Source organism: Hyaena hyaena, unplaced genomic scaffold (assembly GCF_003009895.1).
Source record: "Hyaena hyaena isolate Hyena2069 unplaced genomic scaffold, ASM300989v1 scaffold_595, whole genome shotgun sequence".
Taxonomy (NCBI): domain Eukaryota; kingdom Metazoa; phylum Chordata; class Mammalia; order Carnivora; family Hyaenidae; genus Hyaena; species Hyaena hyaena.
In genome coordinates, this window is record NW_024081226.1 from 244,324 (window position 1) to 316,412 (window position 72,089).

Here is a 72,089-nt window from a genome sequence, read left to right on the forward strand (position 1 = left end):
AATAATTCATCAGTCCTTTTCGTCCTCCTTGGCCCTGTTATTTTTAAATAGTGAAAGCCAGTTAGTTTACAGAATATCCTTCAATTTGGATTGGTCTGTTGTTTTTTACGATTACATTCAAGTTATGCATCAAAAATACAGGAACATTATAGAAGCAATGTCATATCCTCAGGGCATCACATCAGGAGGAATGTCATGTTGGTTTGCTGCAGATATTAACTCTGATCCTTTGGTTAAGGTGCCCAGGTTTCTCCTTAAACTTTTGTGCATTGGCTTTCCCATTCTAATGGAGATTTGCTCTAACTTCAGCATCCCCTTCCCTAAAGACCAACTGGCATTCTGCTGTAAGAAAAGGCTTTCATTTCTCTTCCATTTATAGGTTCATTTATTAATTTATTTAATTATGTTATTATAGACTCATGGATTCATATCTTAATCAATGGGTTACACTATACTTAGTATCATCATTTATTTTTATTTGCAAATTATCCAAGATCTGGATGTGCCGTCATACTGTCTTGTGTGTGTGTGTGTGTGTGTGTGTGTGCATATGTGTGTGTGTGTATTTATCTCCTTCATTCTTTGAAGACTTCCTTACATCTGGGTCAAAAAAAAGTTCCAGGCCCATTTCCTCCAGTTCTTAAATGAGTTTTTCTCAAAAGAGCCCTGGTATCTTTTTGTGGATCATTTTCTGGTATGACATTTCTTCTACGCAGCCTCAGCAGACAGAGGTGGAAAAATGTACATACTTGCCTCTATAGTTTCATATATATCAACATTTACATATAATATATATAAATATATAAACATATATTTATATAAGTATAATATACATAAATATATAACTATATATCACAAGGCATATCTTAATCAGTCTTTCCATATTTGTAACTCTCCTACGTTGCACTGAGTGAATTTTCCTTTCTTTCCTTCTTTCTTGCTTGCTCTTCTCTCCTTCTTTTCTACTCTCTTTTCCTCCCTTCTTTCCAAATGTATTTTTTCTTCTTAAAATATATTAGTTATAATATTTCAAATATTTTAAACCATTTAAAGGAAGTGTTAAGGAAAGACAAAAAAGTTGATGCTCTAAACACAATGTGTATTTCCATAAAATTAGTGACTCCAATGTTAAATACTACATTTTGCCTATACATATGTTAACTCCGCCCATTGGATTGTAAGTTTATTTAAAATTGGTACAAAAAGAGCTCTTTCTGGAAAATATAGGCTTGTAGAGAAGTAAAAAGAAGATAATTTACATGGCAAACATTTCTATTGATGTGGTAGATGCCAGATAGTTACCACTCAGATTTTGTAAACGTATGATAGGAAAGGAACTCCTTTCACTGAAGTTGTCAATAAGGATTTTTTTTTTTTTTGAGTAATCATGGCACGCAAGCCCCATCGTTGTACTGTTTGCATCCATCAGGGCTGGCAAGAATTACCTAGATTATTTTTCAAGAGCACTACTCTTCTGGGGCACCTGGGTGGCTTACTCAGTTAAACGCCCAGCTTCGGCTCAGGTCATGATATCAAGGTTTGTGAATTCGAGCCCCCCATCGGGCTCTGTGCTGACAGCTCAGAGCCTGGAGCCTGCTTCAGATTCCGTGTCTCCTTCTTTCACTTCCCCTCCCCTGCTCACACTCTGTCTGTCTGTCTGTCTCTCTCTCTCTCTCTCTTTCAAAAAATAAATAAACATTAAAGAAAAGAGTACTATCCTTCATTCCATTGACTTTCTAAGAAAATAGACAAATATTTCAGCACCAATGTCTGTTCCCACCCCCCTTCTTCAAAGTGTAATCCACAAATAATGGACTGTGGCGATTCTAGAATATTTAAAAGTACCAAACAAAAGGGGCGCCTGGGTGGCTCAGTTGGTTAAGCGTCAGACTTGGGCTCAGGTCATGATCTCGTGGTTCTTGGGTTCAAGTCCCATGTCGGGCTCTGTGCTGACAGCTCAGAGCCTGGATCCTGTTTCAGATTCTGTATCTCCCTCTCTCTCAGATCCTCCCCTGCTCATGCTCTCTCTCTCTCAGAAATAAATAAAACATTTAAAAAAGTACCAAACAAAAAACTTCTGCTGTCAAGTAAATGTAAGGTGTATTTCTCCACACTTGGGAGAAGAGAAATAAGTCTGATAGATGAGGCAAGAAATAGCTGAGTAAGTACGTATGTAAACAAACTCATAAATAAGAAAAACAATAAATAAAAACTTAAGGAAAATATACTTTGGGGTGTGTGTGTGTGTGTGTGTGTGTGTGTGTTCCTGCCTTTCAAATAACACCTGATCTGGAAGTAATTCTTTCTTCATAAACTTGGGGTAAAGGCGAAGTTGTCCTTTGGAGCACACAGAGATAAAAGTTAACCCTCAAGACTGAAGAGAAAGAAAAGGACAGAATGACTTTCTGGACCTACATTTCAGAACAGAAGGAAGAAATGCAATGATGACTACTGGGTGTGAGGCCAGAATGTTATTGTAACAGTTGGTCAGCAACTCCCAAATCATCATTGAAACATCCAAGTTGTGGGGCCCAGCACCACTCAGACATCAGCAAGGGTGCTTAGAAGCCTAGAAAGCCTGCGGTCAAAGTTTAACATTGCTGGGGAGAGAACCATTACCTTGATGGGTAGATGAATAAATGATGCATGAGTTAATGCAGGACCAGAAATCAGAGCCTCCAGATGCTTAACATAGCCCACCAGCCTACAAAGGGCCCCATAGTAAAAAAAAAAAAAAAAGGACATGTCTATTGTTGTCAGAGCTGGATTTGTGTTTGACATAGTCTTTTTTTTTTTTTTTCTTACTTAGATGGAGAATATTACTATATCTTCTGTATACTGTGATGCAGGAACATGAAAATGCCAACAGGTTAAGGAAGAGGAAAAATTGAGAGGGTAACACCTGTGAACAGCTCCAGGGCAGGAAAAGTGGGTGGCCACAGGTGTCAGTAACCATGCAAGCCATGCTAGAGGGCATGGGGGACCCGGGCCTCAGGGCTCTCCCACAGGACGCTGCCACCCCGACAGGCCATGCAGATGATGCAAAAGGGCACCAGGACTAGTGATCTCACCTTCTACTCCTGGCCCTGCTAGGTGCCAGGCTCTTCATTTTATCTCTACTACAAGCCCACAGGCTAGATGAAATTACACCTCATTTTACAAATGAGGAAACTGAGGTTACCCTAGTCATGTCTCGCCAATCCCAGATCTGATGCACTGTCCACTGAGCTGTGTTGGTTTGTTTTGGACCAGAAATGTTTACAACGTCTTTAGGGATGGAGGGAATGGAATGAGACTACATGCATGGAGTATCATCCGGTAGTGATGGGAGACTCTCATTCTAAATCACAGAGGTCTTTGGGATGCCTGGGTGGCTCAGTTGGTTGAGCGTCTGACTTCAGTTCAGGTCATGATCTTGCAGTCTGTGGGTTCATGGAGCTCTGTGCTGACAGAGCCTGGAGCCAGTTTCGGATTCTGTGTCTCCCTCTCTGCCCCTCCCCCACTCATGCTCTGTCTCTGTCTCTCAACAATGGATAAACATTTAAAAAATTATTTTAAATAAAAAAATAAATCACAGACGTCTTTGTTGCTAAGGGTTTAGTCCATATTAATGCATTTAACCATCACAACAGCCCTAACAGACATATGTTATTATTATCATCCCCATCTTGCAGGTGAGAAACTCGAAACACAGAGGGAATTTGTCTAAGGATACTCAGTACATTGGCTTCCTAGGCTACTATAACAAGGTACTGCAAATGGAATGGCTTAACCAACAGAAATCAGTGGTCTCACCATTCTAGAGGCTGGAAATCTGTACTCAAGATGAAACTAGAGTTGGTTCTTTCTGAGAACCAACTGAGGGAAAAGATCTAGTCCAGGTGACCTTCCTTGGCTTATAGATGAGCGTCTCACCCCTGTGTTTCTTCACACTGTCCTTCTTCTGTGTATCTGTGTCCAAATTTCCTCTTATGAGTATACCAGTCATGATGGTTTAGGGGGATGCAGTGGATTGAATTGTGTGCCGTCAAAATCCATATGGTGAAGTTCAATCTCAATGTCATGGTTTTTGGAGGTGGGGCCTTTAGGAGGTGATTAGGTTTTGATGAGTTGATGAGACTGGGGTCCTTGTGATGGGCTTGGTGCCCTCACATGGGGATGAGGAGCCATTGTGTGAGACAAAGTGAGAAGAAAGCTGTCTGTGAGCCAGGAACAGGCTCTTACCAAGACATGAATCTACCAGCCCCTTGATCATGGACATCCAGCCTCCATAACTGTGAAAAATAAATTTCTATTCTTTAAGCCAACCTGTCTATGGTGTTCTCTTACAATAGCCTGAATGGACTACAGCATCTGCTTTCCTACCACAGGACCCTGCATTCGCTGTTCTTCCTCACGATTGCATTCTTGGTGCCTGGCACGTAGTTGGAACCCAATAAATATTTGCAGAATGTTACTGTTGAAAACGAATTTAAAATGCAGACTTGTCATTGGCCACGGTCGGAAGTCTATTTGGTTTAAATAGGCCTCACCAGGCAAACCTACAAATACTCTCCAATTAGAATTAACAGACTCCTTATTCTCTGTAGTGAAACTGTCTCTGGGCAAATTTAAATAGCCTTTTTCTTTTCATAAACGCATACATGTCACAAAAATAATGCGAGTTGAAATAACCCATGGGAAAGGCCTGCCTTTAGAAGCTGCATCTCAAAGAATGGCAGCCTGGTGCTTAACTGCAAAATGTGTAAATTTCTGGGGCAAATTAAGTGTTCTGTTGTGGACTTATGGACATGCATTTAATATGGTTTATATAAATGAAGACATTGTGTAACTGGCTTGAAATTAAATTAAAATGCTGCAGCAGTCATGTTTTCTCATGAATCTTACTGAAACCACCGTGCCCTACTTCTGCTTCTCATCTCTTTTTCTTCAGTCGGCCTTTTACATCGCCCCCAAAGACAACCGCAAAAAACACCGAGCTGACTTTGTCACTCTTCTACTTCAAAATGAGAGCACTAGTTGCCGAGAGAATAAAGCACAGAATATTTTTTCTAACTTATCATTTTAGCCTCTATCTGACTCATCCCCAAAGCCTGGTATCTCCCAACCCACTGTTCTGTTAAGCTGATAGGAGTCTTGCTCACACCCTTCTGCTCTGAGCCCCATTTACGTTGGGCCACTGCCTGGCATAAATGTCATCCACTATCCTTTTTCCAGCTCATCCTTATTAATCCCTTCCAGACTCATATGAGACATTGCATTCCCTGTGAAGCCTTCTTTGACCTTCATCTCCTATTGTAAGGAGAGAGAACCCCTCTTCCATCTCCATTGCTCTGGAACACTGCCCCTTTGCTATCTCTATTCCACAAATTCTTGACTACAACATAAACAACTTGAGGACAGGTGCCATTTCCAGAATGTTCTTAGATGTGGTAAGTGCTCAATAACATATTTGAAGGAGGGAAGAAGGATAGAACTAGGAAAATCAAGAGGGAAGGTAGGAAGAATGGGTATCTTAAGATAATGTAAAGAAAAAGTGTGGCTGTCCAATCGAATATAACCATCCATGGGATGGGAAGGAGAGCAGAGAATCATTTGGTTTTCCTTTCACAGATGTAGAGGGAAACCAAAAGATGAGAAAAGCTAATTTTGATTAATTATGTATGAATGGATACCAACCAACTAAAAGCAAGCAGGTAAAACAGGTTTAAAAATAAGATGGATTTGCTGAGACCTGGAAATTGTTCAGTTTCATAATCCACTCAGCTGCTGTGCGTAAGCAAAGTTAGACATTCAGGTGAAATAAAAATCCCTTTCTTCACCAAGTACGTCCCCAAATCCAGATGTTTGGCATGCTGATAGACATAATATCTAGATGACAGATTGAATTTTTTATTGGCCTCTTACGTGTTTTGACACAACTGGTGATGTTATGAGTCTGGAATTGGGCATAAAAGCTTCTGCACTTATTTATCCTATAATTTATATAGGAAGACATTTACCAGGAAGGAGAGAATGCCAACATAGTTAAACAAAAGGAAGTATAAACATGATTTTCTTTGAGTAGAGGATATTTGATGTCAGTTCTGATTACCGGCATGAGAATTTGTCAAGTTTCCACGGGGCAAGTTTAATAACTAAAGAAAAGATTTGGGGTACAAAAACACACCTAGTCTTCTAATATGCTTGCTCAAGTGTAGGCGAGGCAAACCTCTTTGAATTGCTTGTTTTGTAGTTTTGGGTTATATGTCTATTTAAAAAAATAGATATAAGATTTCAGAGTACCCTAATGATAAATTTATTTTCAAAAGATGGCCGCAACATTATTCCCATCCCACATATTTTGCTCACATTGTGACTCTATCACTCCTCGTAAAGAGACGTGGGGGCCATGTTCCCTTCCCTTCCATAAAGTTGACCTTGTAGTTATGACAGAAACAGAACTTTGTGACTCCTGCATCTAGATGATGTAAGATGGTAAAGGCTTCTGGCTGGTTTTCTTAGGCTTCTTGCTCTTGAGAGTTACCCACCACTGAATGAAGAAAGCCAAGCAGTCCATGGAGAGGCCCACATGAAGAGAAATTGAGGCTCCCTGACCAAATTCCCAGCAGGGAGCCAGAACCCATGTGCCTACCATGGGAGTGAGCCTTGCTGGGAATAGATTCTTCAGCCCCTACTTGAGCTGCTGCGCTCAGCGCTGCATGGAACAGAGATCAACTGTCTCTGCTAAATCTTGCGCAATCTGCAGATATGTAACCAAATAAATAATGATTGTTCTTTTGGGGTTGTTTGTTACACAGTAACTGATAAATGGGAAAACTCTCAAGAGGAAACAACATACATTCCACTTTCCACTTTGATACCATGGGAAAGTACGTTCTTTACTTTAGTTGTGTGTAGAACGATGGCTCCCCAAAGACATTCCTATCCTAATCTCTGCAACCTGTGAATATATTTCCTTAAATGGTAAAACGGATTTGTGATTAAGTCGGGAAATCTGGCAATGGGGAGATAACACTGGCTTATCCAAGTGGAGCCCCAAGGTAATCACAAGGGTCCTGGTAAGTAAAAGGGAAGGCAGGAGGGTCAGCATCAGAGAGAATCATACAGAGAATATGCTACAGTGCTGGCTTTGAAGATGGAAGAAGGGACCATAAGCTAAGGTATGTAGGTGGTTTCTGGAAGCTGGAAGAGAAAACACATTCTTCTCTGAAGTCAATGAGAAATGAGACCCCTTAGTTTAGCCCAATGAGACATATTTCAGACTTCTGATTTCTAGAACTTTAAATAAGAAACTTTCTGCTTTTTTTTTTTTTTAAGGCACTGAGTTTGGGGTAATTTGTTACAGCCATAATAAGAAACTAATAAAACTAGTTATAGTTTTATAGCTTAGTTAATAGTTATTTTTTGGTTGAAAAAGCTTGGGTCCATGACCAGCCCTAAGCAAAAACCTTGATGTAGGGTCATACAACACTATAATGTAGTTCTGGATTAGAAAGGGCTTTGTCAGGCTGGTGGTAGTAGTGAGGCCTAGAAAGGACCATTGGCTCTTTTAGGGCTAGAAGATGGTCCGTAGCTGAGCAGAGACTAGAACACAGCTATATATATCTAAGGCCTGAACCTTTCTCCTTGATTCTTATCTTCAATATTCCTTTATTTTGGCTTTTCTGACATCTAACAGCCTCTTTTTCTCAGTCCTGTGGTGTCCAACTATCTCCAACTGAACAGCATATGAGCTCTATTCTAGTTTCCGCTCCTCTAGGCCTCCCTTCTAGGGTTACCAATATCTCCTTTCTCTTCATTAACATTTTGGTTCTCTAGCTCCTTTGTGTTTTCAAAGATTTATAGGTTGTCTAGGTGAGTCTCTACACACTAATAATGCAAGTGGCAACATAAAGACAATTGGTTTATGAAAAATAACTAATTTCTAAAATAAAAATAAATGAAAGAGAAGAATGATATCGTTCTATTTTTTTGAAAATATCTTTATATTTTATTAAAAATTTTTAATGTTTTATTTATTTCTGAGAGAGAGAGAGAGCATGAGCAGGGGAGGGTCAGAGAGAGAGGGAGACACAGAATCTGAAACAGACTACAGGCTCTGAGCTAGCTGTCAGCACAGAGCCCGATGCAGGGCTCAAACCCATGAAAAGTGAGATCATGACCTGAGCCAAAGTCAGATGCTTAACCGACTGAGCCACCCAGGCTCCTCAGAAAATATCTTTAATGTCTAGCTAATAGAAAACAGTTACATCTTATATGTGTTACTGCATTCAAATTGTTTTGGTTGAAGTATGTGAAGAAAATCCAGCTTCATACAGATTTGTAGTTGGAAGATGAAGAACTATTGTAATAGATTTTCATTTAATTGTGGATAGTCCTGTTTGATACTACACCAAAACTCAACAAGAGATACCTTCTTAAGGGTTAGTTTAAAAGTGTAATAACTGATACTTTATCAATGTATTTTTCACACTCATTTCCTTTAAATACATTGGTCTGCCTTGCACTCTGATCTTTTACCCAGCAGGAGTTGTTTTCTTTTACATCATGTGTTGATCATTTGGAAAATACTGGGCCACTGAAGAAGGCAGATTTTTCAAAGCTCAGTGAATTTCAAAATATGTTATCAAAAAAAAAAAAACCCTACATTCATTAAAACCATTCCTGATGTCATCAGAAGAGTTTTTAAGAATTGAGAAGCTATCAAGCTCACAGTGGTAGGTAAGAGATTTCCAAAATTTTGAGGCTTGTTGGAAACTTTGAATTTAACACTGGCAACAAGTGTTACCAATTGTTTTCCTTGATGTAACAAACTCATCCAAATTGAAATAAGCATATCTATGCGTCTCTAATTCTTTCAAATAAAACTTTTGTTCTATGAAAAGTGTCTATTTAAGCTCACAACTCAAATAATTGCACAAATGTTTGATGTGTACCCCTTATCTCATTACATAGATATTGCATAACATTAAGAAGGCATAGTTGGTGAACAGATAAAGAAATGTGACACATACATGCAATGGAATATTACTCAGCTATACAAAAGAGTAAAATCTTGACATTTGCAATGAGATGGATGGAGGTAGTGAGTGTTATGCTAAGCAAAATAAGTCAGTCTGAGAAAGCCAAACATCATATGATTTCACTCATAAGTGGAATTTAAGAAACAAAACAAATGGGCAAAGGGGAAAAATAGAGAGAGAGAAGCAAACCAAGAAACATACTATTAGCTGTGGAGAACAAACTGATGGTCACCAGAAGGGATATGGGTGGGCAGATGGGTGAAATTGGTGATGGGGATTAAGGAGTGCACTTGTGATGAACACCAGATGATGTATGGAAGTGTTGAATCACCCTATTATACACCTGAAACTAATATTACACTGTATATTACACTGTATACGCTGCATATTACACTTGAAACTGATATTACACTGTAACTAACTGGAATTAAATAAAAGCTTTTAAAAAAAGAAGACATTGTCAGTAGCTGTGTATTAACAAAATTAACAATTATAATTTTAAGTCCTTCATCAAGAGTATTCTTATGTGAAACTGGATTTTCTTCTCTTTATGTTTCTTTTTTTAAATTTTTAAAAATGTTTTATTTATTTCTGAGAGAGAGAGACAGCGTGAACAGGGAAGGGTCAGAGAGAGAGGGAGATACAGAATCTGAAGAAGGCTCCAGGATCTGAGCTGTCAGCACAGAGCATGATGTGGTGTTTGAACCTACTAACCGTGAGATCATGATCTGAGCCAAAGTCGGACGCTTAACAGATTGAGCCACCCAGGCACCCTGTCTTTTTATGTTTCTTTAACTGCTAATATATGACAGGGAAAAATGCAATGATTACTGTGTAAGTTGGTGCCACAGCACTGATACATACAAGGTGCCAACAATTTTATTCAACATTGCTTCTGAGTCATCCATGCAAGTGTTAGAGTGAAAAGGGCACATAACATTTTAGTGGCATTATGAAAATAGTTCATATCAACGTAACCCCTATGGACCAAGGGGATCTGCAGATCATTATTTGAGATCATTATTTGAGAATTGCTGAATAGAGTTTTACAAACTATAAGAAGGAGTTAGATTTTATTTCAGTTACAACGAGCCGCTCTTTATGGGATTTTAGCTAGGGAACGATGTGATTTGATCTGCATTTTTAAAAGACGACAGAAAGCGTTTGAAGGGGCAATGTACAGAGAGGTGGAGAAGTCTGGCAGGGTGATGTGAATAAAGAAATATTAAAAGTAGTTTGAGACATGATACATTGGCATTGTCTATGAGACACCCAAATGGAGGACCTTAGCAGGAAATTTTACTTGTAAGTTTGGAGCATAGAAGTTAGTTCTAGCCTGGGTTGATGTACTTGGGAGTCATTTATACATAGAGAACTCAAAATCAAGGTGATTGATAAAAAAGAGAGTGTAGAGAAGGAAGAGAAAGATAAACCCAATCTCGAACAACTCAAAAATTTAAAACTATGCAAAATCGGTAAATCTCTTGGGAAAGGGTATGGTGACACTAGGGTATGAAGACAAAGGGGATTTATCCTTGCACACTCATTTGCACAACTTCCAGTGAGCATGTACTTTGCTTTTTATAGCTTTATGCTATTTAAAATGCAAAACTAGATTTTGCAGGAACATAAGGTTATGAGAAAAGGATCGCCTTTCACACAGTGATAAAGGTTTTTAAGGACAAAACGAGATTAGAATCCAATTTTCTTGACTTCCGTTTTTGGGACCTTTTCACTACACCACGCTTCCTCTATTCTTTGACCTACTGTCCTGTTCATGTTCTTTTCTAACTTGACTCCTTTGAGACAGTATCCTTTTTGAAGGTATTTGAGGAAAAATTTCGTCTCTGTAGGTTGGAGTCACTACTTGATCTGTTAAGACACAGAGCCTTCAGCTCTGACAGCTACTGTAGGCTTCCTCTGAATAGGTTTATTAGGATTGAGAAATACACCAAAGATATTTCAATCTTCCCTTCTATCAAGAAGTCCCCATTACATTTTACTTTCTTTGTCATAAAACAATTCAACAAACTTTATGTAAACCTGAAGTTTTCAAACCTGCCAGTCTTAGAGCACGACACTGTTTTTCAACAGAGAGCACTAAGAAGTAGAACAAGACACTGAATTTCTGTGTTATTGAAATTTTATTACTTCACAAATTATCCTGCATTTGGGTTCCCCCAGAAGCTGAGTCTGAATCAAAGATTTGAATCCAAGTAGTTTATTTGAGAGGTGATTCCAGGAAGTTCTGGGAGAGGATTGGGGATTGAAGCAGGGAAGGGGCACAAGTGAATAAACTATATATTATCAAGAGGGTAATCCATTTAGGCAACTGAGAGTCACCTTGCTGGGGGAATTTTAGGAAACACTGTAGATTATACTTCGGAGATTGTCCATTTGAAGAGTGAGGAAGCTGAGGTATTTATCCAGCAGTTCTATAATCACTGGCTGAGAGCATCTCTAGGTAACAAAGATTTCCTGGCATTTCCGGCCCATCCTCCACACCGGTGAGGACCATGAGAAAGCCCTCAGCTGACAAATCATGGGTACTTGTAGTCAGACGGCTTGGGCCTGTGCTGGACTATTATATAAAAGGGAGCTATGTGCAGCGTACTACCTACGTCCATTAAGTGAACCATACAACAGTTAATTTTGAAAGAGAATCTCAACTCTCACAGAATCATGGGCTTTTTTTCCTCCTTGTCATTTCACTAATAAAACTACAATCAAGTTACGAGGGTAACTTGTAAGCTCCCTAAGAACAAGGTCCATATTTTGTTTACTATTATACCCTCCAAAGGTCTGATCATAAGTGCTCAGCAAATACTTAACAGTGGTTTTATAATCAGTCAACTGAATTACTTTGCCGTGAGCTAACTTGAGATTAGCTATGCGATTGTATGTTGTTATGGTGAGGAACACAGAGTCTGGAATCAGACCACCAAGGTGATAACCCAGCTCTATCCTTTATTAACTGTGTAACTTTGGGGAAGATTCTTAACCTCTCTGATTTTTGTGTATCTTCTCTGTTAGATGGATATAGTCATAATTCCTGTGTAATTGTGTTATAAGAATGTAACGAGCTAATTCATGGAAAACCGTTATTATACTGCCTACTATTTGTTAAATGCACAAGATCTATTAGCTATTAATATCCCTGATCACTTGAGACATGGCCATTAGGATTGTCTAATATCTAAAGGGACCATATTATGGTTGATGAAATCAAACTTCACACATATGTGTGGTTACTGTAAAATGTTTGTGATCTTGTCCAAGTCAAACTTGTCAAAACTAATCATTGTCCAATAAGAAGTAGACATAACTTTACCCTGATCTTTTCACTTTTAATATTGTGTTTTCAAATGTTTAACTTATTTGGGGAAGCAGCCCTGTGTTTTGAGTTAGGTAGATATATCAACATAAACCATTTAAGTAAGACAGTTTAAGGTCAGATTTCAAATACTATTTTCCAACTTTAGAGATAATAGATTTTATTATATATCCAAATACCAATTGTGCTGTCTCTTGGGTTTTATTTATTTAGTTTCCATTTCTGTGAATGGCTCATTTGTCTTAGAATTCAAGTTTAGATTTACCTTTTTGCTTTAAACTGTTTGTTAAATTCCTACAAGGTAAGAGGCATCATGCTGGATGCTTAGGTCACTTGGGCCTTTTTCTCTTTCAGGCACAATACTAAATATATCCTAGGTAGAAGGGAATTTACTCTGGAATGAATGTTCATAGCCATTCTCAAGAATACACTGCCATAATAAATAAATTTCAGTATGTGGCTTACAGCTTAAGCACATTTCCTCTTCTTCCATCCCCAGTGGAAATAAAAATGCATCAACCTCTGTGAATATACTTGGAAATTACCATTGATTATCTTTATATTGTCTGGGACAAATGGTCTGTGGTCTTTTTCCTTTTGAGGGAAGCAGCAAAGGATTGTTAAAAGATTACTTAACAAGGGATAAGAAAATCTGAAGTCTGCTTTTAGCTTTGCCTTCAAGGTTTTGATGGAGTGATAGCACAGACACTGCTGATAATACTTTCATTCAGAGATATAACCCTGTGGATCAGATCAGGAGTTTGGATGCACCTGCACAAAATCTAGGTACAGTCTGGGAATATTGGTTTAGAAACATAGCCACCGATATATCTAGTCACAGGCAGGGACCTGAAATATAAAGTAAACTATTGTGGGGAGGGAAGAGCTAAGTAACATTTTTCATATAGGGTCCAAGATCTGGGATTTATATTTAAGCAAAGCTGGGCATGGATTCTAGCAAATAAAGACAGCAGCAGTCAGTGAAAATCTCATCTTCTTAAGGGCGGTCCAGTAACAGGAGAAAGACTTCCAGGACCTCAGCTTGGTGACTGGGGTTCAACAGAGAAGACACAGGCAAAACAACATGGAACGATGCAGTGTGGGGTACAGAGAATGTGTCATCCAGGAACAGAATGGTAGCAGAGGGGGGACATATAGTAGCAGAGGCTTAAGAAACCTTCACAGAGCTCCAGAAGTGCAACTGGTCCCATAGATTGAGGAAGAATGAAGAAATTGTGGTGCCTATTAATTGTCTATTGCTGAGTAGCAAATGACCACAAAACTTACTGACATAAAATAATACACTATTATCATTTCATAGTGTCAGTGGGTCAGGAATTTAGACAAAAGGATCCTCTGACTTAGAGTCTCTCACAAGACTGTGATTAAACAGGCTGGGGTCTCATCTGAATTCTCTATGGTTGTCAGGGTCCAGTTTCTAGAAGGCTCTTGGATTAAGGGTCTCAGCTCCTTGCTGACTATGGAAGGGGGGGGCACCCTCAATTCCTTGCCATGTCTGCCTTTCCATAGCATTCAGAACATGGAAGCTTGTTTCCTCAAAGCCAGCAAAGAAGAATGTCTGCTAGAAAGCTACAAGGTAAAATCTTACACAATTGACAAATGGAAATGAATTTCATCACTATTATTGAATCCTATTAGAAGCAATCACAGGCCCAGCCCACACTGACGGAGGTAGGAGATTCCACAAGTCATGAATACCAGGAAATGGGGATATTTTGGGGTCATTTTAAAGTCTGTGCACTGCAGGGCACTATCATTTTATCAAGTATCTACAGGGTACATCACAAGGAATTATAATATAGACTACTCATTTACCTAGATGTTCAGCTCTTAAGTTGTATGTACTTTAGAGGCATGGAATCAGGAAGGATAATACAGTAGCTGGAGTAAAAATTGTCCCCTTTCTTCATGTCAGTTTCTTCATCTGTGGGAATACTGGGCCTGGAATAATGTCCCATCTACTTCTTTGATTTCATCTCTTCAGAAGTGTCCATAAGCCTGTCATTGAAGCCTTTCTCAGTTTTCTTGATCCCTTTTTTATCTCTGGAATCTGACATTGTATTCTCTCTTCTAGAAAGGGTCTTTTTGAGTGTATGGGGTCATAAAAGCCTACACAATGTACCTCAACACAGACAGCCAGGGTGTTGCTGAAAATACACATATGCCATACAACTGTAAATCAAATAATGTTTCCATTAATTATGAAAATTTACCACAAAAAATCCTATCCCCCAAAAATTAAAGTAAGAAACGGAAGAAAAAAATAGAAGCATGAAAAAAGAGATGAGGGAGACGAGGTAAGAGGTAGGGGGGATGTAACTGATGTTTACTGAACACCACTGTGTACAAGGCTGGATGCTAAGAGATGTTTGACCCTATGGCTTTATTTTGAAATGTGAGCAACTACATTTTTAAAGGCTGTCTTATATGTTCCGTATGTATTTTTTGTCTTTTAAGAATGCTGGTGTTGTGTGTTTCTAACATTTTCTCAAAATTTTCAAATATCATCTCGTGGCAACCAACTCTTTTCAATCCTTTGAGATTAATTTTGTAGAAAACATATCACATATGCCTTGGAGGCCAAATTCAACATTTTTGCTTCCCTAAGTAGGAGGATCTACTCCCTCCCAGGATGACTGAGGTTCAAAGGTAATCATGAAAACCAACCAGAAATTTGCTAGTGGCAGACTCACATGCTAATGCTGGTTGGAGCTAGAACTGAAATTCAGCCAATGGAGATTATGGTTCTTGTCTTTCACAAATCGGAGAAGGTTCCAATTTGTGTTGGAACAGGTCTTCTCCCCTGGGTCAGCAGCCTGGCTGGATTCAATCACAGTCTCTAGCTGGGTTTGATTCAGTAGCTCACTATACACAAGCTTCAGTACATGGTCTTTTACTGTGCTAAGACCAGTTTTCAAATAAATAACTACCTAAATGGTTTCCAGATGCTAAAATAAAAACTGTACTGATGCAAATATATTACATTTAATTTCAAGGCTGTTTAAGGTTTTTACTCTGCCTAGAGAAGACAGCTATAAAAAATGCACATCACTTTAGCAGGGCATACTTCATCAATTACTCCATTAACAATAACAATGTGGGAAATAAAGGGTGAAATTGAGTATGATACAGCAATGAAGAAAATTAACATAAACAAAAAAATGGAAATCATCAAGCAATGAATTAATATTGAACCATAGCTACCAAGAGTCTTGTTCAGATCTTTCTTGAACATACGATGGTCTTGATCATGGTCCGGGACGTTGAATCACTTTTCTCAAATTGCTGAGGTTTGGGGATTTGTGTGATCATGCTTTTTTATGACCCACACTACACATTCCCAAGATGGCTCTATGAGGGGGAGTAGCCATGGAATAAGGAGGCCTCCTGTCAGTCAACCCTAAAATATTAGGTTTATTAGCACCACTCAGGCTGTATCTTAGCACTCATACGATGGAAGGTGAAAATAGATCAGTCATTCCCAAAGTTATACAACTGAATTTAGAACTTGGTACACAAAAGAAAGTCAGGACACAGATCTGTCCTTATGATGCCAGAAAATGACATCTAATCAGAGTTGTCTACCCACTTTATTAGAAATATATAAATCAACAAAATTAGGTAACAATGTAGGAAGGCTTTTTGAGATACAACATCTCAGGGAAGAGATTAAAGGATGAGATTCACAAAAAACTAGACTGATATTTGTGTTCTGAAATCCATGGCCTTAAAATGACATGATTTCAGTTATATGGAAGATTGTAAAACTATTAATTCACCATGTTTCTTGGGTAGGTAGAGGGGATAACTGTGCCATTGAATGGGGCTGTAAAAATAAAAAAATAGGACATTTAAAATGACTTCGATCGACTTTTGTAGGAGAACAGTGGATCGTAAAGAAGAGGAAAATAATGTGGCTTCATGTGAACTCACTGGATAAAGCTGAGAATGCTGAGTCATCAACTGTCTCTTTCACAGTGGTCCTTGTAAAGTCATGGATACTGATGGAAACCCTTTGGTTCCTACCATGTCATCTGGCCAACGTGCAAAAACACACATGAAGAGAGAAGCCCATAAGGCTCAGTGTGGGGAGTGGGAGAGAGTAGGAATTTGATTCCCTCTGAGCTGAAGCAGAGAGAATCTCAGAACAGTTGTCAAGCCGGTAGTGTGGAGGCGGAAGCTCTGTCCCTGGAGGAACTAGATAAAAAGGTGTTGCGCTGCCTTTCATCCTTGTAGGTCTTAAACTCCATGGATAATTAACACTTAAACTTTCTCTGTCATTGGATTTCCATCTCATTGCTTATGTATCTGGATGCTCCCGCTCAGCCTAGCTTCAGGCCGACAATGTATAGTCTTGCTTTTTTTTTTTTTTTTAATTCAGTAACTTCCAGTTAGCCTCTTGATCTACCCACCATCTTTAATTTTTGTTATTAAATTCTGGAGACCAGTGACCTTGGCCTCAGCATTCAATATAAGCTCCTGCTGCTTTTGGTCCTGACTGCTGCCCTCAATTTGTCTGCAAGGAGAGGCCATATATATTCCTGCAGACCCAATTTGGGAAACCAAATCAAGTTCCCCTGGAAACTTTATGATCCCTGAGGTCATAATCTATTGGTACATGTCTCTTGCTCTCCAACCTCGCCCTATATCTCCTTACCCCCAGACTCCTGGAAAGAATTCAACTGTGGAGGTTGAGGGGAGGCCATGAACGTGTGTGAAAGTCACTTAGGCAAGGAGTTAGACCTGAAGGTGTCACCAACTGACTGTGTGACCTTGAGAAAGATACTTATTCCTCAAGGTCAGGTGATTCACAAAATGAGCAAGATAGATTCCATCAGTAAGTCCCCTTGCAGCTCTAACTTCTGATGGCTTTTGTCCGAGAGCACTTAGTATTTTGCTGTGTTTATGAGTTAGTGTCTTCCAGCTTCTAACCGGATGGATGGAAAATGAGAGGAATTTAGCTGAAGTTCTAGTGAAAGAATCTTCCTCTTTCTGTCTGTAGTTTTCGCTCCCTAACTTTGTTCCCATCACAGTACTAAAATAAAATATCAATGGCTTCTTTGCACATCCACGAAAAAGAATCCTCCTAGAGACTTACCATTCATGTGTTTAGATTTACTACACTGCAAACCAGTGGGATCCTTCTGCATTTAGTTAAACTTCTGTCACCATCATTGTGAGGACAGCCAGAGGTCTCCTGTGGGCTGCCAGATGAAATGCTGAATGGTACCAAAGTAAACAAAGCAGCAGCTCACCTTCTATTCTCCTGGCTGCACTACTGGTATGTAATGACATAAGATACACCCAGAAGCTACAGTTGAATTAAGTATGAGCATAAATAGAGGGACAATCCAGCACGCTAGAGTGCTCATATCTAAATTCTAAAATCAGATCCTTTTTTCCAGGCACCCTTCAAATGGACATTATATTTCTTCACCCCTTGCAAAATTTACCTTAAGAGAGGGCTTTTTGAAAGTCGAAACTGTAGCTCTGTAAACAGCGTACTACTTTGGGTTGGGGTTGGTCTTACCCCCACTCCCTTGGCCTCTTCAGTGCCCTTTGGTCCTGAAATGGGCTCTTCCTTCTATTTCTCAGGAACGGAGCATCTTCCTGGTTTTAAGCCCAGAGCAAGGGAAGGAATGAAGGAAGACAGCAGTTCTACATTTGGAATGGTTTTAATGGCAGTGTGTTTTGGGTCTATGTAGTGTATCAATAAAGTGTGTGTATGTAGTCATCACTATTTGCAATCTCCCAGCAAATGTGCTCAGCTCCTTTCTTTGCTTGACTGGGCACACTATACCTGCATCCAGCGGATTCAGCATTTCTGTGGAATAGGACATGGAAACAGTTTGGGTCACACTTTTGGCCATGTTTCTGCTACTTTATTTTACTATCATGTGCACTAAACACAAGCAGTGGGAATACACAAAGAAGGCACTGATGTGGATGGATGTCAGATAGACCTTTGACTGGGATAGCGACCAGGAGCAAGCAGCCTGTTGTCCACTAAAGATCTAAGTGGGGCACCTGGGTGGCTCAGTCGGTTAAGCATCTGACTTCGGCTCGGGTCATGATCTCACAGTTCATGAGTTCAAGCCCCATGTCGGGTTCTGTGCTGACAGCTCAGAACCTGGAGCCTGTTTCAGATTCTGTGTCTCCCTCCCTCTTTGCTGCTCCCCGCTCATGTTCTGTCTGTCTCTCTGTCTCTCTCAAAAATACATAAAAACATTAAAAAAAAGATCTAAGCAAATGTTGTGACATTCATTCTATCACTATATAGCACTGCCAGGCTTTGATTCTAGCTTTCTGAAAACCCAGAAACCCTAAGTGTGTTGCCATGAATCTTCCTGTATTTTCAAATCCAGTTTCAAGCCAGCAGACTATGTACAAGGGATCTCCAAGGAGGAGGACATGAAAGAACAGAGAGCCAAGTGTCATGCATTAAGGCAGTAATCCCCAAACTCTGTTTTTAAGGAACACTACCCTTCAGGGGGTCAGTGACTTTGTCTCAGCAGCAAATGCAATAAAATAAATTGGTCAAATATGTGTAGAAAATATGGGCTTGCACAATGTTAACCAGTTTTCTTTACTGCATGACTCCTTAGACTCTCCTAGAATAATGTGCACCGAAGCTGTAATGCAATGCTTAAGAATTCTGAACGCAATGTGTAGCAAAGCTTAGACTCTAGTTCTGCCACTTACAAGGGTATTGAATCTCTTTGTTCTTCAGTTTCCTAGTCTGTAAAAGGCAGGTAATAATCACAACTGCCTCTTAGAATTGTCAGGAGACTTAAATGAGATAATGAGTGAAAGGGCAGTGCTCAACACCTGGTGAGGGCTCAATGAAGCAAGCTTAAAAACAAGCAAACAAACCAACAAACCAACCAACCAACAAACAAACAAACAAGGGGTGCCTGGGTGGCTCAGTCAGTTAAGCATCCGACTTCGGCTCAGGTCATGATCTCATGGCTCACAAGTTCACGCCCTACGTTGGGCTCTGTGCTGACAGGAGCCTGGAGACTGTTTCTTATTCTGAGTCTCCCTTGCTTTCTGCTCTACCCCACTTGCACTCTGTCTCTCAAAAAAAAAAATTAAGAAAACATAAAAAAATAATTAAACAAACAAGAGGGCAAACAGCACTGTGTGAACTGACTTCCCCTAGAATGATTGGGTGTGGGGCAGTTAGGGAATACATATTCATGGAGAAGGATTTCTTAGGATGAAGTTTAGGAAAGTCTGCACCAGACAATATTAGTGTTCAGTGGGTAGACAGGAGGGAGGAGGAAGTCCATGATACAGACGAAGAAGTGGTTGGAGAAATGGAAGAAGAATGAGAGCTTGAACTGGTGAACCACTGGGAGCCTGCTGATTCTGATTCAAAACTCAGTGACCTCAGGCAAGCAAGGTCCAAGCCCCAAGAAATAAATAGGTTTTGGCCCACAATTCGACAGTCCCGTAGCCCCTATTGTTCCTGATTAACTTTACCCTGTTGGAGGAGTTTTGTGGTGGGGAAAGACGACTTATCCGTGCATCAGGCTTACTTGGTAACTACCCTTACCCCTGTCTGGGAGATTTGAAATCTGTGTTAGAATCAATCTGGTGTCTAGTCTACTCAGATTTCCATGGCTTCATCCCGAGCCTCTAGCTGCTTGCTCCAGGACAGACCTGGCCACTATCACCAGCACTTCATCTCAAGACCCCTGGTTATCTCGATCTCTTCAGGGAAAAGGTGCAGACATGACTTCTATCACTCGGTGAGGCAAAAGTCTTGGTAGCTTCAGTGTCTATTTTAGCCTCTGAAAGCTCTGAACCTTTCTATTATTTCTATACCTAGAGGAAGTGCCACATGGAAGGACATGAGATCCTGTTTCCCTAGTGACTGTCAGGAGGATCCCCAGAAATATAACCTGGAGATTGAGGAGATCAAAGACAGTGAGGTGAACATTGACCACTGACCAGTGAGAGACAAGGCATGAGAAGAGGTCAACTAAATTCCTCTGTCTGCCTTCTGCCATGAAGCATAATGATGTTCAAGGAGCAATGATTCCATAGGGTCTGTCTAGAACTGGCTCTATACTCTTGATGTTGTGACCATGTCATTACACTCCATCTTATATTTCCTTTCCACTCTTCCCCACCTTGTTCACCTTTTTCACTCACTCCTCCTGCCTTAGGATTGCACAGAAATGTTGTTTCAGGCTCTGTTTTCGAGATTACAAGCCAAGTTAGATCCCATATCAAAAAGTACGATGATACTTTTTGCTATCATTTGAACTCCATAGATGTGACCCTATTTCTGGAAGTCTGAGAAGTTGGTCAGAAAGAGGAAGCCTCATAATAATCTTCATTAAGATATTTTTATCTTCTGAAAATGTTCAGAGAAGAGAACTTATCTTTCTGATTTCTGAGTAAGGGACTATGGTTTGAATGAGACTGAGATCCTGACAGTCTGAGGTTTTCTTCTCTACTAAGAACATAAGAAAAGAAATGTTTGTTATTCCTCTCTATTTTTAGCAGTAGGCATAAAGCCTTGACTATTGTAAACATCAAGTAAACACTAACTGAATAAATTTTCTTAAAGCTCTCTCTTTAAGCAATCTGAGTAATGGGAGAAAACCTTTCTATTCAATTTACTTTTTATAATAATAAAACTAAAACTCCTAGGTCAATGATTCACAAACTATGATCTATGGACCACTAGCAATCCAAATTCAACTCATGGCTTGGGTGAGGGCTTGATAGGTCCTACAGTAAACCAGATTGTCAAATGATGCTGCCCACAGGAACTCAACATAACAATGTGTGAGGCTTGTTCAATATGAACCTTCTCTCCCTACTAGAAATCCCATTGAGGGAGAAAGTACTGTGGCAAAACAATCTTTTAATGAATGTGTGGGTACTCAGTGATTGAGAATCTCTGAATGTCTGTAATGCAGATAGGATCACATTAATTTGTGTGAGGCAGTGTCTACCTTTTAGAATCACAGGGGTGAAAAGTATGGGATCCCAACCCCAAATATTCTGATTCCATTTGTTATAAATATATTATTAGATAACTTTGTTTATGGCATGTTTCCTAGAAGATTTGAAAGGCAAGTAGCCATTTTCTCTAAAGAAAAGATCGACACATGTGAATTATAGATTATCTGGAAGAATTTCAATAGACAAATTGTTAAGAAGGGCATGAGAATACTTATGAGCAGCCAGTGGGTGGGTTGGAAAGAGCACTTCTAGAAATGAGGCCAAGAATGAGAAATGTGAGGTAGCATACTCTCTATACCTCCTACTCCCCCCCCCTTTTTGCCAAAGGCAGTTGAGGACACGAGGATTCATGACAATGACCCTGATAGAAGAGAAACAACAGCAATAATAATGATGATGATGAATGTAATGAGGAGAATTAATCATTATCAAGCCCCGACTATACAGTAGGAACAGTGGGGATTTTTTTTCTCCTTAAATTCTCACAGAAATTTTAGGAAATAGGTACTGAGTGAGAACTCCCAGTTTCCAGTACATAGCAGTCATTGAAAGTCATTTCCACTCTCTTCTATAAAGAATTTGGGATACTTTGATCTTTAATAATTTTTGAAACCCAAAGTCATCAAGATGCAAAATTAATGGACTTGGGAATTAAAAGCTGGTCCAATTATACAAATTATTTTCCAGCCTACAGTTTCTTGATGATGAGAAAACATGGCTGAAAGACCGATACACACACACACACACACACACACACACACACACACACACTCACACACACACACCTCTCTCTTGTAAACTGTTGACATTGTTATTGTCCTTAGGAAGAAGCCAAAAACATCTTCCAAAAGTCAAAGAATTATGTTTCTTGTTGCCTGGATTCCAGGTGTTCTCAAAATAAGAAGGGTTATTGAGCTACATCAAACATGCAAGGTATTGACCCAATATCATGTGGAACCTGGTGGTCAACCAGAACACTTGGAATGAGGTTCAAATCCAGATGTCAGACTCTATTGGCAAAATGATCCAGTCCTGATTCTCTATTCCTGCAACAAAGGTTACCGACACCTACTGCCCTCAAGTCCGATAGCCAGATACCTGTACTTTTTTGAGTTTAGAAAAGGTCATTTTGGTCTACATCCATCTGTCAAGCTCTTTATATGGCTGTTGTAGTAGTTTAAAATTCACAATTATTTTTTGACAAAACTGTGCAAAGTGAGTAATGCCTATAAGTTCCTTCATCTGGCCTCTGAATAGTACAGACCTTCCACAGACTCCATCTAAGAAATTGTTTTTAATTTGCTCACTTACCACCTTTGAATAATATAAAACAAATCTGTGCTCAGCTCTTGCCAAGACAATGCATCGAGGGCTTCCAGCATTCCCTGGGAATCATTACTGTGTTTTGGTTTGCTTGGGTTCAGACCCCTTGAGATGGCCCTTGAGTTTCAGGTTCATTTAAACTGCTGAGTTGGGCCTGGTTTCCATCTGCAACCATAAAATTGCTTTGAATTTGTCCAAACTCAGCCCAGGTTTGCGAAAAATTCATCTAAGAGTTGGCTAGGGTTCACTGAGAGGTTTGCAGATCTATTTGATTATTTAGCTGTTCAGAACTGTGATTTCCAAATGGCCAGGTGAGAATTTTACCTATTTGGAAATTCTCTCATCTGGAGGCATTTGCCTACTACTCAATCCCAAATCTAAAGGCCTTTCTTTCTTTCTTTCTTTCTTTCTTTCTTTCTTTCTTTCTTTTCTTTTTCTTGTGTGTGTGTGTGTGTGTGTGTGTGTGTTAAGGTATCTGAAAGAAGAATACGTATCTCCAGATCTCAATGTGCCACTTTTATTTTCCCCTAAATGAATACCAAAAGCATTCATGTATTAACCCCTTCCTATATATGGCATCTGCCCCTGTTTCCCATTAGAAGTTCCTTTTTCATTGGAAGTTACTGAGCTATGTTGTCCAATGGACTCATGTGAATTAAAATTTAGCAAATGTGAATGAACTTGAAAACATGCTGATTTCAAAATCAATTAGAGACTAACCAGTGTGCAGAGGCCGTGGTAGAAGGATCTGTGTGCCAGCGTGAGCGAATGAGTGCAGTTTTATGATTAAAAGGAGAAGAATGGAAAATGGAATACACTGTTGAATGGCGGAGGGACCTTCAGGGCAGTCGCTACCAAAGTGGTACGTTAGATGGAAAAAGTTGAGTTCTAAAGTTTCAGAAGATGTAATACTATTTAAAAATGTGTCTTTTAAAATAAATTTTAGGAACAGTGGCTAATTTCATTTGTCCTTCCCCTCTATCCTCTGGCAAGCCTTGGAAAATCTAGCTTAAACTCAGATACTTCAGAATGATTCATATCCAATTTGGAGACATTGTCATCATTATTTTAAAATATATTCGTTACTTATAATAACTTCGGGAATGTTACTGATCAGCTACTGCTTATCTATATCCAGAGCCATGCATAAGGCTGAAATGAAAACTACCATTAGGATTTAAAATTAGTGTGAAATGATTATGGCTAACATTTTAAAAGATCATATTGATGGATCTCTAGTAAAATTCAGTTTTGATGGTGATAAAATCTAGTTTCACTCTGTCGCTAAAAGCTCCAGTGTAGTGTCACTGCTATAAATTCCACAGTCCAATGATAATTATATAGGGCAAATGAGGAAATAACCCCCAAATTTAGAATGCAAGCTAACAATAGATGGATAATAGATTATTTTCTTTATTTTTCCTGACACTGAGATCTCACTAGCTGGGCTTTTAAAACAAAGCTGCTGTACATATACGTTTGAAAATTTCACACCATCAGTCCTGATAAGTAGTCCAAACACAGAGAAAGATGTCTTTTGAGAGTCTCATAATTTTGCTTAATTTTATTTTCTCCATGGAGCTTGGGAACGGTTCCTATTGTAATATTAGTCATAGCGATTCAGATGTAAAATTTTACTGATACCTAATCTGTATACACTGTATGAAGGAAGCTATTGTCTCCAATGGTAGTTCTAATTCTAGAGGAAAAGTATGTTTCATGGCGTGATTATTTTGTATTTGTCTTCACTCTCCACATCTGGTGGCAGCATCAGCAACCCGACTCCCTGTCCTTGCCACACATCAGAACAGTCCACTGATTTCTTCAGGCACTTTGGACATGAATAGGAGCGATCTAGTATTTTCATTCATGATCTGTGGCTCTTTCTATAGTTCTGGCTTGCGTAATGCTCTCCCAAATGAATGTAGATGTAAGGCCATTTTACCTTTCCCTGGTTTAGCCACTTCTGGATGGATACTGCCTGCAAGACAGAGACTGACAGTGCTCACAATGACGGCCAAAATTTGTTAAAAAACAAACAAACAAACAATTTAAATGTGAAATCACTTGTAACAGAAGATTGGGAAGGAGCTATCTGAGATTCAAAACGGGAATGGCAGTATCCTCCCTAGTTGGAAAATATTTAAGCAAAGAGGAAAACAGCTTACAATATTTGTGTTTGATCCTTTAATCTATGAAACAGAATTTTTATAATTAGCTGAAGACGTTCTACTGATTTAACAGAAATACACAAGGAAGTAAAAGAAATCAACATATAATTGGTCATTTTTTTCTTGTAATATTTAATCTGTAGACATTACTAATTATTGTTACCAATTAAAAAAAAAACAACAACTATTTACTGAGATGCCATGGCGGTTTTTCCTGGAAGGAAATGGTTAGAAAATAAAACCCCAGAAATCTGTGTTCCATGAAGAGCTAAAATATATGTCTCTGTTTAATATAAATTTTACTTCTTTAGAAATAACTAAAGGGGAACCTTGGTGGCTCAGACGGTTAAGCATCTGACTCTTGATCTCAGCTCAGGTCATGATCTCACAGTTCGAAATTTCAAGCCCTGCACTGGGCTCTGTGCTGACATTGTGGAGCCTGCTTGGGATCTTCTCTCTCCTTCGCTTTCTGCCCATTCTCCACTTGCTGTCTCTCTCTCAAAAGAAATAAATAAACTTAAAAAAAAGAGACAGAACTAAAAACCTCCTGTTGAGGATTCTTTACAACCTATTAAGCTATAGTTTCTTCTACTGTCCAGCACTTTCTTCTTGTCTCTGATCCAGACTATTAATATAATGCTTAGCTAAGAACTAAGTGTTTTCTTTCTTCTTTTGGCTTAAAAGTTGAAGTCATACCTTCAGTATTTGAAAAGTCCAAAATTCAGGCTGAACATGGATTTTAGTTACACTGCCATGTTTAAGCATTTTTTGATAGAAAATGCTTTATGGTCCCTGATTCAAAGCCACAAACATGCTTTGAATCCAATTCAATATATTTCTTATTTGTTTCTGATTTTCTTTTTTTTTCCCTTTTAATTATTATTAGAAGGTATAAATTTCCAGAAAAGCTTGGCCCTGACAAGGCTCCATTATTTGCACATGACAAGGTTTATCAAAAACAGTTGGATTTTTCTAAGAAGCCTTTTATGTTTCCTCCATAAAATATAAATAAATGAAAAGGATTAGACTGAGGAAATGGAGTATAATTCATCACCAACGTGAAACATAGTCAACCGGTTGCAGATGGAATGACTAGAGAAGGTGGGACACTGCACCAGGCAAGAAAACCTTGTTTGTGCCAATAAGCCATCTTTAACTTTAGGAAAAGAACAGGGCCCGTTTTGTGGTTTGTGACGTCATCGTAATTTATTAGCCTTCTTTTGTTTTTTAGTGTTTAGTATGTGTCTAAAGCTGGTTTTGACTCTTGAAAATTTATTATATTCTAGCATTGACTCAAAACTAGAGCAAAGGCTCCTCTCTCTCACCACCTTCCGCTCGGTCTCCCTCCTGCCCTGTTCCACTCCTTCCCACCCCCAAAAGAACAGAAAAATAAAACAACACAGAAAATGTACAGAACACTGACCGCTGCAAAGGCAGCAGCTCTTAGCTGCATGCAACACCGTGTTTGACAGATTTTTACATTTCAAAACCCATAATTAGTAATTTAAGCAAACATTCATTTTGTGTGTGTCTAAATGCAATTTCTCTCCACCCAGACAAAACCAAATATTTTAGTTAGTTTAACCTAAAACGTGATAAAATTACTTTGGTTCATACAACTGCCTCTAATTTTGTCCACACTGCTCACCATGGAGCCTCGTTCTCAGTGAAATAGAAATTCATGGCACAATTTCCTCCCAAAATCTGTCTGAACTTTCAGAAATAAGAGACTTTTCAATTCCCATATTCTTTCTCTGAACTTTCATTCCTATCTAATAATAATAGAGTGCTTTATAGTACATAAATCACATTTCTGTTTAAAAATGACCTTCTCCATGACCTTTTTGTCTCTGCCTGTCAGCACGTATTCTTCTAGTAATAATAAGCTGTGGCCAGGAACATGTACTCAAAATTAGACTGATTCCAGGAACCGCCCTTATGAAGGCTGGGGTATAGCTCATTTGGAAGTTAAATAACTTAACAGTTCTCTCCAAAAGTAGACATGAACTGGATATGTCATTTGAAAAAGAGAAAAGTTTACTGATGGTTTTGAAAAGGAGAAAAAAAATATGCCAACAGGTTTGCAGTTTGAGAGTCTTGTGCAAATGACAATCTGAGATGGGAGGAGCATCAATTTAGGTTAAAATCAGAGTATGAATTTATTATTTCCTTTTAATTCTAGCCTACTCCTTAGAAGCCATAAAACATTAGAACTTAGTCTGCTCTCTTTTTTTTTAATTTTTTAATGTTTTTATTTACTTCTGAGAGATAGAGAGAGGCAGCATGAGCAAAGGAGGGTCAGAGAGAGAGGGAGACACAGAATCAGAAGCAGGCTCCAGGCTCTAAGCTAACTGTCAGCACAGAGCCCAACGCAGGGCTTGAACCCACAAACCGTGAGATCATGACCTGAGCCGAAGTCGGATGCTTAACCAACTGAGCCACCCAAGCGCCCCTGCTCTCTTTTTAACCCAGAATTCTTTTGATCCCAGAATTCTTTAAAATCTAAAATACTATACCATAATGATTCATTTTAGTGGAACACATTCTATCGTGAATGAATACGTTATTCCTGTGTGCTAACACTCAATTGCAAAGATTTAGGACAAACACCACAGGCACACAATTTTATAATTTTAATATTTTCCCAGTGAAACAGGCCCACTTATTGGTGGTCACAACAATATTATTTATTTGGAGGAAAGGGAAAAAAGACTGAATTTTTAGAAGCTATGCCCCAGAAACATCTGATAATAGATGGAGTCATTTTTTTCCCTTCCAACTAAATGATCTTTGAAACCACAGATGTACAATTTTTTAAAATTTCTTAATGTTTTACTTATTTCTGAGAGAGAGAGAGAGAACGTGAGCAGGGGAGGGTCAGAGAGAGAGGGAGACACAGAATCTGAAACATGCTCCAGGCTCTGAGCTAGCTCTCAGCACAGAGCCTGATGCAGGGCTTGAACCCACAAACCATGAGATCATGACCTGAGCCGAAGTCGGACCCTTAATAGACTGAGCCACCCAGATGCCCCTCACAGGTGTAAATTTTATACATATTCCATGGTCTACCAGCAAAGAGGTGAAAGAGGAACGTGGGTTGCTTCCAAGATTACAGAGCCATAAATTATCATCCCTGTCACATCTTGGGACCATCCACAATAGCATTTCCCAGAGTGCTCCAGGGTATGTAGATAGATCTAGCACAGTGAGGGGGACCCCGGGGCAAAGATCTGGGGAGATCCAACATGCCGTGTCTCCCCTTAGATGCTCACCTTCCACATCATGAAATCTCATATATTTTCACTCTGTTAACACTTAATTTCCTAGGAATAGTGTTCTGTGGGACACTAATTTGAAACTCATCACTGTAAGAGTAATGGAGCCGAGTCCAGAGAAATAAAATACCACTCTTTCAGATCTCATAGAAGGTAACCCTATGACTCCAGCCTCTTAATTTACCCACACCTTCAAAGAAAATGCTAATTTACATACTACCTGTACACAGGGAACTTCATTGCTTGTGATCTACACATATCCTTGTTCTGATGGACTGAGATTTCCTCAAGAGAGGTCATTTATCTGTGTACCTGTGGGCTACAGGCCACATGAATGGTCATGGCAACTGTCAAAACACAAGGCTTTTAATAACATCTTATTCAGTCACACACAAAGACACATGGCTATATTCACTGGTAAGATGAGTGCAATAGAAGATAAAAGACCCAAATTCATATGCTGAGACACTGCCTTTAATAAATATCATCCTAACATCTGGTTCATTGGCTGAGTTCCCCTGGGTGTCTTCAAGTGGACCCGGCATCTCATTTTCTTTCCCTGGAGCTTATGGCATTTTGGGAAGCACCGGCAGTGCAGAAGATTCTTTCTCGTCCCCTAACTCTCATCTATGTATAACTTTGATTTCTCTCAAATAATGGTAAATGAGCTCACAAGTCAATCCCATTGTTCAAAGCACTGGAAAGCACTGAAATCTAGGAATACTGACTATTGGATGAGATTCGTCTGTGAGCCTCAGTTCAAAAAGGAACCATTGATGGATTAGAAGAACCCATAGGGGCCTGGGTGGCTCAGTCAGTTGAGTGTCATGATCTTCCGGTTTGTGGGTTCGAGCCCTGCATTGGGCTCTGTGCTGACAGCTAGCTCAGAGCCTGGAGGCTGCTTCGGATTCTGTGCCTCCCTCTCTCTCTGACCCTCCCCTGCTCACACTGTCTCTCTCTCTCTTAGAAATAAATAAAAAATGTTAAAAAAAAAAAAAAGAAGAAGAAGAACCCTTAATGGTGAGCAGAGAGAAGCTGCCAGAAGTCCCTGGGCCATGATACCCCTGTCCAGGCTGCCCCTTATCAGCAACTTTCATCTGAGGCCTTTGAATATTCACAAGGGGCCTGGTGGGAGATAGCCAGGATCTGCGGAAACTTTAAGGTTGAGGGTAAAGCGGATGAACTGGCAGGTAGCAGTTGAATTATTGAGCTGTACTCCCTTGTTTGTGTCAAGAACAAGCGATTCTTCTTTGTCTGTCTCAGAGACAAACTGCAGGCCCCAGGCCTATCAAAAACAGTGATGTTGAGTCATAAAGAACTCCATGGAGGAAAGAGAAATGGTGCTTCCTTTCCTGATGGAAGTGACTGTTGATCAAATCACCATGTTTGTTTGTATATTTATTATTTATTAATTTATCTATCTATTTATTTATTTTAATCTTTATTTATATTTGGAGGAGGGAGAGAGAAACAAAGCACAAGCAGGGGAGGAGCAGAGAGAGAGGGAGACACAAAATCCGAAGCAGGCACCAGGCTCCCAGCTGTCTGCACAGAGCCCGGCGCAGACCTCGAACTCACAAGCCATGAGATCATGACCTGAGCTGTAGTGGGACACTAGCAACTGAGGAACCCAGGTACCCCTCAAATCACTGTGTTTAAATGCCAAGGCAAAACAACACAGGTGCAAGAACTCCTATGGGTCCTTAATCACGTGCGACACTGTTTTTCCTCAATTCCAGCTCCAAATTTCTGCAAGAGGTAGTAATTTTCTTCATTTGTCCCTTCGAGTCCAAACTCTAGCACAAACTTCTCAAAGTTTAAGGTGCATACAAACCACCTGGGAATCTTGGTAAAACTCAGGTTCTGATTCAAGAAGCCTGGGCCGGGGCCTGAGATCTGCATTCCTTTCTCTTTCTTTCTCTCTCTCTCTCCCTCTTTACCCCCTTCTCTCTTTCCTTCCTTCCTTTCTTCTTCCTTCCTTCCTTCCTTCCTTCCTTCCTTCCTTCCTTCCTTCCTTCCTGTCTTTCTTTCTGTCTTTCTTTCTGTCTTCCTTCCTTCCTTCCTTTCTTCTTTCTTTCTTTCTTTCTTTCTTTCTTTCTTTCTTTCTTTCTTTCTTTCTTTCTTTCTTTCTTTCTTTCTTTCTTTCTCATAAGTGCATTTATTTATTTTGAGAGAGAGAGAAGGAGCGAACAGGGAAGGGGCAGAGGGAGACAGAGAATCTCAAACAGGCTCCACGCCGTCGGTACAGAGCCCGATGCGAGCAGGGCTTGGACTCACAAACTGTGAGATCAATGACCTGAGCCAGAACCAGGAGCAGGAGACTTAACCACCCGAGCCCCCAGAGCTCCCCGCAAGATCTGCATTCCTAATAAGCTCCTGGTGGTGCTGGCTGACCACCGCAGTCAGACCATCAAGCCTCCAGCATATTATAACCATGACCAAGTTGCTACGTTTGTCAGGGTTGCACGTTTGTAAGCCAATCGAGGAGCAGCGGATTGAATTTCCAAATAGTTACTTTGAGTTGGTATTAAAAGTAGTGAAGCTCACTCTTCTAAAAGAGGAAGAATCTTATTGAGGATAATTGAATAAAATGAAGACCTTTCAATTCAGTGCTTTCCTTCCATTTAATATCATAGCTCATGAGCTTCAAAAATCCTCAACTGAAAATGAATGATTAAAAAAAAAAAAAAAAACACCATCGCAAGCAGGTTTCAAGTGCCAATAGCTTGAACTTTTGCTCCCCTCTAAAAGCCCATATGGGATTTTATGCCCTAAGGGCACCTCCAAATTCTTTTTTTTTTTTTTTTGTCAACTTCACCTTTGCCAGACCAGGCCAAATATCAAAAGGGGAATTAGGTCAACATTCCAATGAGTTTTTGTATATTTTGAAATTTGATCCATTTTGATTTCCTTCAGGCAATTTAAAGGTTAAAGTCTGCATTTGAAAAATACAATTTAATCATGATTAGTATCCCAGCCAGTCATCCTGTAAACGTATTATGAGGTGCTCAATCAGTCCTTTCCTTCTGAATAACTAAACACAATTTTCAGATACCAAACAGCACTCTGGTTAAGTTGCTGAATTAGCCAGACGTGTTTCAACTTTTGTAACAAAGATTAGTGATAAATATGGCCTTACTCATCCGCAAGAAGTAGCCTTAGACCCAAGGCTTTCTTCATATTTGCCAGTGCGAACTTAATGACCCAAACCCAAGATGACTTTTTTGACCTACTTTCGGAATGTTTCTGGTCATTTTAGATGGGAACAATCTTTCCTCCCCACTCTTAGGACATTTTAAAGTGGAGTTGGTTTATATAGTTCTGTTTTTTTTCTAGACTTCAACCTGCCCGAGGTTAGGAAATCCACCCTTTTTATCCAAGCATCTCTCAAAGAATCTTACATAAAGAAATGAGCCCCCACAGATGTTTACAGAATTGAAGGTCATCCCCAAGGCTGTTTTAAAAGTCATCTAAAATAAAGCAAGAAAAATCTAAAATGATATTCTTTACTTAGAATCTATTTCTTCCTTATTTTTTTAAATGTTTTTTAAAAATATTTTTTGTTTATTTCTAGGAGAGAGAGAGAGAGAGAGACAGCGTGAGCAGGGGAGGGTCAGAGAGAGAGGGAGATAACAGACTCTGAAATAGGCTCCAGGCTCTGAGCTGGCAGTCAGCACAGAGCCCGATGCAGGGCTCGAACCCACGAACCACAAGATCATGACCCAAGCGAAAGTCGGACGCTTAACCGACTAAGCCACTTAGGCGCCCCTCTTCCTTATTTTGAAAAGACATTGTGGGAACTTTGGGTCAGAATGAAACATTGCCCAAGTTGACCTGAAGTGACTGAGAAACAATTAGATGGGGACGCTGGGCTTTTAGGATGAGGCAAGGACAGCAGGGAAAAGATGTGGACAATTTGCTTTGGTGGGGGGCACCGGGGTGGCTCATGCAGTTGAGCTTCTGACTTCGGCTCAGGTCATGATCTCACGGTTTGTGAGTTCAAGCCTCCCATCGGGCTGTCTGCTGACAGCACAGAGCCTGCTTCTGATCCTCTGCACCCCCTTCTCTATCTGCCCCTCCCTCGCTCATTCTCTCTCTCAAACTAAATAAATAAATAAACTTAAAAAAAAAAAAAACAATTTGCTTTGGGGCCTTGACTACTTAACACTTGGCCAGTGAAATTAAAAAAAAAAAAAGCTATAATGACAACAACCTCTATGTATGTATATAATTAGAAGGTATGGTGGTTTTTCTTTTCGATTTCATTATCATCTTTATTAGGATGCTGGATTATATAGAAAGATTATGTAGTCAGATTATATAGTAAAAGAGAATTAAAAACACCTGTGACTTTGTTTCCCTTGTTATCCTGCAATAGTGATTCAGGTACAGGATTCTTACCACAATCAACGTGAGTTCTGTTTAAAACTCAAAATCTGTGCAAATACAAAAATTACACAGTGACTACTGGTTTCAACAGAGAACAGTAAGGTTCGTTAGTTTGTTTCAATCAAAGAGTCATGTTAATCACGTGAGGGTATTTTAAACATAAATGTGTATCTTTAGCTCCTCTTCTCTCATTTATTCTGCTATCACAATTCCCCATTCACCCCTTTAACTTTGATTACCCCCTTGAGTGCCATCCTCCCTCACCCCCCTTCCTTCTCTCTTGTTATTAAGCAGAGATACTCTTCCATCATCTTTTTTTTTTTTTTCACTTCAGGAGGGATTCAGTTTGGGGAAGTCAATTCGGGATTACTTCCCGAGGGAACCTCCGCAGTCCTACTGTAGAAACAAACCTTGTAATGGCATTTAAAAGAGATTTACATAAAGGTGGTAATTGATGGAGGCATCAAATGTTATCAGTTAACCTTATTATCCTGAGCATTTAATAATCCATTGTGCTTTTTGTGTTTGCATTTGTAGAACCCTTCTGGGAAATGGGGCCAATGTTTTATATAGATATATATATTTTTTTCTTTTCTTTTTTTTTTTTTTGCTGGGAGGTTCATTGCAGTTTATCAAAACACACATGCACAGACAGTATCCAACAGTGCAAATAACATGCTCCTGGCATGTGTATGCTGGATAAAAACTCTTTGTTCTTCATGTATCAGGGGACTAGAGCTTATATTTGCTTAATCTCAGGCTTTATTACTCCTTTCTCTAATTCTATCAATGGTTTAATGAAGGATTCATCTGCCATCTGCATATAATTTCTTTAGTTCACTACGAAAAATGAGCAATTTGCTTTAATGTAATGTTAAGTTAGTTTTTTTTTTTTAATTTTTTTTGTTTGTTTTATTGATTTCTAGGAGAGAGAGAGAGAGAGAGACAGCATGAGCAGGGGAGGGTCAGAGAGAGAGGGAGTCACAGACTGAAACAGGCTCCAGGCTCTGAGCTGGCAGTCAGCACAGAGCCCGACGCGGGGCTCGAACCCGCGAACCGCGAGATCATGACCTAAGCGAAAGTCGGACGCTTAACCGACTAAGCCACCCTGGCGCCCCTGTTAAGTTAGCTTTTTGAAATGAGGACAAAACCTAGCTTTAAATTTAGTCAGACCTTTGACATCTTTGAGGTGTTTGACCTAAACAGAGAAGCAGAGTGGCAGGAGTACTTCAAATGTCCTCAAAAATTAAAACAAACAAACCCTTAAATAATTCACAGGTTAGATATCCGTAAGGAAACTTACTTCTTGGTAAAGGTATGACCTCAGAGCTATAAACCCTTACCTTCTAAGGGCATGAAACAAATTATAAAAGGACTAGGTCTCCTTTCTCAAGGTGTTAAAACAAGTTTATGTCCTAAGAATTGATTTTATTTCTGCACTGGGTCCTTAATACAGCCTCCTTTTACCGACTGAGATATCTCCTCAGTATGAACTACTTAATGACATCATCATTAACTTAGTTTCCATTAAATGTTTTCAATGTGTTAGTTTTTATAGGGTAAAGGTTATATTTAGAAACTTGTTAGTATCAGAACTCACTGGTGTTCTTTCCCCACAAACCTCCTGGTGCATTTCTCTTTCTATTGGGAGTCACCAATTCCTCTTTCGACTTTACTTTTTCCTTCTCAGTCTGGAGAAGATAAACAGCTGTCATTTGTAAATATTTGTGGAATAAGAGTTTACGAAATGTGTCTTATAAATAAACTAATTGGAAGGTCTTTGAGAAATAAGAAAGCTTCGCTCCAAGTCTTGAGTCTAAACCAAGTCGAGGATGATTTACGACTGGCCTCAGCCGACAGCCACTGCTTGGCTTTGTTAGTTCTCTCTCTTGATCATTTCTTAAAGCTCATATTCATATTCAGACTTAAAGAACAAAGCTTGTTAAGAACTTTATGTGTATATTTTTCTAGAAGTTGTGCTGAATAACTTATTTAAGTCACTGCCATATTTATTGCACCACTGAAAACCTGGCATTTGTAAATATTTCTTTTTTTTATAGGGTGATTATAGGGTGCTATGCCTTACACAAAATTCTCTTACAAGATTTCTCTATTCATTGGTGAATACGTAAAGTATTTGGCATCCTTATTTTTTTTCAAAATTCAGAAGATCAAAATAAAATAAAATAAAAAGAACACAAGAACATTTCCAAACTAATAATATACTTGAAATGAAAGTTGCTTTGCTTTTTTAATACCAAAGTCGACTAAATTCTCTTAAAACTGGCAGGATTCCTAGCCTCTCTCCATTGAAATAGCAAATCCACCAAACAGTTTACTCAAGTTAAAATTCAGTCAAAACACAAAGGATTATATACTATCTACTGTGAAACACTTTCTGGGATTTCAGTAACCACAAACTCCAGCCTTGACCTCATCTTAATGACAAAGTTTCTGAGAGAATGGTTTTCAAACTGAAGAAAGAGCCCTGAATACCCGGCATTAATAATGTCTCTGGCAATTTAAGGTACTCTAGGATACGGGCCAGGCACAGATCAGACCAAAGTGTACGTACAACATATTGCATTTATTTAAAAACTTTTTTTTCTGGGTATTTCTTGTTTTAAAGCATCTATTTCCTTTTTAGACAATAGAGAATATTCTTCCCTTGTGGTTTTCATATTTCACAATCCATGAGTTCATTTTTCGCTTGTTCAACACGTATATACTGACGAAGAGCTGTCCTCATTTGTTTCTGTATAAATGCATTTGTTTGTGTATAATGTTTGTACTACATTAGCCGCATGTGCGTGTGTATGTGCTGGACACTCTACATCCTCAGTGTGAAGAGAAAGTGCCCAGCTAAGATTTGCTGTGAAAGGGCTAAATGAGAAATACTCTACAAACAGGAAGCAGAGGACTTAAAGAAATGAAAGGCAAAAAAAAAAAAAAAAAAAGAAATGAAAGGCAACTCTATTCAGATTTAATTTTGGAATAAATGTACATTAAAACTCTTCATGTTGACTCTGCCCACACCTTTAATTTTCCTTACTAGCTGAAGAAACGATGTGTTCCTCCGATCCTTGTATTTGAATGGGCTCCTCAATGGTAAACAATCGTAATTAAGAAAATGCTGTGATGAATCAAGTCAGTGTATCAGTCAAGTTAGGAGATCCTCAGTATCACACAGGGAAACAGCCTACTCAGTTGAGGAGAGCTTAATGAAAGAACTATTCATGAAGGTGTGGTCTGGATTCAAAGACACCGAAAGGGAGGTAAACCAACAGCAGGAAGCAACTAAGCAACTACCACCTGGTGGAGACCTGCAAAGGGAAGTGAGAGACAGAACAGGGATGTGGTCAGATCTGCAGAGTGCTGGAGGACGGACTCCTGACAGAAGCCTTGACCTTTGACAGAGGAGCACAACCATTGTCAGGCTGACCCACACCAGGAAGGGAAGAAGCTGCAGAAGTAAATGCCTTTCCTCTTCTCTGATGTTCTTGCACTGCTTTCGGAGAGCCAAGCCAACCAGGAGCCAAGGGGCAAGGGGGCCCTGTTAATGCAGTCCATGGACTTTAGCTTCAGAAGGTCCAGAGCCAAATGGAAAAGAGCAAAGAAGGGAACAGGAAGGGCAAATACTACCCAGTAAAGTTAGATTAGAAATAATAGTTCCAGGGGCTCCTGGGTGGCTCAGTTGGTTAAGCAACTGACTTTGGCTCAGGTCATGATCCATGGTTCCTGAGTTCCAGCCCCGCATTGGGCTTTGTGCTGACAGCTCAGAGCCTAGAGCCTGATTCAGAATCTGTGTCTCCCTCTTTCTCTGCCCCTCCCCTGCTCTCTCTCTCTCTCTCTCAAAAATAAATAAACATTAAAAAAACTAAAAAAAAAAGAAAAAGAAAAAACATAGTTCCAATTGAATAAGTCCTGGTGATGTAATATACAGTATAGGGATTTACAGTTAAGAATATTGTATTGTCAGGGCGCCTGGGTGGCTTAGTCGGTTAAGCGTCCGACTTTCGCTTAGGTCATGATCTCGCAGTTCGTGGGTTCGAGCCCCGCGTCGGGCTCTGTGCTGACTGCCAGCTCAGAACCTGGAGCCTGCTTCAGTCTGTGACTCCCTCTCTCTCTGACCCACCCCTGCTCACGCTGTCTCTCTCTCTCTCTTTCCTAGAAATAAATAAAACATTAAAAAATTATAAAATAAAAAAAAAAAGAATATTGTATTGTATATTTGAAAGTTGCCAGCAAGTAGATCTTAAACGTTCTCATCACGAGAAAAAACATGGTAACCATGTGTGGTGATGGATGTTACTTAGACTTTTTAAGGTGATGGTTTTATAATGTATACAAATACCAAATCATTATGTTGTATGCCTGAAACTAATATTAAGGTTATATGTCAATTATATCTCAATTTAAAAAAAGGTGGGGGCGCCTGGGTGGCTCAGTTGTTAAGCGTCTGACTCTTGATTTTGGGTCAGGCCATGATCTCATGGTTCATGAAATAGAGCCACGCATGGGGCTCTGTGCTGACAATGAGAAGCCTGCTTGGGATTCTCTCTCACCCTCTCTCTCTCTGCCCCTCCCCTGCTCATGCTCTCTCTTAAAATAAATATGTAAACATTAATAATAACAATAAATTTAAAAAGAAATAATTCCTATTCACAATAGGCAAATTCATAGAGAAAGAAAGCAGACTAGTAACTTTCAAAGGCTGGAAGGGAGGGTGATGGATAGTGACTTTTAATTAGATATTCTTTCAGGGTAACCCAAAAGTGATGGAAACAGGTAGCAGTTCCAGTAACGTTTGTACAACCTGGTACATGTTGAAATCATTAAAACAGTAATTTTTTTACTATTTTATTTATTTTTATCTTATTTTTATTTTATGAAATTTATTTTACCACAATTTAAAAAATCTTATAGGACAACTTGAGGAAAAGGAAGGAAGTTCCTTCACCTCAGATGTAAGAGACAATAATATCTACTATTTGTCTTACAAACTGAAAATTGGGACCACTTGTTTTAAGTGGAACAAGCACATCCACTGAATAAACTGCCAATTAAACTGACGTAAACTCTAGAACAATCCTACTGACCTAGTTAAAAATATTTGCAAATGTATGCAACCTTTACAAAAAGCTCACGTGTACACTTCCAGCTTAGAGATTGACTTTTAAAAGATAGCGATTCTTCATAATCTATACATTCTCTACCGATTTTCATTGGTGGCGAACCAACTGTGTCACTGAAGTGTTGTAAGCCTTAGAATTCAGTAGCCGGCTCCACTGTGGGAATAGAGAGATTAAAAATATTTGAGAGCTAAGCTCTCATTTACATGAACTCAATTGTGGTTTAAAGCAACTAAATAAAAGTACCAAAGTATAAGACTTTTTATGGCTCACACGAGGAAACAATTCCAAACCACTGTTTTCTCTAACAAGGAATTCCTTCTGCATGTTTTGGAAACAATTCTATAAATGTCAGTATGTTTTATGCTAATTCTTCATATACAATGCATTAATTTTATAGGGATTTAAATCACTAGGTTTTATTAGTTCTTTTACATTGTGTGCTTCTTTGAGAAGAAACATGACTCCTTGATTTATCTTTATACAATGCTTTAATTGTTGACTGGCATAAGGTTTCTAATAACAAGTCAGGTTCCTTTGGCTTTGGGTTTGCTGATAGCTTTTGTATAGGTGCCAAAACTGAGCTACCCCTCCCCCACATCAGGGTATATGTATGCCTTCCTTAGCTTAACAGTGTCCTCTGGATTGGGGGATGATGGTTTTAAATGACTTTAAGTTTCCTTCCAGCTAGCATTCTATTTTTGACATATAACTGCATTTTATTTATTTTTATTATTTTTTAAGTTTATTTATTTTTAAGAGAGAGAGAGAGACAGAAAGACTGTGAGGAGGGAGGGTCAGAGAGAGAGAGAGGGAGAGAGAGAATCCCAAGCAGGATCCACACTGTCATCGTGGAGCCTGATGTGGGGCTCAAACTCACGTACCACGAGACCATGACCTGAGCTGAAACCAACAGTTGGGACGCTTAACCGGCTAAGCCACTCAGGTGTCCCGTAACTTTGCATTTTAGATGCTTAAACACACACACACACACACACACACACACACACACACACACAGGATCACATGACTACTGAATCCTTACAACAATCTTACAGTCCTATAGGCAGGGCAAGTCTTTTCCCTGTTTTATAGATGAGGAAACTAAGGCTTTGAGGGATTATGTGATTTGCTCAATACCAAGCCAGGAATTAGGGCTAGTTCTTTTGATTCTAAAACCACCATACTATCAAATCTGGAATTGTAACCTGTAAGATGTATAAATCTTCTCTATCTGTATTTCAGGGAAGATATACCCATCATAGCTACAAGTTTCCTTTTAAGCTTTAGACTGGATTTAAGGATTAGTTTCTTCTCATTTATTGCACTAAGTTAAAGGAGACTAATAGTGTGGGTTTAGTTTTGCCAGCCTCTGTCTCTTACGGATGAATGAAGATTGATGTCAATGAATGATAAAAGCTACTGTCTCTTAACTGTAGTTATACAAACATGATTTATTATTTGTTAATAATCGCAAAAACAAAAACCTCTGACTGCTTAGATTTTAGTGCACATCCTTCGAATGTTGGATCATTTTCCTTTTTATAAAATGTACAATTTGTTCTCACTGGCATAGATTACAAGATATAGATTGTGAACATTTCCCTTTGACAATATTCTTCCAATATAACTTATGATCATATATTTTTTATAGTGTTTCGTTTCAAAACTATGCTTGTAATTCCTTTAGCCAATTTTCTTGTGTTGGTCATTTTGGTTGCTTTTCTCTATTATTTTTTCAGAGAAACAACTCCTGTTATCAACATCTTTATATAGTTTAGATAACTTCCCTAGGCTACATTCTTACAAAGGAAATTACTGGTAAACGAGTTTGTGTGCTTTTAAGACTTTGGAGAAATATTTGCAACGTTTTTTCCCCTAGAAGTAAGATGAAAATTTACACCCTGCAAAACAAATGCCTGATATTTCCTAATTCCCAATCTTACTGCCAACATTCTCAAAATGTTAATATTTGCTTACTTGGTAGTTAAAAATGGTGTATTTTTATTAGCATGATTTTCAGGGATGGTAATAAGTAATTTATTCCCAGTCTTTGTACATATGTGTTGGTTGTGTTTGTCTGTGGAGCACACGTTTCTTCTCATTTTTTATGTGAATAGATTGTTTTTATGTTTAGAAAGTTCTTCCCTATTCTGATATTATGTAAATATTTATTCCCATTTTCCTTTGGTTCTATGATTTTATTTTGATGGACATAGAATTGTAATATAGTTGGACTATAGCCTGGTGTACGACGTAAGTATTTATCATGTTTCTTTCTTTTTAAATATATTTTATGGATTGCAATGCCAGCATTATCTACTTAAAAATCATTTCCCCACAAATTCAAAATGCCATAATTATCATATGTTAAAACTTCTATAGAAATGACTTTATTTAGATGAGCATCTATTCTTTCCCAATTAATCACATTGATAACTCTGGACCTCCTCTCACCCTGCTTGTAGTTGTTTTATAATATATTTTATTACCTAATGGTAAGAGTCTTCTCACATTATTTGTTTTTTAAATGATTCTCTTGGGTTTTTTGGCTATTTATTCTCTCAGATGAAATCCAAAACCACCCAGTCAACTTTTAAGGATGTTCCTTTGGGATACTAATTGGAATGATCTTAAAATTAAAAACTGATTCGAGAAATAGATTTGATAATCCTCTGTATTAACTCATTTTGTTATATGTTTGTTCATTCATACATTTATTCACTCAACAAATATTTATTGATTTTTCTTTTCTCTTCTCCCTGGACTATATCTGACAAGGAGGGCAGGAGCCTGGGAACATGGGTTAATTTGCCACAAATCTTAGGAGACTCTCAAACATTGGTCAGTGGTTCCCTATGGAGTCTCAGTTCTTAAACCTTTGGAGGCATCAGAATCTCTTAAGGAACTTGGTTCTAGAGTCTGCTTCCTTTCAATGAACCTAGACCCTTTACTTTTTTTGCTAACTCTCCCAGTGATTCTGAAATACGCCCTGGTTTGAGAACAATGATAATTAATATTTATTGAACACTCATAATTGCTTTACAGAAAATACATACTTTGATTCTCACAACCAAATTAGGTGGTCACTTTGCCATTATTGTTGTCCGCATTGTCCAGGGTTCCTCTCTGACAGGATGGAAATCCAGGCCACCTCCTTCCCCTTAATCATTCTGGCTTATGTCACCTCTACTCTTCTTCACTTAAGTTTTACATTAATGCACCTTCTCAAAATTTATATACATTTATTTTTATAAAAAGCTTTATATCATTAGCATAAAAGGAAGACATGTATGATTTGCCAAAAATAGAAAATACTGGTTGACCCTTAGTACAATGTGGTTTGGACTGCGGGGGTCCACTTATATGCAGTTTTTTTTTTTTTTCAATAAATATCATGCTGTAAAGGTATTTCCTCTTCCTTGGGATTTTCTTAATAACATTTTCCTTTCTCTACTTTGCTTTATTGTAAGGATACAGTATATAATACATAGGACATACAAAATGTATGTTTATCAACTGCTTACATTAGTTATTAGTAAGGCTTTTGGTCAGCAGTAGGTTATGAGTGTTAAGTTTTGGGAGAATCAAAGCTTATATGCAGGTTTTCAACTATGTGGGGGTGGCGTTTGGTGCCTCAATAGCCCACTTTGTTCTAGGGTCAACTGTACTTGCAAAAATAATCTCAACACACCCAAAGTAATGCTAAGCTAGATACTATGGTTTGGGTTCTGAGCTCAAGGCCTCCACTTTGTGTTTTGTTTTTTTTAAAATATTTTTATTTATTTCTAGGAGAGAGAGTGAGAGAGAGAGAGACAGCGTGAGCAGGGGAGGGTCAGAGAGAGAGGAGACACAGACTCTGAAACAGGCTCCAGACTCTGAGCTGGCAGTCAGCACAGAGCCCGGCGCAGGGCTCGAACCCAAGAACCGCGAGATCATGACCTAAGCGAAAGTCGGTCGCTTAACCGACTAAGCCACCCAGGGGCCCCGTGTTGTTTTTTTTTTTTAAAGGAGATTAGCATGTGTTTTAAAAGTTTCAAAGACAGACCAACCTGAATCTTAGACTTTCTCCTCAACTTAATTGCAAGGCTTAAAAGAAAAGAATAAATGTATCTTGTCTACAGGGAAATTTAACTATGTAGTTATATTATGTGAAATTATATATATATGTGATACATGAATCATACTTCATGGTGACAGTGGATCAATGAGCCAACCAAAAAATCCACAAACAAAATAGGAAACCCGGTGAATATTTGTCTAACATTGGATAAAACGATGACTTTATAAACATGAAAACAATAAAATAAATCATAGAGAAAATCAACTCATTTGATTATAAAATGTTTTAGGGGCACCTGGGTGGCTCAGTCAATTGAGCATCCAACTCTTGATTTTGGCTCAGGTCATGACCTCATGGTTCGTGAATTTGAGCCCTGTGTCAGGCTCTGCACTGACAGCGTGGAGCCTGCTTGTAATTCTCTTTCCTGTCTCTCTCTCTCTCTCTCTGTTCCTATCCTGTTTGTTCTCTCTCTCTCTCAAAACAAAAACAACAACAACAAAAAACAAAACCCCCCCCAAAACAAAAGAAAAAACAAAAAACAAAAAACCCTAAAATAGTTTTTCCTTTTCTCTCTCTGTGTCTGCCTGTCTTTCTCTTTGTCTCTGTCTCTCTGTCTCTCTCTCATACAGACACAGACACACACACAGACACACACACACACACACACACACACACACACACACACAGCACAGTCCATGACAGAACACCATTGGTTCACTAGAGCAACTAAGAGTTCAAAGGCCTAGCATCAAAAGCTGACAACAAAAAACATGGATACATCTCTTTTGAGTCTCCTAAAAAAACCTGAGAAATTGACTAGACCATAATCAATATCATCTTATTTTGTAAATGAAGATTCAGGCTCAGTAACTTGACATTCTAGTGCTGTTTTCCAAACTGAGTGAGCACCTAGAATTACCTCCTTAGGGTGCACTGTCAAAGCAGTACAGGCTTCATTGATTAATTTAGCATCTTGGGAGGGGCCCATATAATTGAGATGTCTTAAAAGTGTCTCAGATGTTTTGAATGTGAAGCCAGGATCAGAAGTAAATGAGCAAACTTTTGATTTTCTGCCTTAAATTCCTATGCTAATTTTAATGTACCTACTCACAAGGGATATATTATATAAATACACAAGTCTTAAAACATATAGTTTCTTGTAATTGCCTGAGATTTTGCATCTTAAGATATTTCCCCATGTCTGTAGTAGAACAGATTTAAGGGTTATGTCTCTTGCTATTACAAATCTCTTAAGAAATTGCCGATTTATCTCTAAGCATAATGAAAGGATAAACCTAGTGTCTATACTTTATTTATGCATAAGATATAAAAGGATTTCCATTGTACCTGTCTGACCAGACTTGAAAAATTTTTTAAAAAAATCGAGTTAGCAGCTAAAAGAAGTAAAAGCATTTGCCAAAGTTTACTTAAATATGTTGCTTTAATATACTTTATGTATTCCACACTCAATTTGAAGATATTTATTGTTTTAAAGCAAAAATATTTTATATGATTGTTTACTATCCTGCCTTAGGGTTAAATGTTCAAAAATTTTAATAGCTATCAGATATTAATTTCTAATAACTATATTAACAATGAGTTAATGACCATGCTTAATAATTCATATACTAAATTATATATCCAAGCAAGTTTCTCCTTTATACATTTATTAGGCAAGTAATAGTAATATTCACATTATTTTAACATAGGCCTTTCCTGGCTAAATTCATGAAGCCCATTTCTAAGCCATTTGGAAACCTTTTGTAGAAGAGTTGATGTTTTCCAATGGCGCTTCATTTCCTTAAATGCTCCATGGTATCATCAGTTAATTAGTCTCACAGGGTGGAGACCATAGAATTTATTATAGATGCTTGGAAGACTTTCATTTCATCAGCAAACTATTAAAGATGCAACCAACATATTGTTTATGCTGCTAAACATGTTTACTATAGACTGGTACTTGAAACAGAATTTTCTTTAATGAAATAAAAGATGAGGAAGAAATATTTTGCATAACAAATACTGGGCAAGAATGTAATCTCAGTCCGAAAGTTGAGCAACACTAAATTGATACAGGACCAAACAGCCTTCTTCTTTATTTTTCTATTAAAAAGATAATCTTAGATGGAGATTTCAACATGCATCATTATCATATTTGCATAGAGAAAGGATTCACATCAGAAGGAGACAATTTTCTCTGATGGAAGAAGTACTGAGGTTAGCAAGAACTAGGTTCAAGTCTAGATCAGACATTTTGAATGAACTTTTAGCAAGTTCTTAATGACTCTAGACTTCAAATCCTTAGTTGCCGAATGGAAATTGAAGTCCCTGCTTTGATTATTTGTTCCGGATTCCAAGAGATGGAAAATGTAGAGCCACTGAACAGGCTTGAAAATGAGTATTTACTTTTTTTTCTTTGATGTCACGAAATCCTGTGGAATTTAAACTGGATCTGTTTATAGTCACATATCATCTTGCATTATATGTGACTTATTTCCCATTTTTTTTCTGAACATGTTGAATGCAGAAGGCATAGGTCACGTTTTCATATATTTTTTACTGCATAACACAATAAAGATGATAAACAGTATTAAGCAAATAAAGATATGAATGTATTCAGTTATGTTTCTGTTGAGAGATTTCTCTTTTTATAGTTTTATTAAGGACAATACGGTGGAAATAATTCTTAAATTATGGTAAAATCTTGAGCTTATAAAAGAACTATAGTATGAATTTTGACTTCAAATAGAAAGGCGTTTTTGTATCTCTACAGTCTTAGATTCTTAGCTTTGGGTAGTGACTGCCTTTAATACAATTAACCATGAGTATACTATAGAAGAGACATAGTTTAATTATTGCTTCCAGGGGGCCATTCTTATGGTTGAGAAATATGCTGTTGTGATAGATTACACGGCTCACTCAGTTTCTCTCCCTTCCGCCTATACTCATACCACGTGCCATGCAAATTTGTAGTACATTCTAACTATGGAGGAGGAGATCTTGAGCCACCCTTTTTCACCAGGGTCAACTCCATGACTTGCTTTGGTCAAAGGGACATTAATGGACAGGATACAAAGAGGAGCTTGAAATGCACTTGCCTTCGGGCTTGCTCTTTTGTGCTTCTGACATGGCCATGTAAACATGCCAGGGCTAGCTTGCGGAATGTAGGGGACAGACAGGTGGGGCCGGGTAACCCCTCTTCCCGAGCTGACATTTAGGTAATATCAAGACATCTGAGAGAGCCCAGCCAGATCAGTATGGCCACCTACCCAACTTTCAGGTTTCCCCAGACATCTGAACACAAATTAATTTTTGTATACCACTTGATGTTTTGTGGCTGATATATATATTATATATAACAGAAATATGTGACAGATTTATATCTGTATGTAACAGATATCATGGTGTATATAAGTTATATATAACAGAAATATATTATATATGTTATATATAACAGAAATGGTAAAGATAAAGAAATATAAAGATACATACACAGATAAAGAAATTTAATATAAATTTATATATTACATAAATATATAATATTTAAATTTAATATTAATATATAATGTTAATACATTGCATATACTATATTAACATAATATAGTATATATAATAAATATATATTAATATACAATAATTAAAATGTTTAAAATATAATTTATATACTATATAAATTTATGTACTATAATACATATTAATTACATTAATATGCAAACATATGCAAAAATACATATCAATACGTATAAACTATATAATATAATGTATTAAATGTGTCTTAATTATATATAATATGTTGATGATATAAAATATTACTTATAAATATATAATATATACATTTATAATATAAGAATTACATATATAGAAAGCCTTAGTATGGCAGTTGGTAACTGTTACAGCTATCCTTAAAAATTACTCTAAGAAAGGGGCGCCTAGGTGGCTCAGTTGGTTAAGCGTCCGACTTCAGCTCAGGTCATGATCTCACGGTTCATGGGTTCGAGCCCCACATCAGGCTCTGTGCTGACTGACAGCTCAGAGCCTGGAGCCTGTTTCAGATTCTGTATCTCCCTCTCTCTCTGACCCTCCCCTGCTCACGCTGTCTCTCTCTCTCAGAAATAAATAAAACATTTAAATTAAAAAAAATTACTCTAAGGAAAAAAAGGTGTGGTGGGCTGAGAAAATATCTTTAAAGTAATCTATTATATGCCTATTGTGGTTTTATTTTACTTTATTTTAATAAAAGCTTATAAAAGAAGTATAATAATGTGAGATTTTAATATCTCGTTGTTTTAACAGAGGCACAGAAGGGTGACTCGTCTCGGGAACACCCACTGGACTCGCACATTTAATTACCTGCACCTGGAACTTGCACAAGGCGCTCCCCAGCGCCCGGATAATCTCACGGTAGTAAGACGAGCCTATGTGTAAAAGCTAAATAAATATTTTCCAAGGATTAAGTCACGTATAGTTAAGCTTGTGGACATGAAACTCTTGAACAGATACTGATGCCAAAGGCATTCTTCTTTCACACGGCTTTTGTAGCTGTCTTTTTTTTTTTTTTTCCTAAAAATAGCAGCAGGTCGATCCATAAATGTTCAGATTCTCTCATTACTTTAAATCCCTCCCTTCCCCACAAACTCCAAATCCTGGCCACTTACTTGCTCAAACTCCAGACAAATGTATTCAACTGCCTTCTAGACATTTCCAACTAGAGGTCTGTCGGGCACCTCTTACTCAACGTGCCCAAAGAGAAAGCCGTTATTTTTCACTGAACACTGACGTTTGGATTTCCTGTCTCTCTGACTGGCTTCACCCATCACCAACCAAAACTGGAGAGTCATTCTTCACCCTTCTTTCTCCCTCAGCTGCCCTCCCCCAAACCTTATCAGGACGAAAGTCCACACACTCCCCAAAACTATTCATCACAATTTGCTTGGCTTGCGGGAGCCCAGCCATTTGTATTTTGCTAATCCATATTGATCGCTAAAATATCAAAGCCCTTCATTTTTCACAATAATCTGCTGAGATTACAGCATAGCCCCAGAGCAAAAACACATGAGGCCTTATTTTTTAACAATAATGCCAAAACCGTTTTTTTCCTACATGAGAATTCACATTCATTGGAGACAAATTCAAGTATGTAACACAGCCTCACAGTAAGTGAAACCTGCTTTATACTTAGAAGAATTTAGCATATTATTCCTTGACGATCATTTTTAAAAAACATGTAAGCCAAAAAAACCAGTTTACCCTTTTCTCCCACCTCATACTCCCTACTTCTGGCAACGACCTTCTGTTTTCTGTATATGTGACATAGGCTTCATTGACCAGTTGATTTATTGATTGATTCCACATATAAAAATAATCATATGGTATTTGTCTTGCTCTGATTTATTTCACTTGGCATAATGCTATGTTGTTGCAAATGGCAAGATTTCATTATTTTTATAGTTAAGTAACATTATTCCATTGTGTATATATATATGTATATTATGTATGCATATATATAGGTTATATATATATTTCTTCATAGAAATTATATATATATAATTTCTTTATCCGTTCATCATTGATGGATACGTAGAGTGTTTTCATAGCTCAGTTATTGTAAATAATGCTGTGGTTGAACATAGGGTCCATGTATCTTTTCGAATTACTTTTTGTTATTGTTGTCTTTTGTTTTTGTTTGTGACTTTTGATAAATACTCAGAATTGGAACTGCTGGGTCATGTGGGAGTTCTATTTTTAATTCTTGAAAATCCTCCGTACTATTTTCCATAGTGGCTGCACCAATTCGCATTCCTGCCAACAGTGCACAGGTGTTTCCCTTTTCTCCACAATTTTGCCAACACTTGTTACTGCTAGTCTTTTTTGACACTGGCCATTCTAACAGGTATGAGGTATCTCATTGCAGTTATCCCATTGTGGTTTTGATTTGCGTGTCTTCTTTGGAAGTATCTATTCAGACATTTTGCCATTTAAAAAAAAAACACCAAAAAATTGGTTCTTTTAAAATTTCTATTTAATTTTTTGCTTTTGAGGTAAATGGGTTCTTTATATATTTTAAATAGTAACCCTTTATCATATATGTGATTGGTAAATATTTTCTCCCACTCCATGGATTGCCTTTTCATTCTGTTGGTGGTTTCCTTTGCCGTGTAGAGGCTTTTTAGTACAATGTAATCCTCTCTGTTTACTTTTGCTTTTGTTGCTTCTGTTTTCGGTGCCAGAGTTAAAAACTTATTGACAAAATCTACAGCAAGGAGCATACCATCTAGGTTTTCTTCTAGGAGTTTTATGGATTCAGGTCTTCCACTGCTACCTTGGATCCATTTTGAGTTAATTTTTGTGCATTATGTAAGACAGTGGTCAAGTTTTATTGTTTTACATGCGACCGTCTTAATTTTTCCAACACCATTTATGAGAGAAACTGTGCTTTAATTATTGCATATTCTGAGCTCCTTTGTTGTAAATTAATTGATTGTATATGTGTGGGTTTCTTTCTGGGTCTCTCTATTCTGTTCCATTGATACGTGTCTTGTTTATTTTAAGATTTTTGCATTCATGTAGTATTTTGAGAAGAGGCTTCCAGAGAACTCAAAAAAAAAAAAAAAAAAAAAAAAAAAGGATTTCCCATCTTCTGTGTCCAACACCTAATCAATCCTTTAAAAAACCAAGTTTTCCAATGCACGGGTTAAGGGGAAGAAAGAGGGTTTAAAAGTTAAAACACACCAACAGTTCTCTGGCACAAGGTTCTTGAAGAAATTGTTAATACCTAAATGTTCCATGCTTTTCCATGGCCTGGTGCCTGAACTTAGCAGAACTTCAATAAAAGTCATACAGAAAAAATAAATGGAATGGAATCTAAGGAGCTCAGCAGTTATGTTGGAAATGTTTATCTAAGGAGAAAAAAAAACGCTAAACATCAATTTTTAGATCTTTTTTTATTATAAGATATAAAGGGACTGAAAGTTTATCTCTAGATTGCATTAGATAAATGAAATGCATATGTGTTGAATATACACTGATTTTTCACAAGTAATGAACCTGCCATGTGGTTTATTCAACTCTGCTCTTGGTGTGAAATCCTGAGTGCACAGTCTATATAGCCTTGCAGAGTTCAGGAAGCTGAGCATATGAGGGTCTTGACATTGATATACCTTCTTCAAAACAGGTGCCTCTCTGTACATATGAAAAGCTTGAAGAAGTACCTAATGGAACTAACATGCTCAGTTTAACTAATTCATTTTGGGTTTCTAGTGAGCATCGGGAAATCAAACAGGAACACCCTGATCTGTTGTAAAAGGTGTGTGTGTGTGTGTGTGTGTGTGTGTGTGTGTGTGTGTGTGTGTTGGGTGTGTGTGTTGGGAGATTATATAATGAATGAGGATATGCCCATTATTGGGATGTGGGGGGAGGAATATAGTTTTAGTTTGCATATTAATTATAAAAAAGATGAAGTTCGTACACACCCAACCCTATTGTTCAGTCATAAACAAAGCAGAGAGGATTCAGAATGGGACTGGTCAAGACTTTGCAGGGTCATAAAAACAATAAAAGAAACTTTCCCCCAATAATAAGTGATCTGAAGGTGTTTGTGCCCCAGATACTACAAAATGTAAGCTGTAGATTCTGTATCTAAGGTACAACGAACATTTACAAAAAGTAAAGCCTGATCATTTAAAAAGAAGTTTGTTTTAGGGGCGCCCGGGTGGCTCAGTCAGTTAAGTGGCTGACTTTGGCTCAGGTCATGATCTTGCAGTTCGGAAGTTCAAGCCCAGTGTCAGGCTCTGGGCTGACAGCTCGGAGCATGAAGCCTGCTTTGGATTCTCTATCTCCCTCTCTCTCTGCCATCCTGTCTCTCTGCTCATGCTCTGTCTCTCAAAAATAAATAAATGTCAAAAAAATTTAAATAATAAAAAATTTTTTTTAATTTAACATTTATTTATTTTTGAAAGTGAGACAGAGACAGAGCATGAGCAGGGAAAGGACAGAGAGAAAGGGAAACACAGAACCCAAAGCAGGCTCCAGGCTCCAAGCTGTCAACACAGAGCCCACCTCCGGGCTTGAACCCATGAACCTCTAAATCATGACCTGAGCTGAAGTCGTACTCTTAACTGACTGAGCCAACCAGGAGCCCCAAGACTGATCATTTTCTTCATGTGACATTGGGGGCCCTTGGGTGGCTCAGTCGGTTAAGTGTCCGACTTCAGCTCAGGTCATGATCTCACGGTTCGTGGGTTTGAGTCCTGCATCGGGCTCTGTGCTGACAGCCAGCTCAGAACCTGGAGTCTGTTTTGGATTCTGTATCTCCCTCTCTCTCTGTCCCTCCCCTGCTCATGCTGTTTCTCTCTCTCTCTCTCTCTCAAAGGTAAATAAAACATCAAAATAATTTAATGTGACATTGGCCCAGGTCAAAACAATAGAAATCTCAAATCAGAAAATCAGAACAATTTGGAAACTCCAAGATCTTCAGCAAGCTTGAGTAATATAGGGAGACCAAGAACCCAGGCAAGATCTGAGTAAAGAGATCTCTAAGAAGAGCTTAAACAACTGGTTGGTGAGACAACTGAAAATAAAAATCAGAACACTACTATTCAGTATGATTCAACGAATTGTGACTAACTAAAAATGGTATCACAAAGTTATGAGGATTAAGCATTAGTATTTAATACTGACTATGGAAAGAACTTAGCACAGTGTTTGGCACTGGTAAGTATCCAGTTAGTGATAAATATTAAATACACAGTTTCAGTTTCAGTTTCAACATAAAAATTCGATGATTCTCAATAGACCCTTTGGCTGCTTAATAAAATCTTGAAAGAAAAATAAAATAAAATCTTGAGTTTATGTATTTTTTAAAAAAATTTTTAATGCTTTATTTCTGAGAGAGAGAGAGAGAGAGAGAAAGAAAGAGAGCATGAACAGGGGAGGGTCAGAGAGAGAGGGAGACACAGAATCCAAAACAGACTCTAGGCTCTGAGCTAGCTGTCAGCACAGAGCCCGATGCGGGGCTTGAACCCATGAACCATGAGATCATGACCTGAGCTGAAATCAGACGCTCAACCGACCGAGCCACCTAGGCACCCCAATAAAATCTTGAGTTTAATAGAAATTATTTATTTGGGTAAACCTAGGTAATGTGTATTCGTTATCTTTTGCTGCATAACAAATTGCCCTAAAACTTCATGACTTAAAACAACAATGTTTATTATCTCATAGATTTTGTAAGTCAGGAATCCAAACCCAGGTTAACTGGGGTTCCTGGCTTAGGGTCTCTCACAAGGCTATAGTCACCATGTTGGTATGGGCTGTAGTCATCTTGTCTTGGTTTGGGTTGTTCTAACAAAGCATGACAGACTGGGAGGCTTCTAAACAACACAAATGTATTTCTTACCATTCTAGAGGCTGGGAGTACAAGATCAGATGCCAGCATGGTCAGGCTCTGGTGTGGGTCCTCCTCTGAGTTGTAGATGACTAACTTCTCATTGTCTTCTTCCATGACAGGGAAAAGCAAGAGCGCTCTCAGTAGTCTCTACTTATAAGGGCGCTAATCCCACTCATGAGGGCTTCATGTTCATAACTTAATTACTTCCCAAAGACCTACTTTCTAATACCATCACATTGGGGATAAGGATTTTAACCCATAAATTTTGAGAAGACACCAACATTCTGTCCATAATGTATCTCAGAAAGAGAGTGAGCAAGATAGAACTCACAGTCTTTTCTTACCTAATCTTGGTAGTGACGTTTCATCACTCAGAGAAGGGGGTCACACAAGGATGCTGAGTATGGCTAGGAATTCGGTATCACTAGGATCCTTCTTAGAAACTGTCAACCACAGGGAAAATTGAAAAGACGCACCAATGACAGATTGAAGATCTTGACCTGCCACAACCAAGCTGTTCAGTTTAAGCAAGCCCCTTCATGGAACTTTAGTACTGTAGTCCAGAGTGTAGGCTATGGAGTGGACCAGTTGTGTTTGAATCAGACTTCACACACTGTGTGACCTCAGAAATGTACTAAATCTCCCTGAAGGGCAGATTCCCCATATACAAAAAGTGTGAATTAAAAAAATTTTTTTTAAAATATCTTAATGTTTATTCATTTTTGAGAGAGAGAGAGACAGAGACAGAGACAGAGTATGGGAGGGGAAGGTACAGAATGAGAGAGGGAGACATAGAATCTGAAGCAGGTTCCAGGCTCTGAGCTGTCAGCACAGAGCTCAATGTGGGTCTCCAGCCCACAAATCATGAGATCATGACCTGAGCTGGAGTCTGATGCTTAACTGACAGCACCACCCAGGCACCCCAAAAACTGTGGATAATATTAATACACACTTCACATTGGTTTCATGAGAACCAAATGAATGCATATGTATAATCATTTAGAAGACTACTGAAGAGGGGCGCCTGGGTGGCCCAGTTGGTTAAGCATCTGACTTTGGTTTAGGTCATGATCTCATAGATGTGAGTTTGAGCTCCGTGTCGGGCTCCGTGTTGACAGCTCAGGGCCTGGAGCCTGTTTCAAATTCTGTGTTTCCCTCTCTCTCTCTCTCTCTGACCCTCCCCTGCTCATGCTCTGTCTCTGTCTCTGTCTCTCAAAAATAAATAAACGTTAAAAAAATTTTTAAAGGAAGACAGCTGAAGGGTAATAGTAATAATAGTGCTTAGCTATCATGGTTGCTGAGAGGATTAAATGAGATAGTGGATGGAAGTTCTTAGCACAGGGCCTGGCTAATAAGACATCCAACTCATGGTGTCTGTTATTATTAATGTCTACATTCCCATCCCTAGAGAGATGAGCCTGCTGTGGGTATTATTTCGTCATCTGCTCTTCCCTGAGGTTCTATAAGGGTTAACTGATCTATAAGGGTTGGCTGGTTAGCAGGAAAACCTAAGGAGTACCCACTGCTCATGGCAGTCCACTTATCTCTTTTTTTTTTTTTAAATTTTTTAATGTTTTTACTTATTTCTAGGAGAGAGAGAGAGACAGCATAAGCAGGGGAGGGTCAGAGAGAGAGGGAGACACAGACTCTGAAATAGGCTCCAGGCTCTGAGCTGGCAGTCAGCACAGAGCCCGAAGCGGGGCCTGAACCCACGAACCGCGAGATCATGACCCAAGCGAAAGTCGGATGCTTAACCAAGCCACCCAGGCGCCCCGGCAGTCCACTTATCTCAATATGGTTACCTGACCCCCAGCGTTTCTAGGGCTCCCAGCCAAGTGGTAATGAGGAAGCTGGGCAGACACATGCAGCTTCACGCAGTAGGTAGAGAAAAGGAGTCCACAATCCTTCAGGAAGAGAGAGGGTCTAGGGTACCAGGCACAGACATGACACGAGCCAAGGAGCATTGGGACACTTGGGCTCATTCAAAGAGAGGCAGCCCTTAGTGCACAGTGGGGTGACACCCATCTCCACTATTCCAGGACGAATGGGGACGTTTTGCAAAATTTTGCTTTAGGAACACAGGTTTCAGTCATGCTCTTTGGAAGCCCATTGGGAAATGCGGTTTTTGAGCGGCCTGGATAGAAAGGAAACAGGGACATTTTCAGAGAGGGAAAATAAACTTGCTCTGTTACTTACATCCAAATACTAGAATAAATACTAGAATAAATACTAGAACCTAGGGTCCCTTTAAAGTCCTTTCAAAGCTGCAGAAAAAAACACAATAAAAGTTGAAAAAGAATTTATGTTATATAGTCACCCACACAAGCAAGTGACTGACTGGTAAATAAGGTAGAGTGTGGTTATTATAATGTAGGTCACAGACAGTATAAGTATAGAGAAATTCCTGCATTAGGGAACTAAGCCTCTTATATTGAGAGAGGCACACTGGACATTTCATATGGTTTTTACAACCCAAACAGAGGTCTATAAATGGAAGGGCCTGCAATGACAGAAGTGGGGGCTGGGAGGAGTTCAGCCTTGCATTGATTTCCAGGAGGAACATATATTTTACGGCTTCTTTTAAGTAACAACAATGCTTTTTCTCTCATCTCCCCCAGCTCAAACCACTACCATGAACTCACTGGCGACCTTTGGTTTTAGTGACCTGACCTCATAGGTAACAAAGGCAGATGAGAGCTGAGTGGGAGCCAGCTGAAAAGGAATTTTTAAAAAATGTTTTTATTATTTATTTTTGAGACAGAGAGAGACAGAGCACGAGACAGGGAGGGACAGAGAGATGGAGACAGACTCTGAAGCAGGCTCCTGGCTCTGAGCTGTCGGCACAGAGCCCAAGGTGGGGCTCAAACTCACAAACCGTGAGATCATGACCTGAGCGGACTGAGCCACCCAGGTGCCCCAAGAACACTTTTAAATGTGACCTGCTGAACAAACACATTTTGATGAAACAAAATGCCCCATAAAGGGAATCTTTTTGGGGAAAACACACACACACACACACACACACACACACATGCTACAGGTAGCTATATGATATTACCTCTGAAAGAATAGTAATGCTTTTTGATTTTCAGATGAAAGACAATAAAGCATGTATTATAATAAACAGTAGGTAGTCTACAATTACATTTTAGAATTCTAACAATGATACCCTTTGACTACCTGAGCCTCCAAAAATTCAGAAATTTGGATATTTCCAACAGTTAAATGGCAAATGTTACTGAGTAATGAAAATAGCAGTTTTTAAACAAAAAGCTCTTCTCAGAAGGAATAACTAAAACCCGGGGCAATTTAAGAGAATTAAGTTTGTTCCTATACACTGAGCAGGCATGTAGCTTAAAGAAATCCATGAAGGGAATGTTGGGAAGTTTTTCCCTGCAGGAGGGTATCTGAGTCCTGTCTGTCTCTAGAAAATAATTTACTTAGCGGTGCTCATGAGAATGCCAATGGGCTCCTCAGCCTGATCTGGGGTTTTGGAAGAAGTCAGGACAGGACAGGACAGGACCAGCAGTGCAATGAATGGTGGCGTTGTGGGCAGTATCATGGTGGCCAGGATGAGGAAGATAGAGGGGCATCTTTAGGAGTTTGACCTTAATACTGGAAGTCAGAGGACATGGGTCTTAATTTTAGTTTATGCTTTTTTTTTTTTTTAAATTAGTGTTTATTTTTGAGAGAGTATGAGCCAGGGAGGGACAGAGACACAGGGAGACACAGAATCCAAACCAAGCTCCATGTTCTGAACTGTCAACCCAGAGCCCAGTGTGGGCTTGAACTCACAAGCCGTGAGATCATGACCTGAGCCAAAGATGGACGCTTAACCGAATGAGCCACACAGGCACCCCACATTTTATGCCTTTAAATATAGTGGGACTTCTAAAGATTGAGGTAACTTTGACAGATATTCTTTCTCTCATCCTTAAAAAGGGATAATGAGATGTAGCAGATTTTTTTTTTTTATGAGGATTAAGCAAAGTGAATATGTGAAAGATTCAAGATAGTACGCAGGACATTTAAAGTCTTCCATAAAGAGTAGCCACAATTATCTTTAATTATCTTTGGCTTTTAGATTTGATCCACTTTGTATATCTCCCCTATTTATAAACATAGTTCTATATAAGCCTCTGATGAATGCAGAGAACAATTTTCAGGTAAAACAATTCTTCCTTATTTATATTTATCTTATTCACACATGCTCACACGTGTATTGCCACTTGTAGTTGGAACCATTTAGTCATACAATCAGTCATTTATTTGCTAAATATTTATTTTTATTTTTATTTGAGAGAGAGAGAAACAGAGACACACACACGGAGAGAGAGAGAGAGAAAGAGAGAGAGAGAGAGGAAGATGGGACACCGGGAAAGGAAGAGAGAAAATCTTAAGTAGGCTCCATGCCCAGGGCATAGACCCATTTGGGGCTTGATCCATGACTCTGAAATCATGACCTGAGCTGAATCCAAGAGTCAGGCGTTAGACCAGCTGAGCCACCCAGGCGCCCTAGCCTTATTTGCTAAATATTTTTAAATGTTTTATTTATTCTTAAGAAAGAGAGAGACAGAGCATGAGTGGGTGAGGGGCAGAGCGAGAGAAGGACACAGAATCCGAAGCAGGCTCCAGGCTCCAAGTTGTCAGCTCAGAGCCCGACGCAGAGCTTGAACCTGTGAACTGTGAAATCATGACCGGAGCCAAAGTTGGACACTCAACGGACTGAGCCACCCAGGCGCCCCTGCTAAATATTTTTGAGTGCAAACTTATGACCGAGTTAGCTCCTGCTATACAAAATCTGTTGCCTGGTAGGTATGATAAACAATAAACAACACACACACACACACACACACACACACACACACACACACAAATTACTCTAGACTGAAAGTCAGAATGAGAGCTGCTAAGGTGAAAAGTACAGTTGAATGAATGCATTTTGCAGTAAAACCTAATTTGAACAGGATGATTAGGCAGGGTTTTCTTGAGAAACTAGCATCTATGCTGGGGCCTGAGGGGTGAGCTGAAATTAGCTTGGGAATGAACATTCGAGCAGAAACAACTACGAGCAAGGCATCTCTGATTTGGGAAAGGTGGGGAGGGGGTAATTTTGAGGCAGCAAAAGAGGCAGATGGCTACAGCTTTGTGAACTTCAGGAAAAGATGCTAAATGAAGCCACCAATATACAGAGGATCTAAAACATGTGGAGCCCAGTGGTCACGTTAAGGACCTTAGTTTGATCCTTAGAATATAGGAAAGCCACTGGATGGTGTGAAATAATAAGAAATATATATCTGTCCCTGTTCCTGACACAGGCAGTGCTCCTAAAACCCTTGTTAATAGGGATACTAGGAAAATCTTTTGTTCTAACATTTGGTCTTTGATCCTGGTTTCTGACATAAAGTTCCTGAGAACTTTGTGATTTTCTGAATGAAAGGAGCATCTGATACTGAACTCCTAAATCCCTCAGAATTTTCTGGGTGACAGGAGTATGTTTTGTTCCTGACAGGCTCCTCGTTGGCGGCTGGTCATCAGAAAGACTGAACCCCGATTAGTAGCTTGGAGCTTTCAGCCCCATTCTCTATCCTCCAGGAAGCTAAGAAGGGCTGAAGATTGACTTAATGATGAATCGTGCCTACATGACGACACTTCTGTAAAAATCCTCAAAGTATAGAGTTTGGGGAACTTTCCATTTGGTAAACACACCCACTTACTAAGAGGGTGGCAGACCCCAACTCCATGGGGACAGAATCTCCTGTGATTGGGATCCTGCCAGACCGCACCCTATGAACCATTTCAACTGACTGTTTATCTGTATACATTATCATATCCTTTATTACATAACACACTGGTAAATAGTATAAGTAAATGTTTCTCTGAGTTCTGTGAGCTATTCCAACAAATTATCCAATCTAAGAAGGGAATTTTGGAAACCTTCATTTTGTAGCCAAGTTTGACAAAAGTTATGGTTAACCAAGGGATCTATTAATGGAGATTGGTGTCTGAAGTAGGGGATAGTCTTGTGGGACTGAGCCCTTAACGTGTGGAGTCTATGCCAATCCTGATTAGTTTGGGAATGGAATTGAATTGTAGGACGCTCAGCTGGGGTCACAGAGAGCTGCTTGATATGGGGGGAAATCACACACACACATCTGGTGTCAGAAGTATTATGAGTGAGTAAAGGAGAAACATGGTAGGGTATTTTTTTTTTTTGGTTGTTTGTTTTGTATTGTTTTGTTTTCTGACTCAGAAAGGTCTCAATCAAGGGGAAAATGTGGACAGTTCTGCATTTAGAAAAGTAATTCTGGCTGTTCTGTGGAGAAAAGATTGAAAGCTAATTGGAGTAGACATAAGGGGATTAATTCAAAAGCTTCTACAGTAGAACATTTAGGAAGCAATGCAGGCCTTGGTGCTGGTTGTAGGTCTGAAAAGAAGTTGATCAACCAAGAAATGTTGGGAAAGCAGAATCCACAGGACCTGGTGATTGATAGACTCTGGGACAAGATGGTAAGAGAAAGATGTCACAGATAACTAAGAAAGTGACCAAATCTAGTGAGTGATTAGATAGACACTGATGCTCTTTGCTGACATGGGGAGCACGGAAAAGCAGGCATCAAGTGACAGATGTGGTAGGAATGGTGGTAGAATCGAGTTAAATAATAAGTAAAAAATATAAAGGAAATACACAACAACATAAAGACAGCAATAAAAAACATAAGATATGATACTTAAATGGCAGAGCTAGGCGAAGAGTAAAAGCATTCTTTATGGAGAAATGAAGGCGGAGTCTGTTAATATCATCAAGTGGGTGGAGTTTTCTAAAAAGAGACTACTTGCCTGAGAACTAGGAAAAGCTCCAGAGTTATTTTTAGAACTGCTGGGAAAGATGCTCACCATAGACCAAAGAAAGTACAACCAGTTGTGTTTCGAATGCCCATTGGATGTTAGATAGTGAGCAAGGTACTTTTCACATATTGTCTAATGCAATCCCCATGATAACCTCGTGGGGTGAAACTATTTTGCAAATGTAGAAATGGAAGCTCTGAAAGAACTGATCATCCAGCTATTACATACAAGCCAGGTGGTTATTTTTAAAAATTTTTTTAATGTTTTGTTTTTATTTATTTATTAAAACAATTTTTTTAATGTCTTTATTTTGAGAGACAGAGACAGAGAGTGAGCAGGGGAGGGGCAGAGAGAGAGGGAGACACAGAATCCGAAGACAGACCCCAGGCTGTGAGCTAGCTCTCAGCACAGAACCCGATGCGGGTCTCAAACCCACAAACTGTGAGATCATGACCTGACCCGAAGTCAGACGCTTAACTGACTGAGCCACCCAGGCGCCCCACAAACCAGGTGGTTCTGACTCTTTCTCCTTTATCATGCTTCCTTTTACTGCAACAGGTGTGCTCAGTGATTTCCAGATGTTCCTATACCACTATCACGGGTAAAGGTATGGTGATTATTAGGTGACTTTTCATTTGCCTAAGAAACACTTCCTTGCCTTTTGTTGAGAGCACCCTTATTTCTATTTGGGTTAAATCCCTCCCTGAGGTGAGGGTAGTGTCTGCTGGAGCTGTTGGAGTTCCCTGTGCTCCCTATGACCAGGAGATAGGAGGGCTGGTGGCCCAAGATAGACTGATACAAGGTTTTCTTCTTGGAGCTGGAATTAGAAGCAGCATGATGCAAAGTCTGACAACGGTAGGTGCCCAACCAAGCTGTTCAGCAGTGCAGGCTGCCTTTGTCCCCAGGCTTCCTGGCATGTTCTTTGAGCCATCCTGTGATCCTTTCAGGAAGCTCACTTTTTCCCAAGAATTCCCTTTTGGCTTCCAATAGGCAGATCCAGTTTCTGCTATGTTTAACCCAAATCTGCCCACTGCAGTAGTAAATCCACGCATTCCATGTAGAGGATCAAAGAGCTGCATGGAGGGGGCCATCCAACCCCACAGCCCCCAGGTCTGGCTACGTGTTCTGTTCTGGAGTGCTGAGGGAAGAAGGAAGAGAGGGCACCTTTGTTAACTCACATGGAGTGCATGAAAAGGAGTGTTTAATAAAGTTTCTTAGGAGTCGTCCTGTGCAGCCTTTCTCCAACTTTCTTAATAAAGAGAAGTCTGCATAGAAGAAGTTGGATTTGAGTTTGGAATGAAGTCGTGAAAGAGAAGTGATGGATTGTTAGGTAGGACATTGCTTTATTAAGTACAGAGTTGTAGGAAGTTTCTATGATAGAGATACACTTTTACTAAGTACAGACAAAGGCAAATGGTCATTCAAATGTTCCCATGTGTGGAGCGCCTGGGTGGCTCTGTTGGTTAAGCATCAAACTCTTGGTTTCTGCTCAGATCATGATCTCATTTTTTGTGAGTTCAAGCCCTGCCTCAGGCTCTATGCTGACAGCACAAAGCCTGTTTGAGATTCTCTCTCTCTTTCTCTCTCTCTCTCTCTGCGTCTCTCTCTCAAAATGGACAAATAAACTTAAAAAAATAAAAATAAATGCATAAATGCACCATGGCTAATGGTTACTAACTTGGCCTGGGTTTAAACCGGATGCTTCATAATAAAACATTTATTTTATTTTATTTATTTTATTTTATTTCACTTATTTTATTTTATTTCATTTTATTTTATTTAAAAATGTTTTAATGTTTTATTTATTTCTAAGAGAGAGAGAGACAGCGTGAGCAGGGGAGGATCAGAGAGAGAGAGAGAAACACAGAATCCAGAGCAGGCTCCAGGCTCTGAGCTAGCTGTCAGCACAGAGCCTGATGCGGGGCTTGAATCCACAATGTGAGATCATGACCTGAGCTGAACTCAGATGTCCAACCGACTGAGTCACCCAGGTGCCCCATAATAAAACATTTTAGAAGTTTGCACTTGCCATAATCTATTGGCTCTTTGGGAAATATGTTTCTTCCTCACAAAAGGTATTGTTCTTCAAAGAGCTTCATAATCTCCTGTAACAAATAGATCAACCTCAACTCATGTATTTTTCTGAGTTAATACCCAATCTTATTGGGAAGACCATCCCTCTAGCACCCAGTTTTTGAGGCAAGGGACCCCTGCACCTTATGGTAAAGAAACAAATGCAAAAATCCTAAGTGGTGTTTGTTTAGCGCTGCCTGAAGGCTGGAAAAATCCTTCTGCTGCTGTTGGCAATTTGAAACTAGTAGGCCATTTGGGGAATTAGAGCAGAAAAGTAGTAATCTCTGTCATGACGATGCTTCAGAGTGCAAAGAGAAGGGACAGTTAATGGAATAATTAGTTATGTATTATTAAGTATGATTAATAATAAATCATAATTAACATGTGTATTATAATTATAGAACTACATATGATTTGTGTATGACACGTGTATATGATTATATTGTAAGATAATGGTACATTTTTAATCTGATATACATAATAAATGGACATATAAAAGGAGCTTGCTTTTGACAAATAAATGTTTTGGATAACTTATATTTAAGGCACTCTGTTAGTCCATCTTGAGGGGATACCCAGGTCCCAAGTCCATATGAAATGAATCTTGCTCTCCAGACTGGCATACTCAGTTTTATATGTAAATGGGGCTGGGGAGGAATAGAATATAGCAATGACTGAAAGTGCAGAATAAGGGAGAAATTCTCTCATGGAGAATTTGGCATCTGTGTGTTCCTCCTAGCTCCTTGCATGAGACCTCTGCCTCCCACACCTTGTGGTGGAGACAAGAAGCCAACTGCTATGGAATGAGGTGACCATTAACATTGGAGACATAGCTGAAAAATAAGAATAGGTGTCCCCAGAATAGCATACAGATAACATGTGGGACTTATGCATGCTTGGAACAAAGCCCCCCAAGAAAAGTGAATCTGACGCTGCATCTTGGCCACATTTGCTCTGGACTTGCAGAAGGAAACACACGCGCTCATGAGGCCAGTGGGTTGTAAGAAGCTGACTTCCAACATGAGTTCCAAAAACACGTGAGGCTCCAACTAAGAAGTGGGCTTACAGCAGTTTTGGGTTTATTTATTTTAGTATTTATTTATTTTAAGAGAGAGAGAGAGAAAGAGAGAGAGTGCTAGAGTGGGAGAGGGGCAGACAAAGGCAGACAGAGAATTCCAAGCAGGCTCTGCACCACCAACACAGACCCCGATGGGGGGCCCCATTCCACCAACTGTGAGAGCATGACCTGAGCTGAAATCAAGAGTCAGACGCTTAACCACAGGTGCCCCCATTTTGGGGTTTAAAAGTGGGCACTGCTCTTTCTCCTTTCTGCCCATATCTTGCAGGTTGCAATGGTCCATCAGTGACTTTTCTCTTTGAGGGCATTGTGAAAAGGTAGATTTTCACCTACTTTCATTTTGGCAAAGTGTTTCACAAAGTGGGAAGTACAATGTTCTTCCCCTATGTCAGGGATGCTCTATTCAGAAGAAAACATACACAAAATAGAAATAAGGCAAAATGTTACATTTGCATTTGTGCTTGGTTCTGAAGCACACTGCTGTGGGCTCAGTGGCAAGAGCTGAAGTTTCACATGGATTTGATAATCATGCCTTCCCATGCTGGGACTTGCCACCACCACTGTGGACCCAATATTTGCCAAATCTAGTGGCTCACCTCCAACCTCCAATATGGCACCATGACTTTAAGGAACCAGCCACTCCCTAGCAGAATATAGGAAGCAGTACCAAGCCCTTCCCTTCAAGCTAAGGACAGTGATGTGTCCTCCTTATAGGAGAGTCAGGCCTCTGCATCAATCTCTGAAGAAACTCTGGCTCTATTTCATCACAACTAACTGTCTTCTAGGGAGCTTACTCTTCTGCCATTGGCTTGACTTACGTGGGACTGGTCTGGTCTTTATCCTTGGTGAGTCTACAACCAGCTGGTCTCAGAAAGGGGTGGATGGGTCTATTGACCTAAGTTTTGTTCCAGCCTGGGATTCATGTTTGTGAAGTTGTTTTTGTTTTTGCTTTTTGAACCAGCACATCAGTACATGAGGCTAGCTCACCTATAAATACATGGACCTGGAGACCAAGAGATTGATTAGGCGGATAGGGAGAGCACCATAAAATCCTTCAGAAGAATGAACAGAAAATGGAATCATAGGTCAAGCTCTGCTGGTTGATCTCTTAGTAGTGGTACCAGATTTTACAAATCAAAATAGAAGACATGTAAATACATGTGGAAACCTTGGGTCACATTTCTACTAATTTTTTTTTTTCATTACGTATCTGAAATTCACATTTATCCGGGCATCCTGCTCTTTATCTGGCGACTCTATTCATGAAACAGGGGTTATAACAGAGGAAAGAGTGAGTCTGTAGAAGCCAAACTGAAACTAAGCAATTCAGCTAAGAAGCAAGGCTCAGAGGGACACAAAGTCACTTTATCAAATATGGTGAGTAGTTGAGGCAGATCTGACTGCAAGAAATTTGCCCCATAAAGTTTACATTCAGTATTCCCACTCTACTCTCTTGGTCAGTAATGTTAGCCTATTTTCCACATCTCTCCTTCACCCTTATTCTCCACATTGCTTGGGGTCCTCTACTGATGGAGTCTGTTAGGTTTATGCTAAGGGAGGCTCTTGGATTGAAGGGACTTCCAGAGAATTCTCTCCTTTCTCTTCCCACTACAGATATTATTATTCCATGATTTCCTAAATTCATTATTAGTTGAATCTTACCCTCCAGGGACAGGATCAAAGTCATAGTCACGCACTCCAGTGAGGGAGAAATGGGACATTAGAAAGGTTGCAATGATCTCATCCAAACTCAGCCCTGAGATGGGGGGTGGGAGGGAGTGAAGAGAGGATTCCTTCCTTCGTCTTTCCCATCCTGGCTGTGCCAGGCAAATTTAGTGAGAATCTACTCTGTGGCCAGAAGGATGTATGGAGAAGGTTTGACAGGACACCAAGGTTTCTATGTTGCCTGAGTGGAGTAACAATGAAGTTGTAGTTGATCTATCCTGAGAAACTCCACTCTCACCTCCAAAAGGAAGGAGATAGAGAAAACTAGTGACCACACTGAGACGAAATGTTGAAGAATATACATGGCTAGAATTGATTCATTCAAGAAATCTTAGTCGGGGAAATCTTACAGGGCTATTTTCATCATATAGGTATTATAAACCCACTGCCTAGTACCTAGAAAACATTTAAGAGGTAAGAAAATGTTTGAGACCAGAAAAATGTATTTCTTGGGGTGCTTAGGTGGCTCAGTTGGTTAGGCATCCGATTTCGGCTCAGGTCATGAACTCTCAGTTTGCGGGTTCAAGCCCCACATCATGCTCTGTACTGACAGCTCAGAGCTTGGAGCTTGTTTTGGATTCTGTGTCTCCAGCCCTCTCAGCCCCTTCCCTGCTCATCTCTGTCTCAAAAAAAAAATTAATAAACATTAAAAAATGTAATTTTTGACTCCAAGATAATAGAGGAAAACTGTAAAAATTAATATTCAGTGTTTTATCAAATATCTAAAAATGTAACATTATATCAGTTATGCAACAACTCATATAATTACATGAAAAGTTTAAATCAAAAGAATAAATAATACTTTCTTCTCTAAAACTCCCCAGATAGTAAAAGTTAAAATCCTTGTAATTTTTTCTAGTAGATATTATATTTAACACAGAATGCAATTATGTTGAGACAAAAGGTATTTTTTTTTAATTACCGTTTTCATATATTTTTTGTTGATGCCCCAGGTTTTCTGTTACATCTCTTCTTTAAATTCCTGAAATACGGGAACTAAGTCAGATTTCCCCCTTTATTTATTCATTATATATGGGCTCACCTTGTTGGTGACTTGTTCCCTGATAATTAATTTTCATTTTATGTTCCTGGTTTCAAATATATTTTATTGGGGCACCTGGGTGGCTCAGTCGGTTAAGCATCCAACTTTGGCTCAGGTGGTCTATGAGTTCAAACCCTGTGTTCCCCTCTGTGCTGACAGCTTGGAGCCTGGAGCCTGCTTCAGATTCTGTATCTCCCTCTCTCTGTGCTCCTCCCCAACTTGCACCTCTCTCTGTCTCTGTCTCAAAACTAAATAAACAACAAAAAAATAAAATAAAATAAAAAAATAAAGTATACTTTATCAGCAGTTACAGTTGTCATCATAAATTTTCCTAATGTTTTTTATTTATTTCTGAGAGAGAAAGACAGTGTGAGCAGGAAAGGGTCAGAGAGAGAGGGAGACACAGAATCTGAAACAGGCTCCAGGCTCTGAGCTAGCTGTCAGCCCAGAGCCTGACACAGGGCTCGAACCCATGAGCCGTGAGATCATGACCTGAGCCGAAGTCGAACGCCTAACCGGCCGAGCCACCCAGGCGCTCCACAGTTGTCATCATAAATACATTAAGCTCCGATGGGTCTTTGAGAAATTCTCTGGTACATTCTTCTCATTTTACAGATGAGAAAATTGAGCCCCAAGTGATTGAGTTGCCCTGGGTCACACACTTAATAAATGACAGATATGGGACTCCAAATTGGGTTTTATTTCCACTTCCAAAGTTCATTTCATCATGGCACCCTGACTTTGAAACATTTCCAAACACTTTTCTCTCTTTTGCAGAATAAAAATGCTGATGGTGTATGTAAACTGTTGTTGGCTCATCCTACTAAGATGTAATAGCAATATTATTCTTATCCTTAATTCTCTTGCCCAGGCACACAATTAGCTGTCCTAACTAACCTGAATGAAAATTATCCATGATAGAGTGAAGATAATCACACTGTTTATTTGCAAATTCTTCTCATGTTCATTCTACATTTAGAGTCATGCCAATTGAATTTGGATATGAATACATTCATTACTTTGGTTTGCAATTATTTGAAATTATCAAAGTAGATACTGAAATAAAAGTTCTTTTGGGGGTGACTTCACTACAGTGTATTAATTTTAATTATACCATTCATGACCATAATGTGAATTTATCCTTTGCTTCTGAATTTTCTTACATGGAAAAATCTATTTGTTCAAGAATTTCTATAGAGTCTATAACCAGAGTACTTAGGAGCTCTAAAAGAAGGGCAAGATTAGCACAATGATAGCTTTATTTTCTCCATAAAAATATTTTAAAGTAGATAAAATGAAGCATATTAGAACAAGAGTTATTGAGCAGAATTTTTTTTTTGTCTGAGCTTCAGGTAAGCCAGTTTTAGAGCCCTTAAAATCTTAAAATCCTAAGTATAAATGCCAGATTAAAATATATTCTACATCTTTTTTTTTTTAAGTCTGTCACGAAGGTTGTTTCCTTCCAGGTTTAAATGTGAACTCTTTTTTTTTTTAATTTGTGCCTCTAACCTTTTTAGTTACTTTTAAAAATATTTATGTTTGTGTCCTTCTTTTCTATGAATTCAATCGGAAAGATCACATTGTTACTCACAGAAAATATGTACTGGAAGACATTTCCTTTTTTTATTTTTTAAAAAGTCATTTAGGCTCTTGGTTGTTTTCAGTATACAAGAACAAATATGAAAACTTAATTTTAGAAAACCTCCATTTCCTATCCTACTGACATTTCAAATTCAAAGTAGTTTAAGAACATTATTAGAATAGGCCTTTGGAAGAATATTTGACAGATGGAGATGAATAAAGGGAAGCCAGCTTTGGATCTTTTCCACTAACTAATCATAAAAGAAATGTCATCCCCTGATTCTTCATTTGTGCTCCATTCCTTAAAATTTACCTCTTATTGGTATTAGATTATAAAATTCCCTCAGTTAATCCCCATCCTAGTTGTCATTACCCAGTCCATGTTCCTTTGCTATTTAGAATCCAGGAAATTCCTTTGGAGGGTGGCTGGTGTGCCTTTCTGAGAGCAAACACAGCAAACATGTGCATGCGAAGAAAACATTTTCATTTCTTAATGAAGTCAGCAGATCCCCTACCATGCAAAGATGTTTGGAAGATTAGCAGGCACCTTGGGAATTAGTACAGTGATTTGTGTCAGACTTGTATGCTGGAGAGTAATGACAACCAATTTTATTGTCCAAACATCTATTGATCGGTAATGGACCCCCAGTCGAACAGACGGACCAAGTCTGTATGTTTCTGCCTCTTCAGAAGATAAATAAATGATGGTTTTTAAAAAGTCACCTAGGCCGGATATCAAATTTGTTTTTATCTCCTTAACCTTCTCATCCACTTTGCTTACCTGGTCCTTTATGTTGTTTTGTAGAGATACATAAATTATACAGCACAGCCTTTTGGAGCAAATACATTTTCTCTCTGACACATTCTCTTTCTCAAGCCCAAACCATACGCTGTAGAGATGGGAAGTGTCTTGGCCTTGGTGCATTGCAGGGGTCTCCTAACTCTGCTTTGTAGAGTCTTCAAGATTTCCTGTGTCCTCCTAGGGCCACAAGATGTAGAATGGAAGTAGACAGATATGACAATGTGTGTGTGTGTGTGTGTGTGCGCGCGCGCGCGCTCGCAGGCGCTGGGGTAAGAATGGTCAAACATGGCTTCACTGAAAAGATTATTGTATCACCAATTAGAGTTGCTTATGTCAATTTATTTAGATAATTATTCTATTTCTTAAATTAAAATAGTAAAATATTTAGAAGCCAATGGTCTAAGGGGATAAAGACATTGGTCAAAGCACTCTGAGAATCAAGTTGAAATTTTAACTCCAGCGCTATTGGATCTCAGACCTTGAGTAAGTCACTTGATTGCCTTAACTTTCTTCTTTTGTAAATGTTTATTTATTTATTTTGAGAGAGTGTGAGCAGGGGAGAAGCAGCGAGAAGGAGAGAGAGAATCCCAAGCAGGCGCCATGCTGTCAGTACAGAGCCTGATGTGAGGCTCAATCTCATGAACCATGAGATCATGACCTGAGCCAAAATCAAGAGTCAGACACTTAACCGACTGAGCCACCCAGGCACCCCTCTCTTAACTTTCAGTGCGCTTATCCACAGTGTAGAGAGGCTAAAGAAATTATTGCTAACTCCCTTCTGATTCTAGCCTTGACAATTATCTGAGAAGTTCAGTATTTTTCTCTTCTAATATATGCATTTTATCAGGTTGCTGTTATTTAAAGGTAAAATCTTTATAAAAGTGCTTCTCAACTCTGGGACCAAGAGTCCTCATTTGTAGAGCTATTGTTTAGATTTAACAATTTCAAAAGTCCTTCTTGGATCCCAAATTTTAGGATTTTATGGTCTTCTTATATGCTATTATAAGTCTACAGGGATGCAAATGGTAAAAGTGGAGTATTTGCAGCCTTTGCTTCCCCTCTGAATGACAATAGAGTTTCACTTTAATTCTCTCATTCTCTTTTCTTTCTTCATACTTCTAGAAAGTTCTTGGACTTGTAACTAAAAATAAATAAATAACTCTATCTCAGGAGGCTTAGATGAAAGCAAAAGAAGTTTTACTGGAAGCAAGTCATCGGAGCAAGATACATGGAAATTCTATGGTGTATCCAAAGAGTGGATCAGAGAGGAGGAATAAAGACTCTTAAAAATATTTCTGGGATAGATATATGTCTTGAGTTATTTTTAAAGGATTTCGTTTCATGGATAAATGTTCTTTGTGCTGAAATATACTTTCAGAATTAAACTAAACACCCAAAGTTCAGGGGTGCCTGAGTGGCTCTGTCAGTTAAGCATCTGACTTCTGGCCGGGTCATGATCTCATAGTTTATGAGTTCAAACTTTGGACTGAGCCCTGCATCAAATCCATCCTCAAGCTTTCTGCTCTCAGTGCACAGAGACTGCTTTGAATCCTCTGTCTCCCTCTCTCTGCCCCTCCCCTACTTCTCTCTCTTTCTCAAAAATAAATAAATATTAAACTATAGAATTCACAGCTTTGTAAGTGTTCCAGAAGGCAGTATTGTTTCGTGACAGAAGTATTACACCAGAGTCTGAACTGTAAAATTAGCCAAACCATTTGGGAGTTTCCAAAGCTCACCAGAATAGCTCTTTTGCCACTCTCTGAACTGATTCCACCCACCCACCCACAGAGGTGGTCATGCCAATCAGAATTAGCCTGTGTCTGTGAGGAACCGAGTCATTACCCTCTCATTCTTTGCCTCCCTATCTCCCATCTCTGTAGCTCATGTGTGCACTCTCTCTCTCCTTCTCCATGAGCCATGCCTGCTACTCTCTGCGTATCTAATTCCCTCTTCTATCTCTGCCAAACAGCTTTCACTGGGTCCGTTTAGATACAATTATCTCATAGCGCCTGGGTTTTATATACCCTTAGCTCCAGACGAAAATTAACGGAAGGCTTTCAGTTGCAATTCCAGATCCATAGCAGAAAAAATTTGGCCAGCCCAGCTCTGTCCACGTGTCCACACCTGGTGTCAGCATCAACCCGGCAGTATGTATATAGAAGTGTCTTCTGAACCATGATGCTCCAAACAAACATAGGGGCTATCAGTTTTCCTCGATTTTGTAAGGCTACTGCTTCTAAAATTCAAGGATCTTGTGATCTTTCCACACAGGTTGAGCATGTCCTCTGCTTCCACAATTCTCCAATTTGCCACATCGTTAAGAATTACACATAGCCCATTACCCCATGAGCAAACACATGCACATACTGGAATTGGAAGATCTGGGCACTGAACCATACACTTTCATTGCTTCGGCCCCACTCCACTGACACACGTTAGAAGACATTCTTTTCCCCAGACTTCTGTTTCTGGAAGTAGGTATTCTCTAATGGCTGCAGACTCATCATTGGCCAATCTTTCCATTTGGGTGTCCTGAGTGCTTTCTGCCTGTCTCCATGTGTTTTGTTGGTAACAATGTCCAGAAAGCATAGATGGTTTGTGAGAAACCTATGTATGTTAACTGAGAATCCTTTCCAAAGACAGTTGACTAAGGGGTCTCATGGCCCCAATGATAATTAAGGCAAATTATCTAAAAACAATGGAGTATCACTTGAATTGCATAAGAAGCTTTAATAGCCCTTGTCTTTTTTCGTCAAATCTTTTATTTTATTTTTTGAGAAATGAAAAATCTTTATTTTTTACAAAAGTTTTCATAAATACATTTTATATTTGATAGACATGCTATTATAAAAAAGCAACTAAAAAGATAATTACAGTTAAGATACTTGTGTGCATACTTAAAAGGAAATATTTTATTTTTCTTTTATAGTTTATTGTCAGATTGGTTTCCATATAGCACCCAGTGCTCATTCCAATAAGTGCCCTCCCCCATGCACATCGCCCCCCCCCTTCCCCACCCCAACAAACACCTCGGTTTTTTCTCAGTGTTCAAGAGTCTCTCATGGTTTACTTCCCTCCCTCTCCCCAACTATTTTTCTCCCCTCCCCCTCCCCCATGGTCCTCTGTTAAGTTTCTCCTGTTCCACATATGAGTGAAAACATATTGTATCTGTCCTTCTCAGCCTGAATTATTTCACTTAGCATAACATCCTCGAGTTCCTTCCACATTGCTACAAATGGTCAGATTTCATTCTTTCTCATTGCCATGTAGTATTCCATTGTACAGATAAACCACGTCTTCTTGATCCATTCATCAGTTGATGGACATTTAGGCTGTTTCTATGATTTGGCCATTGTTGAAAGTGCTGCTAAAAACATTGGGATATATGTGCCCTATGCATCAGCACTCTTTTATCCCTTGGGTAAATTCCTAGCAGTGCTATTGCTGGGTCATAGGGGAGTTCTATTGTTAATTTTTTTGAGGAACCTCCACACTGTTTTCCACAGCGGTTGCACAGGTTTACATTCCCACCAGCAGTGTAAGAAGGTGCCCGTTAGCAGCCCTTGACTTATTTAGTCAGTCATTATTCTAAAGTAAATTGGGTCTACCCGGATTCATATATTGAAGCCCTAAGTCCATGACTAGTTGGAGAAGGGGCTTGTAGGGAGATAATTAAGGTTAAATGGGATTATGAGATTAGAGCCCTGGGGCGCCTGGGTGGCTCAGTCGGTTGAGATTCTGACTTCAGCTCAGGTCATGATCTTGCGGTTCGTGAGTTTGCGCCCTGCATCAGGCTCTGTGATGACAGCTCAGAGCCTGGAGCCTGCTTCAGATTCCGTGTCTCCCTCTCTCTCTGGCACTCCCCTGTTCATATTTTGTATCTCTGTCTCTCAAAAATAAAAATAAAAACCTTTTTTAAAAATTAAAAAAAAAAAAAAAAAACAGATTGGGGCCCTAATCCAATAAGAGCAGTGTCATTATAAAAAGAGGAAGAGATACCAGAGATCTCCATATGTGCACGGAGGAGAGCCAATACAGAGATATAGGGAGAAGGGGGCTGTCTGAAACCCAAGAAAAGAGTTCTCACTGGAAACTAACCTTGACAGCATCTTGATCTTGGACTTTCAGCCTGCAGAGCTGTGAGAAAATACATCTCTGTTGTTTGATCCATCCAATCTGTGGTATTGTGTTATGGTGTCTTAAAGTGACTCATGCAGTGATGCTATAGGATACATGCTCGAATACAGAAGAATGGATGATCATCTTTGGCCCCAGCCATTCCCAGAGGGAATGATTAGTTTCTCTCTCTGGGCCAATTTCTCTAGTGGCATTAACATCTGATTTGCACTTAATTGATCTGACCAACTCTGCCCTGATCTGAACTGGTCACCAAGACAAGCGAAAACCCCAAATCGACCCTGCCACTGTCTGCTGTTTTTCAGTTGTCTAGACATAGTCATAAATTGCTGGATGACTGCCCACTGTAAATTTTTAATGAGAGATTTTGAAATTAGAAGAGGAGGGAAGCAATTGCAATTTATGGCCTGGAGTTATTCAATAAGCAGGGCCCACCTGAGAAGTCAGAGCTGGCCATCCATCAGCTCCCTCGTGGCACCAGCCTCTTGTCTATGCACGCCCAGAGCGCAAATCCTATTTCACTCCCTCTTCTGCTCTTCCCAGAAAAGTCCCATGATGCCTCCTCCTGATTCTCAGATTAGGGAATGGGAATTTTAAAATTATCCTGAAAGCATAACATTGAAACCGAATAAACATTGTTTAGGGAATATCCTTTACTCTGAGTAAGCAGTTGTTAAGCAGGCTGGATCAATGGCCCCTTTGAAAATATGAAGCAGATATAGCCCTTCTCCCCAGAGAATATCTGGGTATTGTAAAGAATTTCAGGCATATACAAGTATCTGGAAGCCTATCCATGCACCTGTAGACTCTAGGTTAATACCTCCAAAAGATCATCTGTCCACCAGCTCCCTTCTCTTTCATGGATCTGGGTATTCTGAGCTTTGTTTTTATATAAATGTGATATTCCTAAAGCAAGTCATAACTTGATATCTTGTATAAAATGTGCTTATTTAATTTGGCTCTACTACTGTGCCCTCAAAAAAAAGTTTATATCTATACACAAAGCATGCATGTGCGTGTGTGTGTATGTGTGTATATCTTTGTGTTTTCTGTCTCTTAGGAAACTTTAGTAGAAGACACCATCCATGATGTTAACTGAGGTTTCATCTATATAAAAATCTTGGTGATGAAATGTGATTTCCCCTCGTTTCTCCCCATTGGGCTTCCTCATAGAAACAATAAAAATTATACAACTCAACATGTTTACCTTTTTTCTTGACTCCCAGAAATCTTATAACTAAATTTTATTGGCCATAGCATAACCAATGTACTCTGAGATTTTAGAAATGTTCCTTTAGCTTTAAAAGCTTATTTACTTTTAACTAATTTAAAAACAATATCTTTTTTGAAATAGTAGACAACAATTACTCTCAGCACTCAGGTAAGTGGCAAGTTTTAATAGAAACTAAGATACAATTACTTCCAATATTCAGTTGGGAGGAGTGAATTATAGTCTCTTCTCAGTGCAAAGATGATACTGGATGTTTGAGTATCGATGGGCTATTCTCTTACTCTTCCAGCTAACATGTCCAAGAATGCAATCAGATGACAAAAACCCCACTAGAAAGACATTGGAGGAGTGGGGTACAAATCAGGCAAGGTAAAGTTCTGCCCTTAAGAGACAGATCATTCATAACTTGGGAGACAGACGAACAGACAAATAAAGCCTGGTGGAAAATGCTATGTTGGGTGTATGCACAG